Source organism: Portunus trituberculatus, chromosome 11 (genome assembly GCF_017591435.1).
Source record: "Portunus trituberculatus isolate SZX2019 chromosome 11, ASM1759143v1, whole genome shotgun sequence".
NCBI classification, from domain to species: domain Eukaryota; kingdom Metazoa; phylum Arthropoda; class Malacostraca; order Decapoda; family Portunidae; genus Portunus; species Portunus trituberculatus.
In genome coordinates, this window is record NC_059265.1 from 510,583 (window position 1) to 582,671 (window position 72,089).

At 42.6% G+C, this 72,089-nt stretch overlaps 2 protein-coding genes and 1 long non-coding RNA gene across 3 annotated transcripts; 2 read left to right on the forward strand and 1 right to left on the reverse strand.

The window, feature by feature from the left end:
• The first annotated feature begins 402 nt into the window (after positions 1-402).
• Positions 403-22,971, forward strand: LOC123502498. Its single transcript, XM_045251621.1, has 3 exons — positions 403-616; positions 22,300-22,417; positions 22,627-22,971. Exons 1-3 carry the CDS (start codon positions 403-405, stop codon positions 22,838-22,840), a joined length of 546 nt encoding a protein of 181 aa, XP_045107556.1. The 3' UTR covers positions 22,841-22,971.
• Positions 22,972-23,305: 334 nt separating this feature from the next.
• Positions 23,306-25,068, reverse strand: LOC123502499 (putative nuclease HARBI1). The gene is made up of 2 exons (XM_045251622.1): positions 24,589-25,068; positions 23,306-23,311 (listed from the first exon to the last, which is right to left on the reverse strand). The coding sequence occupies exons 1-2, from the start codon at positions 25,066-25,068 to the stop codon at positions 23,306-23,308; spliced, it is 486 nt and encodes a 161-aa protein (XP_045107557.1).
• A 31,843-nt stretch (positions 25,069-56,911) lies between these two features.
• On the forward strand, positions 56,912-57,431 carry LOC123502271. Its single transcript, XR_006673852.1, has 2 exons — positions 56,912-56,999; positions 57,366-57,431. It is a non-coding gene; the product is annotated as an uncharacterized LOC123502271 (long non-coding RNA).
• The last annotated feature ends 14,658 nt before the right edge of the window (positions 57,432-72,089 follow it).

The window sequence follows — 72,089 nt, forward strand, 5'->3', positions numbered from 1 at the left end:
TCTTTGCAGGGACACGTCAAAGTACCAGTGTGAACACTTTCCGCGCCACCACAGTGTGTATCACGCAGGAACAACATCTCAACAAATTATCACGAATCTTTCTGAGTATTTGGAAGGCCATTGAGCGGCAGAAGAGCCTGGAGCCTGAGACGCGAGGCACCACAACATAGCCTGACGCAGATACAAGACAGGACCCATACTTAAAAAAAGCTTTACTCTCCACCAAGGCGTACTACCTCTCAGGGCTGTGCGGTTTTCGACATCCAGCCAAACCCGTTATCAGGAACATACCATGCTATAATCCCGCTCTACGATCTTGAAACAACCACTGACTCAGTGGATCAGTACGAACGACGTGATACTATAATAATCAGTGGTTCAGCTTTGTTTTCTGAAACAGTAATGGAGGCAACAAATGACACAGTGATAAACACCATCAAGGACAACCTAAACGTAACCATCAAAGACTCTGACATATCCATATCTCACAGACTGGGAAAGCAAAAACAACAAAACAACAGACCCATCATTGTTAAGCTGGCGAACAGAAGCCTCAAACAAGATCTTGTTGGTGCTTGTGTACGCACGAAACCCAGAAACCTGTATATCAACGAAAGTCTGACACCAAAACGCAGAATTTTGTTCAACACTGTTACAAATCAGAAAAGCTCATAGACAAAAATTCCAACAATGTTTCACAAAGGATGGGAAAATTATCATAAAATTGCGTAACTCAACAGTGAAACACACAATAATAGATGAAAAATCTTTGATATCATTCTTAGAAAAATACCCCGAAATGATCGACACCTACAAACAAATGACATACTAAATGTACCTGCTGCTTCATCTGCTACTAAATTACCAGAGCTACAAAAACTACCTTTAATGACTAAATTGCCATTATTATTACGCATAAACTACCATGACAACTACTATTACTATTGTGCCAACATGACTGCTTTTACTGTTTATTTGCTTTCACTAACACCACTACTACAACACCAAAAACAACAACTACTACTACTACAAATGCTACTATCAAGAAGGATGGCATACTGCAGGACGTGTTAATACTGGCAGTGATGGATTATTCTACTACAACAGCAATAAATACCACTATACTACTGACACTACAACTACGGCTACGACTGCTGCGGCTACTATTACTACTACTACTATTACTACTAATAATAATAATAATACTATCAAGAAGGAGGGAGTGGTGCAAGCTGTGTTGGTAATAACTGAATTTTGGTCTTCTACTACTACTTCTGATGTTCCTACTACAACTACTACTACTACTACTACTACTACTACTACTACTACTACTACTACAACCTACTACTACTACTACTACTACTACTACTACTACAACCTACTACTACTACTACTACTACTACTACTACTACTACTACTACTACTACTACTACTACTACTACTATCAAGAAGGAGAGTGTGGTACAAACAAGTATTGACAGTGATGGATTGGTCTTCTTACTTCTACTACTACTACTACTATCAAGAAGGAGGGTGTGATGCAAGCTGTGTTGGTAATAGCAGTGATGGACTGGTCTTCTACTACTACTGCTGCCGTGCCTACTACTACAACCACTACTTCTGCCGTCAACCACCTACCACCGGTACCAAAAACTACTACTACTACTACTACTACTACTACTATAACTACTATCAAGAAGGGGGGCGTGGTACAAGCAAGTATTGACAGTGATGGATTGATCTTCTTCTATTTCGACTACTAGTATTTAATCATATACTTAGTTATTTTATTTACTTATTCAATTTAGTATTATTAAGTGCATTTCCATTTCTTATTCGGATTTATTAAACTTATATTAACTTAATTACTAACAATTACATATATATTACATTGTTATTGTTATTACTATATTAACTTAATTACTAACAATTATATATATATTATGCCATGTTATTGTTATTACTATATGTCTAATATGATTATTAAATTATTACAACCTATACTATCATACATTTATTCATATTCATATTATTATTATTATTATTATTATTATTATTATTATAATTATTATTTCTTATTATTATTACTGCTATTATTAATATTACTGTCATTATTATCTATTTTATCATTAATATTATTACTACCTATTTTATTATTATTGTTATTATTATTATCATTATTATTATTATTATTATTATTATTATTATTATTATTATTATTATTATTATTATTATTATCTATTATATTAATGCCACCATTACAATTATTACTTATTTGTTATTACCTTATACACCTATTATGAATGTACTTATGATATTTATTATTATTACTATAAATTATACTACTAGTATTACTTCTACTACTACTTCTACTATTACTTCTATTACTACTACTTTTACTACTGCTACTACTACTACTTTCACTACTACTACTACTACGACAATATTGTTACTGCTGCTGCAAACTGTTACTTCCGTCGCTAATACACATACCTTCATTAATGATACAATTACTATTATTACTACTACTACTACTCAAACATGATTCATACCTCTACACAACAATACAATTCACATTACTAAAACCACTATTTCTGATATCACAATGACTACTATAACACTAATTATTATCATACTGTCTGCTTTATTAGTTATAATAACTTTATTAATATCATTTAGTTTTATTCTTTGCAATTATTATTAATATTATCACACATCATGTCTATTATTAGTTTATTATAATGCATGCTATCAATATCATTATTTATATTACTATCATTATAATTACAATATTATTATTATTATTATTTATTACAATTATCATTATTATCATTTACTGGTATGTTTTCCAATATTACATTATTATTACTATTGTATTGTTATTATTATTATTATTATTATTATTATTATTATTATTATTATTATTATTATTATTATTATTATTATTATTATTTCTACTACTATTATGTATGCCTCTTTTTACTACGTTTACCACTACCTATTACAACAACAACAACAACAACAACAACAACTACTACTACTTCTACTACAATTAATAACAATACTACTACTGCTACTACCATCACCACCACCACCACTACTATTATAACTACTACTACTGCTGCTGCTGCTACTACTACTACTACTACTACTACCACTACAATTACTACCATCACCACCACCTCTACTATTACTATTACTACTACTACTACTACTACCATCACCACCACCTCTACTACTACTATTACTACTACTACTACTACTAATAATAATAATAATAATAATACCATCACCACCACCACCACTACTACTACTACTACTACTACTACTACTACTACTACTGATACTAGTACTGCTACTACTACTACTACTACTACTACTACTGCCATCACCATCACCATCATAACCACTACTATTACTACTGCTAATACTAATACCAATACAAATACTACTACTGCTTTCTCTTCTACCACTACTGTCACTACAAATAATACACTTACTCTGTATACTCTAAACATTGAGATAGCTAAAATCCCCTAACACTTTCACACCCGGTGCAGTGAAACTCACCATATCTGTTTTTCGTTTTTCTACATATTATTTTTCTACATATTATTTTATACAACTATGTCAGAGCTATATAATAATCTTTTCAATTTAACTAATATTGCCAGAGAAGATACTAATGACATAACCATAAAAATAATTAATCAGCTACATGGACATAGTGACCTAAACTGCATTTCTGACTATTATGACATCAACACCTATAACAAAGTATTACGCCAAAATACAAATAATTTTAATATTATACACATAAATTCTAGATCCTTATCTAAAAACTTTGACAACATTACAGCATTTCTCAATACTTTCATTACACCTCCAGATATTCTGGCTGTAACAGAGACTTGGCTAACTGATATAAACAAAGATTTTTTTTTTATTTAATCGGTTACCATTCATATCACCTAGTTAGAAATAGAAGGGCCCATGGAGGAGTTAGCATTTTTGTATCTAATCATATCAAATCATTACAAATCAAAGAATTAACATTACTAAATGAACACATTGAAATTAACATAATAAGAATAACAATTAATTCAGCAACTCATATATTACCCACCATATCTAGACCCCAGAGTAAACATGAAGATGTGGAAGAGTTCACAGATGTTTTATGTACACTACTACAATTTTTTTTTTTAAATGAGAAAGTAATAATTATTTGTGATCTAAACATTAATCTTTTAGAACATACAACACACAATGCAACAAATAATTATCTTGCTGCTATACAAATATGTAGCTTTTTCCCTCACATCTCGAGGCCTACCATATTTCCTGACAATGAAAACCTTAGTGAACCTTCACTACTTGATCACATATATACTAACTTCTATAGTAACTATCTGGAATAGTTCATTATTCTCTGTCTGATCATCTTCCAGTTTTTATAAATTTTTCAGTTCACAAAACTTACAAATATAAACTTAGATCCTTCTCTGAAACAAATAAAAAAAAAATAATAATATTAGTACTATAGACTGGAATGTACTTTTATCAGAGGAAAATTTAAATGATAATTTTGAAATATTTTTGTCTAAACTAAATTAAATTTATAATGAATGTTTCCCCATCTTAACTAAAACAACTTCTGAAAAAAGGCTTAATATACCATGGATTAACCAAGTAATAAATGTAACAAAACAAAAAAAATAAAATAAAATTATATAAAGATTTTAAGATTGGTGCAGTGACAGAAAAACAATACAAATAATATAGAAATACGTTAAATAATGCTATAAAACAACTAAAACAGACTTATTATATAAACCTATTCACGAGTTTAAAAAATGACATAACTAAAATGTGGAAAATTATTAACCAACTATCTAAAAAAAAGCCTCAAAAATAAAAATATTGAATATATTGTCCACAACAATAATAAAATAACGCAAACATCGGATATTGCCGAACTATTTAATAAATTCTTTATTAACATTGCAATCCAATTAAATCATAATCTACCACCACCTACCACCGATCTGCGTTCTTACCTGTCAGGGAACTATCCTAACTCAATGGCAATTCCCACAGTCTATCCTCAAGATATTATTCGAATCATTAACTCTTAAAAAAAAAAAAATAATAATAATATACATGACATCTGTTTCCATTATAAAATCTAATCGTAATTATTTGACCATACCACTATCCTTATTATTTAACCAATCCACAAGCAAGGGTAAATATCCACAACAACTAAAACATGCTATTGTAATACCAATACATAAAAAAGGATCTAAATATAAATAAGTCACAAGTAATTATCGTCCCATTTCATTATTAAGTACATTCTCTAAGATTTTTGAAAAATTAATGAAGGGTTTTTTAATGAACTACCTTGAGACTAAAAGTATTCTTAATCCTAAACAATTCGGCTTCAGAAGTGGACTAAATACATTTGATGCACTAAAAACTTTAAATGAAGAAATATTTTCTGCCCTAGACTCAAAAAGTAATTTATTAAGTATATACGTAGACTTTTCCAAAGCTTTTGGCACAGTCAAACATGATATTCAACTAATGAAACTACACCACTATGGTATTCGTGGAATAACATTTGATTGGTTTTCTGATTACCTATCACATAGAACTCAATATATTAGATTATCTGAACATATTTCCTCTTCTAGTATAATTTCATATGGTGTTCCACAGGGCAGTGTACTAGGTCCTATCCTTTTCCTTATCTACATAAATGATCTTCCTAACATTTTTACAAACCTAAAAACTTTACTTTTTGCAGACGATATGACCCAATACATTACTGGAGATGATGTTAACAATATCATACGTATAGCAAACGTTGACCTAGAAACACTATACTCATGGTGTCTCAGCAATAGATTAACAATAAATTTAGATAAAACATTCTATATGATATTTACTAACAAAGTCTATGATAATCTTCCACTCTTAATTACCATGATGATAATATAAAAATAACAAACAGACACACACTCTTAGGCATAACTTATGATGATAAAATGACATTTAGAAGTCACATAACTAACTTAATTCTTAAATTATCTAGAATTGTATCTCTTATATATTGTATAAAAAATTTGATGCCTAACTATGTACTCAATCTTCTATAATGCCCATGTCTTGCCACATTTAATGTGTTGTTCTCTCATCTGGTGTTCCACCTATCTTACGCATCTCTTACCTCTATTCAGATTACAGAAGAAAATCATACGTATTATAACAAATAGTGATTACTTTGAACACACACAACCTTTATTTAAGAATAATAGTATACTTAAACTTTTTGACATTAACAAATTACAAATTGCTATCCCTATAGCTTTGATTTCCTGCCTTTCTAAAGCCTTTGAGTCTATCCTTAATAGGAAGATAATGAGGCATCTATCAGCTCACAACCTTCTCTCTGATTGCCAGTATGGTTTCCGTAAAGGCAGATCTACTGGTGATCTTCTTACTTTCCTAACTGAATCTTGGTCATCCTCTTTAGGGACTTCGGTGAAACCTTTGCTGTCGGCCTTGACATATCGAAAGCCTTCGATAGAGTCTGGCACAAATCTTTAATTTCTAAACTACCCTCCTACGGATTCTATCCTTCTCTCTGTACCTTCATCTCCAGTTTCCTTTCCGATCGTTCTATTGCTGCTGTAGTAGACGGTCACTGTTCTTCCCTAAAACTATCAACAGTGGTGTTCCACAGGGTTCTGTCCTATCACCCACTCTCTTTCTATTATTCATCAATGATCTCCTAAATCTGACTCAATGCCCTATCCACTCCTATGCTGATGATACCACCTTGCATTATTCAACAGCGTTCAACAGACGCCCAACCCAACAACAATTAAATGACTCAAGGCGAGATGCTATAGGACGCCTAACTTCTGATCTTTCACTTGTTTCTGATTGGGGCAGAGAAAACCTGGTTTTGTTCAATGCCTCAAAACTCAATTTCTACAACTATCTACTCGACATAACCTTCCAGACAACTATCCTCTCTTCTTCAATAACACTCAACTTCCCTCTCCTCTACATTAAACACACTCGGTCTATCCTTCACTAAAAATCTAAACTGGAAATTTCACATCTCTACTCTTGCTAAATCAGCTTCCAAGAAGTTAGGTGTCCTATGGCGTCTTCGTCCATTTTTCTCTCCTCCCAGCTGCTTGCTCTGTACAGGGCCTTATCCGCCCGTGTATGGAGTATGGCTCTCATGTCTGGGGATCCACACACAGCTTTACTAAACAAGGTGGAATCTAAAGCTTTTCGTCTTATCAACTCTTCTCCTCTAACTGACTGTCTTGATTCTTTAAGTCATATATGTACAAATCACAACACAATATTCACAATAGAACAAATACAACATTACAGTCTCACCACAACTACCCAACCCGTACTCGAGACAATCTCATTATACCAGCCCACAATTTAACAATTTATCAACATTTATTATCTTACCTGGGCCCTTAAATCTGGAATGCTGTACCTCATGAAATCAAAACTAAACAATCATTATAAACCTTAAAAAAAAAAAAAAACACTGCAAAAATCGCATTATATCATATTATTGAAATCATGTATGTATGTAAGTATTGTATATTTTCTTTATTTTGGTTATGTAAATTACATATGTGATCCTACAAGGAAAGGAAAGCTATGGCATAGCTTGCACTTTATAATGGATTGGAATTAACAGATTTAGATAAGGAGGAGGGAATTACAACTTATCACCGAATTACTGCCCGAAAAGAATATTCTTTATATGGGCTGCCTTATTATATCATACTATAAAATATTATGTCATGTAATAATGTAATTAATTAATAAGGTATAATAAAATGTTTCAAATGTTTTCTTCTCTCTCTCTCTCTCTCTCTCTCTCTCTCTCTCTCTCTCTCTCTCTCTGCCGCACACAAATGTAAACTGGGTCTCTCATTCATTACTGAACTACGTACTGAGTGCGTAATAAATCTTCCTTTTTCCCCTAGCTCTCTCTCTCTGTCTCTTTGTCGCCGTCTGTCATTCATTCTTGTGGTTGCTTCTCTGTAGGAAACAAACGGGAACAAAGTAGTAGTAGTAGTAGTAGTAGTAGTAGTAGTAGTAGTAGTAGTAGTACTAGTAATGTTAGTAGTAGTAGTAATGGTGGCGGCGGTGGTGGTGGCAGTAATATAATAGAAGCAACAGAAGCAGCAACAGTAGTAGTAGTAGTAGTAGTAGTAGTAGTAGTAGTAGTAGTAGTAGTAATGAAGGCGTTTTCAGTAGCGGCGTGGCTGGGGGTAAACGGAATCAAACGGAGGCAAGTTTTCGCAAACGCGAGGAAACATGTTTCCAAAGTGTTTGCTCGCGTTTGGCAAACACTTTTCAGCCAATCAGCGTGGAGCAACCCCATCAACCTCAGGGAATGAGATCAAGAAGGAGTTACATTTTGAATAAAACTGAATAGTAAGAAATGTGTTGAGCCATAGACGTGGGTACTATTGATGGAGATTTAAGTTTGCATATTGTGCGGCATACTGGAGAGAACCGATGTCAAATATACGGCCTGAAATAATTAATGAATTGGTGGTAGCTGGTGACATGTCGCATCTATCCGTCCTTGTTGTGGGTGTTGTCCGATTCCTTTCTTCTAGTCGTGACTTCGATACATTAATGAAGTTACTTTTCTAATATTAGGTGAATAAAAATCATAATATTGTTGCAAATCCTTATATTATAAAGTAAGTAAGTATTGACGTAATTCAGTAATATAGGCGTCAGAAAACCGTAGCCATAAATTTACAATGGAATATCTTCGCCGTGGTACAGTGGAACCATGCGTGCTTTGGGGTCCGAGGGGTCTCCAAGCGCAGGGGTTCGAATCCTGTCCACGGTCCGAGTGTAGGTTGGGCTTCCTCACACAGGGTAACGGTTTCCTAGCGGGTGGGCTTTGAGATAGGAGGTACTACAAAAGTATCTCCTTTAGCCCATAAATTCCCCCGAAAAGCCCACATGGTATAAAAAAAAAAAAAATCCGAGACCACCACCACCACCACCACCATAGCTTTCTTCATCAACGCGATGCTCTCTACAGCCACCGCCTGCACCATTAACCAACCCAAACACAATTTAATTAAGTGTCTGCCAATCTCAGCACGAACGTATTGTGATAAAGAAAAAGTTACTAGACTGTATACATAAATATTGAAGTAGGCACAAGAAAAGAAAACCACCGAAGAATGACTCCGAGGAAAGATTGAAAACGCGAGGTAGTGGCGATGGAGAGGCGACACTCGTGACCTTAAACTCACCCACCGGCCAGTGTTGTGCTCTGAGTGAAGGGATTCCTCTGCCTGTTGAGGAACCACCAGCAATAAGCACTCCTCCTCACACACCGATCAATGGGAATAAAAAGCATATAGCCAGGGAAAGAAAAATTAGTAACATTATCTATCAACATCTTCATCGTTACCATCACTTCCTCCTCCATCTCCTGCTCTTTGTTTCGTAGCATCTACATCTTCTCCTCCTCCTTACAATCGCCTCTTCAAGCAGACAAACACTTTTTCCCTTCGCTTCCTTTCTTCTACAGTATGGTCTCCTGTTGATATTGACCATTTTTTTTCATCCTGCCTTGTTTCCCTTCTTCCTATTGCTGCTCCTTCTCCCTCTCTTCCTCTTCCTCCTCCTTCTCTTCTTCCTTTTGCTCCTCCTCCTCTCCCTCCTCTTCCTCTTTTTCTGCTCCTCTTCTTCCTCCTTCTTCTCCTTTTTCTCCTCATCCACCATCTTCCTCCTCCTCTTCTTCTTCTTCGTCTTCTTCCTCTTCTTCACTTTCTCCTCCTCCTCCTCCTCTTACTGCTCCTCCTCCTCCTCCTCCTCCCCTTCCTCCTCCTCCTCCTCCTTTTTTTCTTCTTCTTCTTCTTCTTCTTTCTCCTCCTCCTCCTCATCCTCCTCCAACCACCACTGTGTTGCCATAACACATCCCCAACTAGTCATCCTCTTCGACTCTGCATTCGAAATATTTCCCGCTGATATCCCCACGTGACGCGAACATAATGAAAGAAAATTATGTAAGAAGGAATCGGTTATTGGAACTTTTCCTTTTTTTACCTTTATTTTCCAGGCAAGTTTATGATGATGCAGCAGCGACAACAGTGAATGTTTGATGCGGCGCTGAAGAAAGTGGCGCTGTAACAGAGCCAGTTAAATATTATTCCCACCCGAACCATTGATCACTTCTGACGACGCGGTGCATCATGAGAGGTTGTAGTCTCCACGCACTGCTTCATGCTGGCCTCACTCAACTCATGTCGGGAATAATGTGTGGCTGCCGGGAGGAAAATATGAACGGGGCGGGATACGTAAGACATCACTATATAGTGTAGTGAAATATTTGCTCTGGCTGCACGTTACTCCCTATAAATTGTTAGTTCTTTTTTTTTTTTTTTTCCTCACTGGATGACTTGTATTATCACACTCCCTTGTGTGTGTGTGTGTGTGTGTGTGTGTCTGCAAGCCCTCAACACTCGGCGAGGACCGCGCGTGCATTGTGACGTGATGCAAGTTTCCATTCAAAGCAACATTTCAGGAGAGTGAAAGGTGTGGCAGTAATCAAAACCTGCTCAGGTACGTAAAACAGTACATTTATCAAATCCTTTATATTCGTCACAAAAATAATATTTTCAATTGATGCTGCGAAAATATATCATCACTTTTCCTTTTAATCACTGACGGGACACCACATTACAGTGCAGGATTAGCAAGTGGACAGCAGTTCTTGAAGATAGGAACACACTCCTTCCTCTAAGCAAACACTTCCCCGCCAATAAATATTCTCTCTCTCTCTCTCTCCCCTCAAGATGGGAACCGCCTTGTCGTGGTAGGGGGGCTTGCGTGCCCCTGTGACCTGGCAAGCTAGGCTAGAGGGGCCTTAGGCCCCTGCTCTGCCCTTTCGAGGGGGAGAGGGCTACCCATGCTAGTAAGGCCGCCAGTGAGGGGCCAGACTAAATGGTTCCTACGTAGGCTGCCAGTGGACCAGCGGAGCCACCCGCTGGAGGGATCGCCTAATAGGGGCCGTCCTGTGCTGGATGGTTGGGTGTCCAGGCTGGAATGCTTTGGGAGGGGGGTCTCAGCTCTGTCGTCGACAAACTTTCGTATCATGTGGGGCCTGTTTTTAAAACGACTGGTCCGCATGGGGACGAGGTACCCCGTCCACGGCAGCCAGCGCTCCCTCCCATTGTTGTCCCAGTAGGTGGTTTCTCTTGCCCCTGGAGCCATTTTTTGTGTAAATTTATATATATGGTGAAACACAAAAAACTGTCAGGTTATTGTGAGACGTCATCTTCAGGTCTGAGTGGTAAGGAGGACTCCCCTCCACAAGAGCCTCCCGCAGCAGTCTCCTGTTCTGGGGGTTCTTCTGAGGGACGTATTTCTGCTGCATATGACTCCCATGTGATGGTAAATGTTAACCCCATCATTTTCTTATCACGCCTTTGTTACGGCCCGCCCGTAACATGCATTACTACCATCACCTCCTCCGCTTGTTACCTCGTTCGCCACCTCTCCGCCTCCCCTTCCACGTCACCGTCTCGTGAACCTTCCACGTCACCGTTTCATGAAGCCCCGCTACTGTCCCGAAGTTGGATTCACGCGGCCCCTTTCGACTCAACCGAAAGTGTTGAGCCAGCTCTTGGTTTTCTGGATTGGGAGTTGAGATCCAAGCCTCAACCAGTGAACACAACGCCTCTTGGTTCTGCCGTGGGATCAACCATCACCCAGCATTTCACCACTGCGACACCGCATAAGTATCACTTCCCCTCGTCCGTGTTTTCCACATTGCCTCTTTATATGATTAGGATTATTGTTAGGTATTAAGTTGGGTTCTTTATTGTTGTATTTATTAATGTGTTATATGTATATGTGTATGTCATTTTCCTGTGTTTCATGTTATATATCTGTGTCATGTTTCATGTTATATATATGTGTCAATATCATAATGGGTTATTAAAATAGCTTTTTAAAGTGCCCCTTTGCATTTCCTCACCAGTTGAACCTGCAGTGTTTTTTTATTGTTTAAATTCACCGGCTCTCCGATGCCAATCTTACCAGTTTAACCGGTGAACGTAACAATTGGCGACCGTGACAGGACCATTATAACCCATGTTCAGTGTTCCATTTTTCCAGTGACTTTTTTTTCTGTGATTGCTTGTGTTTCTGTGGTGTTGTGACTCTGATGTGTTTTTTTTCTGTGACTTACTCTGCGTGTGGTTTAAATTTACCTTTGTGCGTTCAAGTGGCTCCTTTTGGGTTAAACGTGCTTCGTGACTTTCATTGGTATCGCATAGCAGTGGTAGAGCAGGAAACCAGGTAGAAAGGCGTGTTCACCGATAGCACTTATCTCTATTTTTGCACATAGGCAGGTGTGTAATAAGTGTTATCCAAGTGTTGGGATCATCATATGTTCATGCGAACCCTCAATTCCCTCACTTCGCGGATCATTTTTCTCGCTAGTTAGAATCGGCCATTTTAACTAGTCTCTCAGACTAATCCGCCTCCTTATCAATAACAAGTCTCAGTACAATTCGCTCCTCACTCTCAAGTCTCGTAACTAGAGTAATCCGGATCCCTCTTAATGCCGTAACTCTCTAGTTTACCCTCATTAGTGATTGTACTCATAAGTGTTTACTTAAGTATAATCTAGGTAATTTCCAAGGTTGCCTTTATTATCAATCTGCCAAGTTCCTCACTTAAGTAATTCGCTTATCATTTTTTTGTTGTGGTTTAACATCTATTTAATATGGCTTCCGCTCAGTTTAACGTTGAAGATTTTTGTGCCGACCCTTCTCTGGAACAACTTAAAGATGCTAATATAAAGAAGGACCAATGGAAGACCATCGCTAAACATTTTGATGTTCCCATCACGTCTCAGATGACTAAAGAGGTCATTAAGAATGTAGTTGTTGAACATCTAGTGCAAGAAGGTCAGTTGCTAGGAAATGCCATAGAAGAGTTAACTCCCATGTCAGCCTCTACGAGGACTATAATACACAGTCCCCAGGAAGAACAGGATAATAGTAGGATAAGTCAATGGGAAATTGAGAAGCTTAAACTAGAATACCGGATGCATGAAAGCCAAATGCAACTACAGGAAAACAAATGCAATTACAGGCAGAAAAAGAAGCAAAAGAAATGCAATTACAGGCAGAAAAAGAAGCAAAAGAAATGCAACTACAGGCAGAAAAGGAAGAGAGAGAATTACGGGAAAGACAAATGCAACTACAGGCAGAAAAGGAAGAGAGAGAATTTCAGTTACGACTTAGAAGGCAGGAGAAAGAGTTAGAAATTCAGGAGTTAGCCCTACGAAATGACGCTAAGTTTAGAGGGAAGAAATAGATATAAAGAAACAGTTAGCAAGCTTTAATCCTGCTACAGCTGCTCCGCTAGTTCCCCCTTTTGATGAATCTGATGTTGACGGGTCATTTCGCGCTTTTGAGAGCATTGCTAATAGGAATAAATGGCCCAAGGATCAGTGGGTGTCTCTCCTTGTCCCTAAGCTAGTAGGAAAAGCTTATAGGGTATACAACGGCCTTAGTGATGAGGTAGAATATGAAGAGATCAAAGGTAACATTCTAGACGCCTACTCTATCACTTCTGATGGATACAGACAGCAGTTTCGAAAGTATGTGAAACCAGAGTCTCACACCTATGTTGAATTTGCTAGTGAGAAACTAAGACAATTTAAGAAATGGTTAGCCGCCCTTAACATTACCACCTTTTCGGAGTTGCTCAATCTAATGGTCCTGGAAGAATGGAAGAACAAGTTACCTTTAATATTCTGAGGCATGTGGAAGAACGGGAGAGAGTGATCTTATGTCTGCCGCTAAAGTGGCTGATGCGTTTGCTTTGTTGATGGGATCCCTGGGTAGTAGAGGTCGTGGTTCACTGTCTAATGTTAGGTCCTCCTTTGGGGAAGGTTTTGGGGTGCGGGTGGTAAGCCAACCGGATTCTCGCCAAATGCATATAATTCCCCCTGGTGTACATACTGTAAGAAGCCAGGACACACGATCCAGAAATGTAGACACCCAAATTGCAAGGGTTCTCAACGTCAATTTTCTTTTGTGTCCCCTAGACCTAACACATTTGAGAACAAGAAACCAGTGGCCCTAGCTAACCCTGTCAACTCTCCTCTAGAACTTTATGACTCGTACATGTATCAAGGTAAAGTGTCCTGACTGATGGTAAAGACAAGGCAATAAATATCAAGGTTCTGCGTGATACAGGTGCTGCCCAATCCATCTTAAGGAAGATGTCATCCCTAACATCAAACAGGCTTTCACTGGGAGAAGGTGATCCTTACAGGTCTCGAATCACAGCTCTCCTATCCCTTGGCTAATATTAGCTTACAGTGCCCGTTCATTTCAGGAGAGGTTGAGGTAGCCATTAAACCTGGTGAACTGCCAGTACCGGGGTACATCTTGTACTGGGTAATGATCTTGCGGGTAACTTGGCTGTTCCAAACTTAATTGTTCTTGATTCTCCCTTAACAGAAAGTCCCACTAAGATCCTGGACGAAACATCCCCTCACTTCTTCCCAGTGTGTGCAGTCACCAGGTCTCAGTCCAAGTCCCTGCCCTTTCACCACCTCCTCCACCAATGATTGCCTCTACTGACAACTTGTATAATAACATCATTTCAAAGGAGAATTTGATTAATGCTCAGGAACAGGATCTCACTTTGGCTAAGATCAGACATGTTGCCAGTGAGACAAAGGATATGTCTAAATTGCCTTGTTTTTATTATCAGGAAGGAGTCCTGATGCGTGCCTACAGACCTCCTGAACTGAAACAACTAGACACCTGGTCAGAAACACATCAAGTTGTCATCCCTTGTCTGTAAGACCAGCCATTATAGAACTAGCTCATGATGGATTGTCAGGTCATCTAGGCATCCAAAAACCTACAAGAAGGCTCTTCAACATTTTTTGGCCAGGAATGAAAAAGGATGTGTCACACTATGTAAAAACATGTCACATATGTCAAGTTGTGGGTAAGCCTAACGAACGCCTTGTGCCAGCTCCTCTGACGCCTATTCCAGTTCAGACGGAGCCCTTCGAAAAGATCATTCTAGACTGCGTAGGGCCCTTACCCAAAACCAAACGAGGGAATCAGTATTTGTTAACCCTCATGGATCCCACTACCAGGTACCCTGAAGCATTCCTCTTAAGAACATCACATCAAAGACCATTGTAAAACATCTAATACATTTTTCACCTCGGTAGGAATTCCAAAACAAATTCAGTCTGACAAGGGTAGCAATTTCACTAGCCATTTTTTCCAACAGATAGTGAATGAGCTAAACATCGACCATGTTACCTCCTCGGCTTACCACCCCAATCCCAAGGCTGTCTGGAGCGGTTTCACCAAACATTAAAATCCATGATGAAGAAGTATTGCTTGGAGCATCAAGGAGACTGGGATGAAAGTATTTCTTTCCTTCTCTTCGCTTTAAGAGAATCTCCTCAAAATTCTTTAGGTTACTCCCTTTGAATTACTCTATGGTAGACAGATCAGGGGGCCTCTCAAAATATTAAAGGATCAATGGTTTACTCAAAATACTCCTTCAAGCCCCAGTGTGTCTGACTACATCAGTAACCTTAAGAATAAAATCAGTGAAGTCAGATCTTTGCTAAATCAAACTTCCTCAAATCTCAAACTAAAATGCAACAGAATTCTCTTCCCAAATCTGTCATGAGAAGTTTCAAACCAGGAGACAAGGTTTTACTTTTCTCCCCACTCCAGGCAATGCTCTTCACAGTAAGTTCATGGGACCTTATGTTGTGGCTCAAAACTAAGTCCATTAAATTATGTGGTCCACACTCCTGACCGTCGTAAGGATTCCCAACTAGTTCATATTAATCTAATGAAACCTTACCACTCCAGAGAACCAGAGGACGACTTGTCTCGCGCTGTACCTGTATGTCTGGTAGGGAAGGAGTCTGGTCCTGTGCCCCCCGAGGAAGAGTCCGACATCGAATTCCTCTTCTCGTCACCCAAAGGACGCCCCTCAAACAGCCAAATCATGTCCAACCTTGATGAGGTGTTTCTTTCCTTAACACCTTCACAACAGTCTGATCTTAAAAGTTATTGCTAGACTTTTCTGAAATCACAGGTGACCTTCCAGGAGTTTGTAATACTATCCAACATGACATAACATTAACATCTAACGACATCAAGCCTATAAGACAACCAGCCTATCGCATTTCACCCATTAAAAGAGACTTGATGAAAAAAGAGGTAGACTATCTGCTCTGTCATCACCTTGCAGAACCTAGTATATCTCTTTGGGCTTCTCCCTGCCTGTTAACATCTAAGCCAGATGGTAGTAGTCGATTTTGCACCGACTACCGGAAATTAAATAAAGTGACGGTGCCAGACTCCTACCCATTGCCCTTGATAGAGGACCTTATAGATAGTATAGGAGTAGCCAAATTTGTAACCACTATAGACTTGCTTAAAGGTTACTACCAGATTCCCTCTCGGACGAGGCCCAAATAATATCCGCCTTCATCACTCCCTTCGGACTATACCAATACACAGTGATGCCCTTTGATTGTCTAATGCTCCCGCCACCTTCCAGAGGGCTATAAATTACATAACTCAGGACTTGGAGGGCAACATCTACTTCACCGACCTGTTCCTGGGCGGCACCTTCCTCACCTACGGCACGGAGGTCATCAACTTCCCTGACATGGACCCCGAGAAGCGCATCGATCCCATGACACGCATCTTCCCAGAGTCACCAAGTGCACCTTCAGGAAGTTCGGCCCTTCGGGAACCATCGAGACCCACGACACCATGTGTGTGCTGGCGGTTAACATCATCAACGAGAAGATCTACATTTTCATCTGGTTCTGGCTGGTCTCTCTCACCACCCTCACCGCTGTCTGGCTCGTGTATCGCCTCCTCGTCATCGTCTCCTCCGATGTGCGCTTCAAGCTTCTGCAGGTTCTTCCTTTGCGAGGTGCTGTGTCTGGTGTGGGGGTGGACAACATCATCGCCGACGCCTTATCAAGATCTCCCGTCTCACCTCCTTCATGAGCCCATTACGGAGGTCTTAGGGGGGAGGAAATGTTACGGCCCGCCCGTAACATGCATTACTACCATCACCTCCTCCGCTTGTTACCTCGTTCGCCACCTCTCCGCCTCCCTTCCACGTCACCGTCTCGTGAACCTTCCACGCCACCGTCTCGTGAACCTTCCACGTCACCGTTTCATGAAGCCCCGCTACTGTCCCGAAGTTGGATTCACGCGGCCCTTTCGACTCAACCGAAAGTGTTGAGCCAGCTCTTGGTTTTCTGGATTGGGAGTTGAGATCCAAGCCTCAACCAGTGAACACAACGCCTCTTGGTTCTGCCGTGGGATCAACCATCACCCAGCATTTCACCACTGCGACACCGCATAAGTATCATTTCCCCTCGTCCGTGTTTTCCTTATTGCCTCTTTATAGGATTAGGATTATTGTTAGGTATTAAGTTGGGTTCTTTATTGTTGTATTTATTAATGTGTTATATGTATATGTGTATGTCATTTTCCTGTGTTTCATGTTATATATCTGTGTCATGTTTCATGTTATATCTGTGTCAATATCATAATGGGTTATTAAAATAGCTTTTTAAAGTGCCCCCTTTGCATTTCCTCACCAGTTGAACCTGCAGTGTTTTTTTTTATTGTTATTGTTCACCGGCTCTCCGATGCCAATCTTACCAGTTTAACCGGTGAACGTAACACCTTGCACTCACTTCTCAAGGTGTATTGTACGGTTCTTCGCATTCGACTTGTTTACGATAAGGACTTTCCGTCTAATCGCTGCTATGTATGTTTGGCAGTAGAACATGTAGCATCACTGCCCCTTCCTGGCTCTAGTTTTAAGACAGAACTTCTCCACTCTCGCAATATTTCGGACAGTGACACGGACTACATCCCAAATCTTTTTGACAACCATTCAGAGAATTCAGTTCCTGAAGTTCGCCAGATCCCGCCTCCACGTTGGTTTGTGGCCTACTACAGAAATGGGCGCGGGAATTTCATTCACGCCTCCCCGTACTTGTCCAGAGATCGGCTCTATTCCTGAGGGAAACCTCAAGAAATATGGGAATGGGGTTTGGGGTGGTCGTGCGAGCAAAAGACTTCACGCAGGCAAGGATGTTGCAACATCTCCCCTGCCCTAATAACAGCATGTTTAAGACTATTAAGGCACATCCCACCTTTAATTACAGTAAAGGTTGTGTGTACAGTCAGGATTTTTACGAATTTCCTGAAGAGGAAATACTGGGTATGTGTCCTAACTCAGTCCAGAAGGTGACAAAGATGAAGAATTCTACCAACATGGTCCTTCTCACCTTCTTTGGTTCCACCCTCCCAGACCGTGTTCATATCGGCCCTATCAACCTTAGGGTTAGGCGCTTTGTTTCTCGCCCTCTTCAGTGTTTCTCTTGCTATGGGTACGGTCACGGCAAGGGCTCCTGTAGGGGAGCTTCTCGATGTGGTAATTGCTCGGCACTAGATTCACACTCTGAGGAGCATTGCAATGCTACTGCTTACTGTTTCCATTGCCGTGATGCTCACCAGGTACGTTCCAGGCAATGCCCCAGGTATCGCCTGGAGCAGGACATTTTACAGTTTGCTAACTCGCAGTTCATCAGCCTCGGTAGTGTTCGCCGCGAACTCCTGTACCGCCAGAAGGACGGTACTGGTGCGACATATTATGCTTCTTTGGCCGCTCGCTCTTCAGTTGAGTCTGCCGGTCCGAAGACCACTCCTGATACCTCTCGCTCTGTTGGGGCGGGTGGTCCTGTTTATCTGGCTAACAGGTTTGCCATTTTGTATGATGACTCGGTTGAGTCATCTCTTAGAAGTGACGAGAAAAATACGAACTTGACCAAAGTCACCCATGTAGTAGATGTCCATTTACCACCTGTATCTCCTAAGCCTTTCAAGGGCCTGACCAAACGGCACCATGGCTCTGCGGAGTCGATCGATTTAGCTCAGCCTAAACAATCTAAGGTTTCTCCCGGTGTACGTGACCGTGAGTCCTCCAGAGACCGCTCTGCAATGATAGCTCCAGTTGTTTCTGTCCAGCCTTCTGTGACGCCCTCCGTCTCAGATCGGGCTTCTTGTGATGAGGACGGTCTTAGCATGGAGACGTCCGATGATATTGTCACAGCCGTCCCTCGTGGAACCACTGTATCGGAAAGTGCAGTCCTGCCTGACCCTCGTCCTCCGGGAACCGGTAGAAGTGATGATGGTTTGCATCACCCACCGATAGGCCGAAAGGCTGTGGTCTGACGACCTGGCACATCTCAACTCCCGGTGTCTTCTCGTCGTTTAATTATTTCTAGTCAGGTGAGTCACGGACAGCCTCTTCAAAAGGCTCGCCCGTCCACTGCACCTAAATAGTCATCTTCAAGCTTCTACAGTGGAATTGTAGAGGCCTTCGCGACTCGTGGGGGGAACTCTGAGCTTTGCTGTTGGAGTTCTCTCCAGCCTGTGTAGCTCTACAAGAGACTATGCTAGGTGATAGTACTTATTCTAGTCCTCCTGGCTATCGTGCCTTTTTTAGCACTCCTTTCCCTGACCAGGGCCACCATGGTGGCACAGGTATTCTTGTCCGTCAGGATATACCTGTCATCCCATTACAACTTAACTCTCCCCTTCAGGTGGTTGCTGTTAAAGTCTTTATAGGACGACTGTACACCATTTGCAGTTTATATCTCCCTCCTCGGCTTCCTGTCTCCAGGGGTGAGCTTGACGGCCTGATGCGTCAGCCTTTTCTTTTGCTGGGAGATTTTAATGGCCGTCACCCATTGTGGGATGTAGGTGCTAGTAATCCTCGTGGGGTTTTAATCGGTTATTTTATTGACGATGAGGGATTGAAAGTTTTAAATTCTGGCGATGTCACACATTTCTACAGTCCTACTGGGACTTTTACCGCTATCGATCTTCCTCTGTGTACATCTAATTCTTTCCTTGATTTTAACTGGCGGGTCCTACCAGATTTACACGATAATGACCACTTTCCGATTTTATTACAATCTGTGAACACTGAGCCACAGTCCCGGCCCCACGCTGGGTTTTAGACAAAGCAGATTGGCCTCGATTCACAGACCTTAACTCTTTTATCCGTCCGTTGGCTCACTTTTCTACTTGTGCTGAGGCTGTTGATTATTTTACCGATTTTTTTTAAATTTCAGTAGCGCTTCAGACAATCCCTAGGACGTCAGGTCGCTTTACTAAGCTTCCCGTTCCTTAGTGGAACGCAGCATGCACTAAAGCTGTGCAAGAGAAACGGGCGGTTTTCTCTCGTCTCCGGCGTCAACGTGGGGACCCGCAATGCCTGGAAGCTTTTCGGCGCTGCCGACCTCGGGCCCGCCGCATTTTGAATGAGGCACAAAGAGCCTCTTGGAAAGCCTATGTCTCTTCCATAAACGTTCGTACCCCTCTTACGGATATCTTCAACAAGGTCCGCCGAGTTGCTGGGAAGTATTCTGCTCCTTTTGTTGTCTGCTGGGCGGACGGTGGCAGACCCTGCGAATGTCGCCGACCTCTTCGCGGAGTACTTTGCCAGTGTTTCCCAGAGGCATCCTGCAGCTCCGGGCGCACGTCACCGCCAAAGAATGGGATCTCTCGGCATAAATTTTTATTCTGCTGGAAGGGAGTCTTATAATGTCCCCTTCTCTGCTTCCGAGTTGCGGACTGCTTTGTCCCAGTGTCACGACTCTTCTCCTGGGCCAGATGATATTCCTTATGCCTTCTTGCGCCACATGTCTGACAGTGCTTTTAACTTTTTATTAAATCTATATAATATGATGTGGCATACCGGTGAATTTCCATCTTCTTGGGCTGTCGCAGTAGTTCTCCCATTTCCGAAGCCTGGGAAAGATAATCTGCAGGCTACGAACTACTGCCCTATATCTTTGACATCTTGTATTTGTAAAGTGTCCAGTTGGGCCAACATGAACGGTTTTCGATTCTCCACCTCCAAGACCGTAGCCATGCATTTTTGTCGCAACCGTGGTGTCCATCCTGACCCGGATTTATATCTCGCCAATAGACGCCTCTCATGCGTGGAGGCGACTCGATATCATGGCCTTTTATTTGACAACCGTCTCACCTGGGTTCCCCATTTCCGCTCTCTTAAGGCGTCTTGTCGGCAGGCACTATCCCTTCTTCGTGTTTTAAGTCATACCTCTTGGGGTGCGGACAGGGACACGTTGCTGTTGCTTCACCGTACACTCATACTTCCGAAGCTGGAATACGGCTGTGAGATCTACTCATCCGCAACAGATGCACGACTACGCACGCTTGACCCCGTGCATCATGCTGGGGTCCGCTTGGCTACGGGTGCATTTCTGACATCTCCAATACCTAGCCTTCTAGTGGATGCTGGTTTCTGGCCGCTCGACCTCCGGCGCCAACCTTCGATGCTCCGGTGTTGGTTTCGCACCCACCGTCTTCCTGATTTTGTCCACTGTGTGTCAATGTTGCGGGACTCGCGCTCGCAGGCGTATGTCACTCGACCGAGTCTCCCTAAACCTTTTGGCCTACGTGTTGCAAATCTCATGGAGGAGTTATCTATCGAACCCACTCCTGTGTATTCTTTCCGGCTCCCACGAGTTGGTTATTGGCAGCTTCCTGTTACCTCATTATGCCCTCCTGCCATGGATGGCAAGAAGGATTTTCTTCCAGCTCTGTCCCACACACGGTTTTTAGAACACTTTTTAATCCATTCTGATGACATGCCCGTTTTTACTGATGGTTCCAAATCCGACGCAGGCGTTGGGTTTAGTGTGGTTTTCCCCTCTTTTTATCGGTCTGGCAGTCTTCCTTCGGTAGCCTCCGTCTTTACTGCGGAGCTGTCTGCCATAGTTTTAGCTTTACAGATTATTTTTACTCTCCCGGACTGTCGCAGTGCTCTTACTGCTCTCTCTTCTTTTATTTCCCATCACCCATTGGTTTTATCAGCCCTAGAGTGGCTATATCTACTTACCAAAAGAAGATATCGTGTTGGGTTCTGTTGGGTCCCTGGTCACGTTGGTGTTCCAGGAATGAACACGCTGATCGCCTCACTAAAGAGGCAGCAAGTCGCGCTCCATCTCCTGCCCCTGCTCCTTTTCGAGATGTATTTCATCTAATTTGAGATAACATTTTATTCATTAGTTTTAATTATATATCATTTGTGATAGAGACACTTGTAATATATTGTTATCTTTTATCATAGGTGGTGGCGGTCCAAAAGCCAAGTCAGCGACTCCACTCACTGACAAGGTGCATGCCATCCTAGGCGAGGGTAATGCTTCTATCATGGGAATACCCGACACGGATGACTTCACCAGAATGTAAGGAGACATATGTGTGTTGATATTAAGTGGCAATGATGACTACTAAACAAAGCAGATTGTTGAGCTCACTGCTACAGTCATAGGCTGTTGCTGGAATCAATATGAGTACAATGATAATAATATCAAATAATACAGAAGGGATGAAAAATAAATGAATACCAATTAAACTTCCTGAGTAAGTATGTATTGTATTATATCTCCCACAGTGACTTGTACAACACAGTGGTTGCCAGCGGAGCAGCACAGCTTACCACCTCGCAGTCCATCAAAGTGGTGGATGAAAAGGTGGAAAAGTACCTTCCACCCATGGTGATTGCAGCATCAATGTGGCCCAGCAGTGGCGTGGAGGCGTCCCTTCAACCCATAGTGGTGGAAAAATCCCTCCCACCCAGTGTCTCCGCAGCGCCAACATTTTGCTGAAAAGCAAATGCAGCTCATTGAGTGTAAGTTAGAAATAGCCCGGAGAGAAGAGAAGGCTGAAACCCTGAAGATTGAAGCTGCAACCCTTCAAGTAAAAGCTGCAATGGAGCAGCTAGATTCTGCAAAGGAACAGAAAGAGGCAGCCAAGAAAATGGGTGCCTATTATGCAGAAAAGCTCACAAAACTAAAAGGAAATAAATAAATTTGTCCTAGTAAATTTGACATGTACATTTTTTAGTTTATATTAATGGTGACTTATTAAAAACTAAAAGGAAAGAAATAAATTTAAGGGACATTTAATGTTTGTTCTATTAAATTTTCCCTGTACATTTTTAGTTTATATGAATGAACTAGAAGTAAGCTTTTTTTTCAGAAAGGTTCAACTTTTGCCTTACCATAACAATGTGCTGGTGACCTCTATAGGAATTTCGGAGACCCTCACTCTATGAGCTGGCGTATCACTCATCATTGCTAAAATGAGAGGTGACATTAGTTAAAGAGTTTAGAAAATGATCGCTGCATGAATTTCCTGCAACTACAAGACAGTAATGTATAAGAAGGTGAAGGTATTTGTCATATTTTCCCAAATATTTAAAAAAAAATACTTACTTGAAATGCAAGTTTGCAAACTGGTCCCGCATTTGTGTCACAGTGTGTGCTGGGTTGACGATTCCCACATTGCCGACATCGTGTTCCCCTTCTCCCTCCTCTCCATTTGGCTGGTGGTGGTGGTGGAAGTGGTCATCAGGAAGAGGAATAGTTCTGTCTTTGCAGAGATTGTGAAGCATGGCACACACATAAATTAGTTTGTTGGTTTTTGTTGGGTCAAGCCAAACCTCACCATGCAGTACATGAAAGCGTCGTTTCATTTGGCCTATTCCTCTTTCCACGACAGATCTTGTTGTTTTGTGGGCTCTGAAAATACGTAGTATATCGGTTAGGTTAGTAACCTAAAAATTATATATTCCCTTAACCAAATCATATTTTACCTTACCTTACTAGAAATGTATATATATATATATATATATATATATATATATATATATATATATATATATATATATATATATATATATACACACACACACACTATTCCTAACTGATGAAAGTACTGTTCCGAAACTAATTAGCCTTGCCTAGCCTTTTCTTACCTTGTATGTTTTAACCTAATTTAGCCTAACGTAATCTAACCTAACCTAATCCACTTTAATAAAATAAAAAATTTTACCTGAGAAAATATAATAGTTTTTTCTCACGATACAAAATGCTACTCAGAAAAAAAATAAAATGTACGCTTTATAAGGATAAGTTCGGTTAGGTAAGGTTAGATTAGGTAAAGTTAGGTAAAGCAATTTATGATAGGTATTATATAAGGAAATTCCCTTTATTTGGGGAAATTCTTTATATTTGGGTAAAATTCGCTAAATCTTAGGGGCCGTACTTTACAATTTTTGGTTCATCCACCTTAAAACCCCATGTTCTCAACAATGCCCCCATGCTTGTGCATAATACTTCCTTCACCCCTTCCCCCGAACCCCACAAGCATGAGGGCATTATTAAGAACACGGGGATTTTAAGGTGGGTGACCCAAAAAGTAAAAAACAGCCCCTACAATTTAGGGAATTTTACCAAAATGTAAAGAATTTCCCCAAATATATATATGGAATTTCCTTATATCATACCCTATAAAGCGCAAATTTTATGCCAGTAAAAACAATGCTTTACCAAAAGTTATTGTACAAACATACCTGTGGACCAGGCTGGGGGCGCAAGTATGGTGTCAGGAGCCAGCGCTTCATGGCGTAGGCACTGTCACCCAACAAGTGGCAACCGGGTGGCACGATACCTCTTTCGAAGAGTTGCTTCAGTCCAGACTCATTGAAGACTCTAGCATCATTGACAGAGCCAGGCCACTTTGTAACAATATTAAGTATTCTGTATGTTGCATCAAACACAAATTGTACATTAATGCTATGAAACCGTTTCCAATTTACATATTCAGCTTCGTGTTCCCTTGGGGCTATCATTTTTATACGAGTGCCATCGACTACACCAACGACACCGGGAAACCCTGCAACTTGCATGAATTGTTCTTGTTTCCGCTGAAGTTTCTGCTGGGTGAGGGGGAAATTGATGAACCTCCGGAAATTGTCTCGTTGTGCAAGAGCCTCAATTGAGGGTCTGGGTGATAGCACGGATAACAGTTGGCTGTGATGTGCCGAAGTCATCGCTACTGCACAACTGCATCTTTCCTACCGTACCGTAAGGTGATGGCCACCTTCATCTCAGGAGAGAAGGCTTTGTTCCTAGCAGTTCGACTCCCTAATGCATCCCTCACAAAATCAGTTACATACACTATGCCTGCACAGTCAAGTCGAAATCTTTTGATCAGCTCGGAGTCACTGTATTCTGTCAGGAAGTTTCTCCTCTCACGAAAAGTCCGGCGTCGTCGGTGGCGAAGTAGTTGTTGTTGCGCAATCTCAGAGACTTAAAAATACTTTTAACCTCACTAAAAGGACCCATCACGACTATTAGCGCTTGGATGGATGGATGGATTTTAAAAAGGCGCCGCAACAGCCAAGGTCAAATGGCGCCACTTCAAAAATTTAAAATGTCTAAAAACAGTTAAAAACAATACAGTAGTTTAAAAATTAAAAAAAGGACAATAAAACTAAATAAAATATTAAAATACATAATAAAATAAGAATAAAATTCAGCTTTGGGAGAAGGCCAGCTTCTCCCAAAAACCTAAAAATGTCAAGGCCCTGGGCCAGACACTCTGGTCCAAGGACCTTTGAGAGATAGTAGACACCGCTATCTCTACTGCGACACCGGTAGAGGTAGCGGTGTCGTAACTCGATCAAACTAGGGCACTCCACCAGCAGGTGCCGCACGGTGAGCGGCACCAGGCAGTCTTCACAGTAAGGCTGAGGGTCCCTGGTCAGCAGGTACCTTTGTGTAAGGTACGTGTGACCTATGCGCAGTCGCGCCAATATAGTCTGTGCACGGCGATCCCGGACATGGGAGTATGTCCACTGAGGGATAGTGGAAGTAGTGATCTCTCCCATTTTCGAGGTTGCGACCCCCGTTAGCCATCTCCTCTGCCATAATGCTGCAACCGCCACACGAATAGAGTTAAAGACATCTCGAAACAGAACAGGGGCAGGAGATAGAGCGCGACTTGCTGCCTCTTTAGCGAGGCGGTCTGCGTGTTCATTCCCTAGAACACCAACGTGACCAGGGACCCAACAGAACCCAACACGATATCCTCGTTTAGTAAGAAGATATAGCCATTCCAGGGCTTAAGGATTAAGAGAGACTGTGCAAGAGAGAACAATAAGAGCACTGCGACAGCCACTAAAAATTGTAAAAGACGAAACAGGGAGATTAAAAATTATCTGTAAAGCTAGGACTATGGCAGACAGCTCCGCAGTAAAGACGGAGGCTACCGAAGGAAGGCTGCCAGACCGATAAAAAGAGGGGAAAACCACACTAAACCCAACGCCTGCGTCGGATTTGGAACCATCAGTAAAAACGGGCATGTCATCAGAATGGATAAAAAAAAGTGTTCTAAAAACCGTGTGTGGGACAGAGCTGGAAGAAAATTCTTCTTGCCATCCATGGCAGGAGGGCATAATGAGGTAACAGAAAGCTGCCAAGAACCAACTCGTGGGAGCCGGAAAGAGTAGATGGGAGTGGGGTCGATGGACAAATCCAACATGAGGTTTGCCACGCCTTCGAACACGAGTCTCGCAACATTGACAGACAAGGGACAGAATCGGGAAGACGGTCGGTGCGAAACCAACACCGGAGCATCGAAGACTGGCGCCGGAGGTCGAGCGCCCAGAAACCAGCATCCACTAGAAGGCTAGGTATTGGAGATCTCCGAAATGCACCTGTAGCCAAGCGTACCCCAGCATGATGCACGGGGTCAAGCGTGCGTAGTCGTGCATCCGTTGCGGATGAGTAGATCTCACAGCCGTATTCCAGCTTGGGAAGTATGAGTGTGCGGTGAAGCAGCAGCAACGTGTCCCTGTCCGCACCCCAAGAGGTGTGACTTAAACCCCGAAGAAGGGATAATGCCTGCCGACAAGACGCCTAAAGAGAACGGAAATGGGAAACCCAGGTGAGACGGTTGTCAATTAGAAGGCCAAGATATCGAGTCGCCTCCACGCCTGAGAGGCGTCTATTGGCAAGGTATAAATCCGGGTCTGGATGGACACCATGGTTGCGACAAAAATGCATGGCTACGATCTTGGAGGTGGAGAATCGAAAACCGTTCATGTTGGCCCAACTGGACACCCTATTGATCGCCAGTTGGAGTTTGCGCTCACTCAGTGACATCCTAGCAGCAGCAAATGAAATACATAAATTATCAACATATAATGAATTGTGAATGCCATCTGGGAGAGTATCAATAACACCATTTATGGCGACTGCGAATAATGTAACACTAAGAATACTTCCCTGTGGAACGCCTTCATTTACAGCAATAGCCTCAGAGAAAACACTCCCCACTCGAATCCGTAAAAAAACGTCTGGATAAAAACTGCTGGACAAAAAGAGGAAGGTGGCCACGAAGGCCCAAATTAAACAAAGACTGTAAAATGCCATGACACCAAGACGTGTCGTAGGCCTTCTCCAGGTCAAAAAACACTGTTACTTGATGGTGGTGATTAGCGAAGGCCTCACGAATGGAACACTCTATGGATAAAAGAGCATCAGTAGTAGATCTCATCTTTCGGAAGCCGTACTGTACCGATGACAAGTACTTCCCCCTCTCCAAGTACCACAAGAGTCTTACATTTACCATCTTTTCTAACACTTTACAAATGCAGGATGTCAAAGATGTGGGACGGTAGTTCGTAGCCTGTAGATTATCTTTCCCAGGCTTCGGAAATGGGAGAACCACTGTCACAGCCCAAGAAGATGGAAAGTCACCGGTATGCCAAATCATATTATATACATTTAATAAAAAGTTTAAAGCACGGTCAGACATGTGACGCAAAAAGGCATAAGGAATGTCGTCTGGACCAGGAGAAGAGCCATGACACTGAGACAAAGCAGTCCGCAACTCGGAAGAAGAGAAAGGGACATTATAAGACTTTCCTACAGCGGAAGAAAAATTTATGCCGAGAGATTCCATTCTCTGGCGGTGACGTGCGCCCGGGGCTGCAGGATGCCTCCGGGAAACACTGGCAAAGTGCTCCGCGAAGAGGTCGGCGATAGTCCTAGGGTCTGCCACCGTTCGCCCAGCAGACAACAAAACTGGTGGGGGAGGAGCAGAATACTTCCCAGCAATTCGGCGTACTTTGGTAAAGACATCCGTAAGAGGGGTGCATTGATATAAAGATATGTAAGCTCTCCAAGAGGCTCTTTGTGCTTCTTTCAAAAGGCGGCGGGCCCGACCTCGACAGCGCCGAAAAGCTTCCAGGCACTGCGGGTCCCCACGATGTCGCCGGAGACGAGAGAAAGCTGCCCGTTTTTCTTTCACAGCTTTAGTGCATGCTGCGTTCCACCAAAGAACGGGACGCTTAGTAAAGCGACCGGACGTCCTAGGGATTGTCTGAAGTGCTACTGAACGTACAAAATTGGTAAAATAATCAACAGCCTCAACACAAGTAAAAAAGTCAGCCAACGGACGGATAAAAGAGCTAAGGTCTGTGAATCGAGGCCAATCTGCCTTGTCTAAAACGCAGCGAGGGGTTGGCCGGGACTGTGGCTCAGAGTTCACAGATTGTAATAAAATTGGAAAGTGGCCACTACCGTGCAAATCCGGTAGGACCCGCCAATTAAAATCAAGGAAAGAATTAGATGTACACAGAGAAAAATCGATAGCGGCAAATGGACATCCACTACATGGGTTAGTTTGGTCAAGTCCGTATTATTCTCGTCGCTTCTTGCAGGTGACTCAAATGAGTCGTCGGACAAAAGGGCAAACCTATTAGTCGGATGAGCAGGACCACCCGCCCCAACAGAGCGTGAGGTAGCAAGAGTTGTCTTCGGACCGGCAGACTCAGCTGAAGAGCGAGCGGCCAAAGAAGAATAGGATGTCGCACCAATACCGTCCTTCTGGCGGTACAGGAGTTCGCAGCGGGCACTACCAAGGCTTATGAACTGCGAGTTAGCAAGCTGTAAAATGTCCTGCTCCTGGCGATACCTGGGGCATTGCCTAGAACGTACCTGGTGAGCGTCACGGGAATGAAAGCAATAAGCAGCAGCATTGCAATGCTCCTCAGAATGTGAGTCTAGTGTAGAGCAATTACCGCATCGAGCAGCTTCTTTGCAGGAGCTTTTGCCGTGACCGTACGAATAACATGAGAAACACTGAAAAGGGCGAGAAACAAAACGCCTCACTCTAAGATTAATAGGGCCGATATTAACACGGTTAGGGAGGGTGGAACCCAAGAAGGTGAAAAGGACCATGTTGGAAGCATTCCTCATCTTATTCACTTTTTGGACTGAGTTAGGACACATAGCCAGTATTTCCTCTTCAGGAAATTCGTAAAGATCCTGACTGTACACATATAATTAAATAATTAAATAATAATTAAAGGTGGGATGAGCCTCAACAGTCTCAAACATGCTGTCAAAAGGGCAGGGGAGATGTTGCAACATCCTTGCGTGGTATGTTAAGCTCTCACTAGGACCCCCTTACCGTATTTGCTGAGGTTGCCCTCAGGAATCGTGCCGATCTCTTTGGACAGGTAACGGGAGGCATGGATGAAATTACCACGCCCATTTCTATAGTGCTCCACTAACGTGGAGGCGGGATGTGACGAACTTCAGGAACTCTCTGAATGGTAGTCAAAAAGATTTGGGATGTAGTCCGTTTCACTGTCCGAAGTATTGCGAGAGTGGAGAAGTTCTGTCTTAAAGCCAGAGCCAGCAATGGGCAGGGATGTTACATGTTCTACAGCCAAACGGGCTTCATCGCATGACAGAAATGTTATATAGCAGCGGTTAGACAGAAAATCCTTATCGTAAACAAGCCGAATACGGAGAACCGTGCCATACACCTTGAGAAGGAAGTGCAAGGCGTTATAAGAAAAAGATGGATTAACATTCACCATCAAAAGGGAGTCACATGCAGCAGAAATGCGTCCCTCAGAAGAACTCCCAGAACAGGAGACTGCTATGGGAGGCCCTTGTGGAGGGGAATCCTCCTTCCCACTCAGACCTGAAGATGACGTCTCGCGGGCCAAGTCAGCCACCTCACGAGAACCTGACAGCTTTTTGTGTTTCACCATATGTATAAAGTTACACAAAAAATTGGCTCCAGGGGCAAGGGAAACCACCTACTGGGACTACAATGGGAGGGAGCGCTGGCTGCCGTGGAAGGGGTACCTCTTCCCCATGCGGACCAGTCGTTTTAAAAAAAGGTCCCACATGATACGAAAGTTTGTCCACGACAGAGTTGAGACCCCCTCCCAAAGCATCCCAGCCTGGACACCCAACCATCCAGCACAGGACGGCCCCTACAGGGCGATCCCTCCAGCGGGTGGCTCCGCTGGTCCACTGGCAGTCTACGTAGGAACCATTTAGTCTGGCCCCTCACTGGCGACCTTACTAGCTTGGGTAGCCCTTTCCCCTCGAAAGGGCAGAGCAGGGGCCCCAAGGCCCCTCTAGCCTAGCTCGCCAGGTCACAGGGGCACGCAAGAACCCCCCAACACGACAAGGCGGTTCCCTTCTGGGGGTGTATTAACGCTTGGCTACCTGCTACCCGCTAAAAATCTTTTAGGGCTTAAAAGTCTTTATGAATTAAGTTAAAAAAATTTTAAGGACTAAAAGTCAAATTAGTGGTTAAAAGTTTATTTTTAGACTGCTAAAAGCGTTTTAGACTCATATGAATACAGGCCCTGGCCAGATTTTATATTCTCGCGCATGCGCACTGAGATACCTGTGACGTCAAGCCAACGTCATTAAACGTCACTACAGAGCTGCCAACGTTCACTGCCATCATGGACGTCTCTGTCATCAAGACTATGCTGGAAGTAGAGGAACGAGCCTACAAGAATGCACTTGACGTGGTAGTACAATAAATGAACGACCGGATGAACAAGATGGAAGAAAAGGTATTAGACTTAACAAGGAGTCTCGAGTTCTCCCAGCGGGAACTAGACGACAGCAAGGACAAAATTAGAGAACTTGAGAAGGCGAAGAAAGAAGACAGATTAACAATAGAAAAACTGAAAGAGCAGCTAGAATCCTCAAACCTTAAAATTCAAGATCAAGAAGACATAATTAATTATCAAGAGGATTACAGCAGAAGGAATAATATCAGGATCAACGGCATCGAAGACGAAGGAACTGAAACATGGGAACAGACAGCAGCAGCAGTTTCTGGTATGTTAGAAAAGAAGATGGGCGTAACGGGACTTGATTTGGAGCCTCTCATAGGGTGGGGATAAAGAGAGATCTGAAGCCCCGAACCATCGTGGCCCGCTTCTCACGGGTTTGTGATCGCGAGATGGTCATGCTGCAGCTTCCCGTCTTAAAGGAACTAATATCTTTCTGAATGACGATCTCTGCCCAGCATCACAAGCTATTAAAAACTCGCAGATGCCACAACTAAGGGAAGCAAGAGCTCAAGGCAAAATAGCATACTTCCGCCACACTAAGCTCATAATTCGTGAGAGAAATACGGACAGGACTGCTGAAGGACAACAATCAACGGACGCTACAGATGCTACAGGAAATACTAGGAATTTGGGACGGACAGACACAGGTGGGGGTGACGTGGCTCGGGTGCAGGGAGCTGGGCTGGTACCTATAAATTTTAGTCATAACCGTAGCCATAGCTATGAAAGTGTCATAGTTTCCAACCATAAGTTATGAAAGTTTCATTAATTCCCTCCATAAGCACTATAGGTCTTTCATATCTTCGTTATGTGTGATTTCACGATCTGTTGAAAGTGTCACAATCCTGAATGAGAAGTTGTCATTATTTTTTAGGGAAAGGTCTGAAAAAGATGAAAATATTTATTTTAAAAATATTTCCAAGCCATTTACATAATAATTTGAATGTATGTCACATATTGGAAGTTAAGGCCCACAACATATGCTGCCGCTAGATGGCACTGAGGCTCTGAGTAAATGTAAACAAGAGTCAAGAAGAAGAAGAAGAAGAAAACATCACAATGCCTTTGCCATGGAACCCCTGCCAAAAAAAAAGAGTGAGGAAACCCAATTGGACCCAAGAGGAATCCTGCTACTTGTTGGAATTATATAAAGTAAATTCCAACATACTTAGAGAAGATTTCAATGACCCAGGTTGCACCAACCAGACGAAGCAAAATACTTGGAACAAAATCTGCTCTGAACTCCAGCAAGCCTTTCCTGCAGGCCAAAAGACTGTGAAGGAGTGTCAGAAGCGATGGCACACCATCTTGATGACATGCAGGCCCAAGTTATCACAAGCAAACAAGGATTTTGCTTCAACCGGTAAGAAAATCTGGCTTTTCTAAAGATTACTGCTTCAGATTTATCCTTTTCTGTTGTTTATATCAATACAATTTGTTGGTCCATTCATTGCTATAGTGCAATACTGCTTACCCTAATGACTGGCATCCTTGTGAGGCTTGGTTTCATTTGAATTTGGTAAGGTCATATAGACATGGTTTACATAAGTAAATATTTGAAATTCACATGCTACTTGCCTTAGCAGCATTTTGTTATTAAATATATATATTTCTAATTAGACTGCCATTTAAATTTCCAGGTGGTGGCCCTCCCCATCCTCCTCTGAACCCCATGGAGGAGCTGGTTGCAGAAATCTTAGGGAAAGGCAATGTGTCCATCCAAGGAATAGAATAGGCTTACTGCACAAGACTGTGCATGACGCGAGTTGCAGGTACTGTACTGTGTGATTATAAATTCATTCAAAATATAAATTTTCCCTGTATTCGCCACTATCATAGATTTATTTATGTAAGATCCAGTGTTGTCACCAAGAATTTAGGAAAATCTTACACTGGAGGCTTATTTCTACCATGCCAAAATCATCATTAGGGTAACATTAGTAGACCTACTGTACAGTACTTTATATAGTGTGAGATGACATGCTTAGTACATATATTCAACTTTAACACACTTGTTAGAAAACAACAAAAACCATGATTGACTAAATGGAAGGTCACACTAAAAATTATCATAAAATAACATACTCTTAGTTCTGTTTCATCCAGTAACCATCTTAAATAAGAGTTCATTTTATCTTCAAGTCACTGTTAAAAGAACTCTGATAACATCTCTATACCCTCTATACAGTTTAGGAAGAGATAATTTTTTTTTGTTATATACGTACAATATATTTTATTGTTCACATTTTGTTTTTATATCTTATTTTTGTGTGGAACTGCCTATAGTTGAAGCTGAAGCCAGTGGCTGGGATGATGACTGTCACTGACTCCTCTCTCACCGAGGCTGCCACTGATGATGCCACTAGCCTGCAAGCTGCAGCTGACCTGACTCGTGTGATGCAGGCTACCACAGCTTCAAGTCTGCAAGCAGGACCAGCCTCCACCTCCACAGTGCCTGTCTCTTCTGTCCAGTAATCTGAAATGATTTACCTAATGGATGAAAGGGAAATAGAACATCGACGAAAAAAAAAGAAAGCTTGAACTGCAATTGCTGGAGGAGCAAATTGAAACACAAAAATCAATCCAGAGGACCATGGCAGTCATTGCATAAAAAAATTGAATCTAACAAATAAAAAAAAAAAATTGTTTAACTCATATTTCACTGTGTGTTTAATATTACACAATCCTCTATGCTGTTACTTTCACCGATTACGAGTAAACGGGTAAGAGACAGTAGCGGGGCTTCCTGAGACGGTGACGTGGAGGGTTCATGAGACGGTGGCGTGGAAGGTTCACGAGACGGTGACGTGGAAGGGGAGGCGGAGAGCTGGCGTACGAGGTAACAAGCGGAGGAGGGGATGGTAGTGGAGTATGTTACGGGCGGGCCGTAACATTTCCTTCCCCCTAAAATCTCCGTAATGGGCTCATGAAGGAGGTGAGACGGGAGATCTTGATAAGGCGTCGGCGATGATGTTGTCCACCCCCTTGATATGGTGGACTTCCAAGTTGAAGGGTTGATTTAACAAGGCCCACCTAAGAATGCGTTGGTTTCGGTTCTTCATGGCGTGAAGGAAGGCCAGAGGGTTGTGATCGGTGAAGAACTTCGTAGTTTGAGGACCAGGATGAAGATAGCACTCAAAACGTTGGAGCGCCAGGACGAGTGCCAGAGCCTCCTTCTCGATGGTGGAGTAGTTGAGTTGATGTTTCTTCAGCTTGGCGGAGTGATAGGCGATGGGATGGAGGGTGCCGCTTGTGGGGTCCGTTTGTAGTAGGACAGCACCCACTCGCGTCCACTTGTAGATGGAAGGGGCGGGAGTGATCTGGCGTCCAGACCACTGGCTCCGAGGAGAGGAACGCCTTGAGATGTTGAAAGCTTGGTCACAGGTGGAAGGGGACGGAAGTGCTGATAAGGTCCGTCAGGGGCGGCCAGGGTGAAGTTCCTACAGAATCGTCTGTAGAAACCAGCTATCCCCAACAACCTCATGAGAGCTTTCCTGGTGGTAGGAACAGGGAAGCCAAGGATGGCCTCCACGTTGGCTCTCTTGGGCCAACCTTGCCGTTCCCCACCACATGTCCCAGGTCGACCACCGTAGACTTCCCGAAGGTGGACTTAGCTAGGTTGACTGTAAGCCCGGCTTCTTGCAACCGATCCATCAGCCTCCGAAGACGGGTCAGATGTGTCACCCAGTCGTCCGAAGTTACCACCAGGTCGTCCAGATAGGCGGATGTTCCCTCCAAGCCCTGGGTGATGTAATTTATAGCCCTCTGGAAGCATTAGACAAGCCGAATGGCATCACTGTGTATTGGTATAGTCCAAAAGGGGTGATGAAGGCTGATATTATTCGGGCCTCGTCCGAGAGGGGAATCTGGTAGTAACCTTTAAGTAAGTCTATAGTGGTTACAAATTTGGCTACTCCTATACTATCTATAAGGTCCTCTATGAAGGGAAATGGGTAGGAGTCTGGCACCGTCACTTTATTTAATTTTCTGTAGTCGGTGCAAAATCGACTACTACCATCTGGCTTAGATGTTAACAGGCAGGGAGAAGCCCAGGGGGATATACTAGGTTCTGCAAGGTGATGACAGAGCAGATAGTCTACCTCTTTTTCATCAAGTCTCTTTTAATGGGTGAAATGCGATAGGCTGGTTGTCTTATAGGCTTGATGTCATTAGATATTAAAGTTATGTCATGTTGGATAGTAGTACAAAGTCCTGGAAGGTCACCTGTGATTTCTGAAAAGTCTAGCAATAACTTTTTTAAGATCAGACTGTTGTGAAGGTGTTAAGGAATGAACAACCTCATCAAGGTTGGACATAATTTGGCTGTTTGAGGGGCGTCCTTTAGGTGACGAGAAGAGGAATTTGATGTCGGACTCTTCCTCGGGGGGCACAGGACCAGACTCCTTCCCTACCAGACATACAGGTACAGTGCGAGTCAAGTCGTCCTTTGGTTCTCTGGAGTGGTAAGGTTTCATTAGATTAATATGAACTAGTTGGGAATCTTTTCGACGGTCAGGAGTGTGGCCCACATAGTTTAATGGGCTTAGTTTTTGAGCCATAACATAAGGTTCCATGAACTTACTGTGAAGAGCATTGCCTGGAGTAGGAAAAAAAAAGTTAAACCATGTCTCCTGGTTTGTAACTTCTCATGACAGATTTGGAAAGAGAATTTTGTTGCATTTTAGTTTGAGATTTGAGGAAGTTTGATTTAGCAAAAGATCTGACTTCACTGTTCTTAAGGTTACTGATGTAGTCAGACACACCGGGGGTTTAAGGAGTATTTTGAGTAAACCATTGATCCTTTAATATTTTGAGAGGCCCCCTGATCTGTCTACCATAGAGTAATTCAAAAGGGGAGTAACCTAAAGAATCTTGAGGAGATTCTCTTAAAGAGAAGGAAAGAGATACTTTCATCTCAGTCTCCTTGATGCTCCAAGCAATACTTCTTCATCATGGATTTTAATGTTTGGTGAAACCGCTCCAGACAGCCTTGGGATTGGGGGTGGTAAGCCGAGGAGGTTACATGGTCGATGTTTAGCTCATTCACTATCTGTTCGAAAAAATTGCTAGTGAAATTGCTACCCTTGTCAGACTGAATTTGTTTTGGAATTCCTACCGAGGTGAAAAAAAATGTATTAGATGTTTTACAATGGTCTTTGATGTGATGTTCTTAAGAGGGAATGCTTCAGGGTACCTGGTAGTGGGATCCATGAGGGTTAACAAATACTGATTCCCTCGTTTGGTTTTGGGTAAGGGCCCTACGCAGTCTAGAATGATCTTTTCGAAGGGCTCCGTCTGAACTGGAATAGGCGTCAGAGGAGCTGGCACAAGGCGTTCGTTAGGCTTACCCACAATTTGACATATATGACATGTTTTACATAGTGTGACACATCCTTTTTCATTCCTGGCCAAAAAAATGTTGAAGAGCCTTCTTGTAGGTTTTTGGATGCCTAGATGACCTGACAATCCATCATGAGCTAGTTCTATAATGGCTGGTCTTACAGACAAGGGATGACAACTTGATGTGTTTCTGACCAGGTGTCTAGTTGTTTCAGTTCAGGAGGTCTGTAGGCACGCATCAGGACTCCTTCCTGATAATAAAAACAAGGCAATTTAGACATATCCTTTCTCTAACTGGCAACATGTCTGATCTTAGCCAAAGTGAGATCCTGTTCCTGAGCATTAATCAAATTCTCCTTTGAAATGATGTTATTGTACAAGTTGTCACTAGAGACAATCATTGGTGGAGGAGGTGGTGAATGGGCAGGGGACTTGGACTGAGACCTGGTGACTGCACACACTGGGAAAAAGTGAGGGGATGTTTCGTCCAGGGTCTTAGTGGGACTTTCTGTTAAGGGAGAATCAAAAACAATTAAGTTTGGAACAGCCAAGTTACCCGCAAGATCGTTACCCAGTACGAGATGTACCCCCGGTACTGGCAGTTCCCAAGGTTTAATGGCTACCACAAACTCTCCTGAAATGAAAGGGCACTGTAAGCTAATTTTAGCCAAGGGATAAGAGAGCTGTGATTCAAGACCTGTAGATCACCTTCTCCCCAGTGAAAGACTGTTTGATGTTAGGGATGATATATTCCCTTAAGATGGATTGGGCAGCACCTGTATCACGCAGAACCTTGACATTTATTGGATTAGCCTTCCATTATATGGATAAAGATATGATGAAGAAATTAATTAGTATGGTAATTAGACCAAGATTGGAATATGCTGGAGTGGTCTGATCCTCTTATAAAAAGAAGCATATAAGGAAGTTGGAGAGATTGCAGAGAATGGCAACAAAAATGGTTCCGGAATTGGCAGAAATGACCTATGAGGAGAGATTAAAAGAAATGAATTTGCCTACCTTGGAACAAAGAAGAGAAAGAGGAGATTTAATACAGGTTTATAAACTGTTGAATGGACTGGATGAAGTGGATAATGAGCAAATGATGTTGAGAGAGGAAAACTTAAGTAGAACTACAAGATCGCATAGTAAAAAGATAGCCAAGGGAATATGCTTGAAGGGTGTGAAAAATATAGTTTCCACAAAGATGTGTGGAGGTGTGGAATAGTTTGAGTGAGGAGGTGGTGTCAGCAAGGAGTGTGCATAGTTTTAAAGGAAAGTTGGAAGTGTGTAGATATGGAGACGGGGCCACACAGTATGATACCCAGGCCCTGTAAAATTACAACGAGGTGAATACACACACACACACACACACACACACACACACACACACACACACACACACACACACACACACACAATAATGTATTGTAGTACAGTACATATTTTCACCACCTGTGACCCGTTCAGTTTCCTTGTATCCAACTTGAGTTGTAGGTATATATATATATATATATATATATATATATATATATATATATATATATATATATATATATATATATATATATATATATATATATATATATATATATATATATATATATATTGTACATGTGCGATAACTATTTATAATTAGTGAGGCGACATACACGTGTGTGTGTGTGTGTGTGTGTGTGTGTGTTCACTATTTGATCTGCTGCAGTCTCTGACGAGACAGCCAGACGTTGCCCATTACGGTGCGATCTGAGAGCTCATTAAGTGTGTGTGTGTGTGTGTGTGTGTGTCGCCTCCTTAATAATAAATAGTTATCGCACATGTACAATATACATATATCTCTATGATATACTTATAACTCAAGTTGGATACAAGGGAGCTTGAACGGGGTCACAGGTGGATGAAGTAAATATGTACTGTACTACAGTACATTATTGTGTGTGTGTGTGTGTGTGTGTGTGTGTGTGTGTGTGTGTGGAGGAAGGAACTCAAAGCGATTATTCAAATCTTGGCGCTGCTTGTTTACAGAGGCGTTAGTTTGCGGTTCAATCAATGGAAGGCGCTGTTATCCACTATTCTAGCGGTATCTGGCATCTTTACTGGCGACACGAATTTCTTATGGTGAATGGCAATCTTTCCAGTCTTGTTTTATCTATAGTCTTTGGCCAGACTCTGCCGCCGTAAGGCTTGGCGCTGCATAAAATGTTCACTATATTATATAACACGTCCAAATAATGCTAGACAAGTATATACGTAATGGTGATTTGAACGTGGCGGAGGTGTGCACCAATATGACGCGGCAGTGGAGCCAATCAAGGAGTGAAGGAGTAGCGGCAGTTCAGTGGTGGTGTGTGGTGTGTTGGTGGTTGTGTGTGCGTTGTGTGTGTCGTGATGGACGGAAGTGATCTAGGCTTTTCTTCGTCACCCACGTCACCGCCGCCCAGATGTCTTCGCGAAGGAGAAAAAAAAAGGTACAGTGCCCCAGATGGGTGGCTACTGTGTCACATAATGACTGTGTGGATGTAGCCTATGATCCATGTTGTCTATACGGCCGCCTCTCTCTCTCTCTCTCTCTCTCTCTCTCTCTCTCTCTCTCTCTCTCTCTCTCTCTCTCTCTCTGAAACACTCAGTAAGTCTCGCTACTCAAGAACCAAATTGCTCCTCCCTCAATCTCTTCTTAAACTTTGAGCCGAGAGAGTGATGAGAGACTTGCTGTTTTCGTGGTACATAATTGCTGCCAGGCATTATTTGCCACTCAGGTTGTCTTCTCAATTGATTAGAATGATTGGTTTTACTTTTTCGATTACCGTTCCCTGGTGTATCGATGTTCATTTGTGAAATTACGGCAGCATGCAGGATTACGACAGAACGAGGAGGCTGTTCTCGTCTTTTTGTGCATTGCCTGTAACCGCCCAGTGTCTAGGCGACAGCATGGTCTTCAGTGCGAGGAATGCCTTGAGTGGCAACATCGTGTTTGTGGCACTGGAATAACACGTGACATCTACTTTCAAGCAGTTACAGGAGAGGTGGAAATAGAGTGGAAATGCAATGTCTGCTCAACCCCTACTGCAGAATCTACTCGGATCTCCATGCAAGACCATTCTGTACCAGATGGTGGATCTTTCTTCGATGTTCCTTGTCCGGTAGAGGAAATATCCATGCAAGACACTTCTCCTGTACCAATGGAAGATGATAGAGTGACACGGACCTACGAGATTGTTGAAGCGGTAACAAAACGTGGCAATCCAAAGTTTGTCGACAGTGATGGGTACACATATACAGTGAAAAGCAGGCCTAAGAAGGACAATGCCACCACCATTTGGCGCTGCAGCACCCGCAACAAAACCATTAACTGCAAAGCAACCATCAGGCAAACAGATGAAGCAGATTTCATCCCAGGTCCACAGCCCCATTGTCATCCACCTGCTGGCCCAGGTACCTCAACCGCACTAAAAGTTTCAGCAGATATCCGGGCAGCTGCAGCAAGGGAAATGTTTAAACCTGCTGGCACCATTGTTGAGGCTGTCCTCTTGGAACACCAAGCTGATGAGGTGCTATGTCCTTCACTCCCAAAGCCTGTAAACCTTCGCCGTCAAGCCAACAGGGTCAGACAAAAGACTAGGCCTGATGACCCATTTGACCTGAATTTTGACATTGAAAATGATCATATCCCCGAGCACTTCCTTAAGGGTGATGTCCGTGTGGGGGATCATTGGTACCTCATCTTTGCCACTGCTCACATGCTGTCCCTGCTCTCCCGTGCTCGGCGCTGGTATGTAAATGCAACCTTTAAGGTAATACGACCACCATTTCACCAGCTCTTCAGCATCCATGCTTTCATCGAGGCTGATGGGGAAATCAAACAGGTACCACTTGTGTTCGTCTTGATGTCTAGCCGCCGGAGACGACATTATAGCAAGGTGCTCAAGGCCATATTGGATGCACTGCCAGCCGTTCCTGCTGTCCAAGAGATTGTTGCAGATTTTGAAGCTTCTGTTTGGCGTGCGGTGAGCAGTGTGCTGCCAACTACGACAATGCGTGGGTGCGTTTTCCACTGGACCCAGGTTATCTGGAGACACGTTCAAGAGTTGGGCCTCTCAACAGCATATCAGCAGGACGAGGGTACATGCCACTATATCCGCCAATTAATGGCCCTGCCCTTTCTTCCACATGAACACATCCATTCAACTTTCAATAATCTAGCTAGCTGTGCCACAACTCATGCCCTTCAAAAATTAATAATCTACATAGGAAACACATGGATCGAGTGTTCCATCTGGCCTGTGGAATTATGGTCGGTGTTCAACCAGTCAGTTCGCACCAACAATGATGTGGAGGGTTGGCACAGACGCCTCAACCACAAGGCTAATAGAGGTCAACTTCCGTTATATTTACTTATTGGGCTACTTCATGATGAGTCCAGGCTTGCCTCCCTTTATGTGCGACTGGTGTCTGAGGGGAAACTAAAACGACACCAAAAGAAGACATGCGAATCTACAAGCAAAATTGCAGACCTACTGGCAGGAATTCATCAATGGTGAAAGATCGACAAAACGACTGCTGCGAGCTTGCGCCCGTTTGCATGGTCCCATAATCAATTGATGTATTTTTGTTGCATGCATTAGGTCTCTCACTTGTAAATCTATTTTGACATATATGTAGCCTATATGAATGATTTTATAATTGACAATATTGTATTTTACTAATAAAGATAATTCTTGTATTTAATGTAATCTTATGAAAACTTAAAACATATATACAGTAAAAATAATTAAGTATGTTTGGTATAATAATAGGGCCGGCGGCTAGACTCAGCGACTCTCTCTCTCTCTCTCTCTCTCTCTCTCTCTCTCTGATAATATATGATAATAATAATAATAATAATAATAATAATAATAATGGCCGAGTTGACAGACGGGTGGCCGAGTTGGCAGATTCGTAAGGCCGAGTTGGTAGACTCACGTAGCCGAGTTGGCTAGAGGCCGAGTTGACTGTGAAGCAGAGGACATTAAGGCAGAACGAAAGTGGAGGGATCCTGTCCTTGGCTTTTTGTTTATACTCGTCACTAGATTGTATGTTGTTGATATTGTGAATTTATTGGGTTTAACAATAATAGAATACAGTAAAATAAAAAAAAAACTTCTATCAACCAGCTACTGACTCACATTACAATACTACTCTTCATTTTCCTGATCGTTAGGTATTCATGACATCAGCGTCTCAGGTCACTGGAGGATGCGGCTAGATCAGCCTTATTGGCTGAACACTGATGCTGAGGACTGAACAAAGATGGAGCACCACAGAAGTTGTTGTGATAGGAAAGCATTGTTTCCTTAATTCCTCTTTCGCCTTATCAAATAGTTTCCGTCACTCATCAAGAGAACTGGACTGATGGGGTACGAGGAGGAGGAGGGTGACATTTTGATAACAGATCTGCTTGGAGAGCAAGTAAAAGGCGAGCAGGACAGGCGGTGCATATAATGTTCAATGGTTGACAAGTTTTACAATTGTGGCTCACTTAAGAATCGTTGATGTGACAGCGTCTGCTTGTCGGCGGGAATCAGTGTTTTGTCTCCCTCTCATTGTAGTGAGGAAGCGAACACGGTCTCTGCCCTAACTGTCAACCCCCCTAGATGGGAACCGCCTTGTCGTGGTGGGGGGGCTTGCATGCCCCTGTGACCTGGCGAGCTAGGCTAGAGGGGGCTTAGGCCCCTGCTCTGCCCTTTCGAGGGGGAGAGGGCTACCCATGCTAGTAAGGTCGCCAGTGAGGGGCCAGACTAAATGGTTCCTACGTAGGCTGCCAGTGGACAGCGGAGCCATCCGCTGGAGGGATCGCCCAGCAGGGGCCGTCCTGTGCTGGATGGTTGGGTGTCCAGGCTGGGATGCTTTGGGAGGGGTCTCAGCTCTGTCGTGGACAAACATTCGTAGCATGTGGGGCCTTTTTAAAACGACTGGTCCGCATGGGGACGAGGTACCCGTCCACGGCAGCCAGCGCTCCCTCCCATTGTAGTCCCAGTAGGTGGTTTCCCTTGCCCTGGAGCCATTTTTGTGTAACTTTATATATATGGTGAAACACAAAAAAACTGTCAGGTTCTCGTGAGGTGGCTGACCTGGTCCGCGAGACGTCATCTTCAGGTCTGAGTGGGAAGGAGGACTCCCCTCCACAAGAGCCTCCCGCAGCAGTCTCCTGTTCTGGGAGTTCTTCTGAGGGACGTATTTCTGCTGCATATGATTCCCTTGTGATGGTAAATGTTAACCCATCATTTTCTTATCACGCCTTGCACTCACTTCTCAAGGTGTATGGTACGGTTCTTCGCATTCGACTTGTTTATGATAAGGACTTCTAACCGCTGCTATGTAACTTTTCTGTCATGTGATGAAGCCCGTTTGGCAGTAGAACATGTAGCATCCCTGTCCCTTGCTGGCTCGGTTTTTAAGACAGAACTTCTCCACTCTCGCAATATTTCGGACAGTAACACGGACTACATCCCAAATCTTTTTGACAACCATTCAGTGAATTCAGTTCCTGAAGTCCGCCAGATCCTGCCTCCTCGTTGGTTTGTGGCGTACTATAGAAATGGGCGTGGGAATTTTATCCATGGCTCCCGGTATCTTGTCAAAGAAATCGGCACGATTCCTGAGGGGAATCTGAAGAAGTATAGGAAGGGGGTGCTCGTGCAGGCTAAAGATATTATGCAAGCGAGGATGTTACAACATCTCCCATGCTCTACTGACAGGATGTTTGAGACCGTAAAGGCTCATCCTACTTTTTATTATAGTAAAGGATGTGTGTACAGTCAGGATCTCTATGAATTTTATGAGAAGGAAATACTGGCTATGTGTCCTAACTCAGTACAAAAGATGAATAAGATGAAGAATTCCTCCAATATGGTCCTTCTCACCTTTTTTGGTTCCATCCTTCCTAACCGTGTTCATATCGGCCTTATCAATCTTAGGGTGAGGCGTTTTGTTTCCCGCCCTCTTCAGTGTTTCTCATGCTATGGGTACGGCCAGGGAAAAGGTCCTGCAAGGAAACATCTCGATGTGACAATTACTCTGCTCTAGACTCGCACTCTGAGGAGCATTGCAATGCTGCTGCTTACTGTTTCCATTGTCGTGATGCCCTAGGTATCGCCTGGAACAGGATATTTTACAGCTCGCTAACAGTCAGTTTATTAGCCTTGGTAGTGCCCGACGCAAACTGCTTTACCGCCAGAAGGATGGTACTGGAGCGACATCCTATGCTTCATTGGCCGCACGCTCTTCAGCTGAGTCTGCCGGTCAAAAGACAACTGTTTCTGCTACCTCTCGCTCTGTTGGGGCGAGTGGTCCTGTTCATTTGGCCAATAGGTTTTCCCTTTTGTCCGATGACTCGGTTGAGTCATCTCTAAGAAGTGACGAGAATAATACGGACTTGACCAAAGTCACCCATATAGTAGATGTCCATTTGCCACCTGTATATCCTAAGCCTTTAAAGGGCCTGACCAAACGGCACCGTGGCTCTGCGGAGTCGATCGATTTAGCTCAGCCTAAACAATCTAAGGTTTCTCCCGGTATACGTGACCGTGAGTCCTCCAGGGACCGCTCTGCAATAGTAGCTCCAGTTGTTTCTGTCTAGCCTTCTGTGACGCCCTCCGTCTCAGATCGGGCTTCTTGTGATGAGGACGGTCTTAGCATGGAGACGTCCGATGATATTGTCACAGCCGTCCCTCATGGAACCACTGTGTCGGAAAGTGCAGTCCTGCCTGATCCTCGTCCTCCGAGGACCGGTAGAAGTGATGATGGTTCGTATCACCCACCGATAGACCAAAAGGCTGCGGTCCAACGACCCGGCACATCTCAACTCCCGGTGTCTTCTCGTCTTGATTATTTCTAGTCAGGTGAGTCACGGGCAGCCCCTTGAAAAGACTCGCCCGTCCACTGCACCTAAATAGTCATCTTCAAGCTTCTACAGTGGAATTGTAGAGACCTTCGCGCCTCGTGGGGGGAACTCCGAGCTTTGCTGTCGGAGTTCTCTCCAGCCTGTGTAGCTCTACAAGAGACTATGCTAGGTGATAGTAGTTATTCTAGTCCTCCTGGCTGTCGTGCCTTTTTTAGCACTCCTTTCCCTGACCAGGGCCACCACGGTGGCAAAGCTATTCTAGTCCGTCAGGATATACCTTTTATCCCGTTACATCTTAACTCTCTCTTTCAGGTGGTTGCTGTTAAAGTCTTTATGGGACGACTGTACACCATTTGCAGTTTATATCTCCCTTCTCGGCTTCCTGTCTCCAGAGGTGAGCTTGACGGCCTGGTGCGTCAGCTGACTCCGCCTTTTCTTTTGTTGGGAGATTTTAACGGCCGTCACCCATTGTGGGATGTAGGTGCTAGTAATCCTCGTGAGGTTTTAATCGGTTCTTTTATTGAGGATGAGGGATTGGAGGTTTTAAATTCTGGGGATGTCACACATTTCCACAGTCCTACTGGGACTTTTACCGCTATTGATCTTTCTCTGTGTACATCTAATTCTTTCCTTGATTTTAACTGGCGGGTCCTACCAGATTTACACGGTAGTGACCACTTTCCGATTTTATTGGAATCTGTGAAAATTGAGCCACAGTCCCGGCCCCCACGCTGGGTTTTAGACAAGTCAGATTGTCGTCGATTCACAGACCTAAGCTCTTTTATTCGTCCGCTGGCTGACTTTTCTACTTGTCCTGAGGCCGTTGATTATTTTACCGATTTTTTTATTTCTTTAGCGCTTCAGACAATCCCTAGGACGTCATTTCGCTTTACTAAGCGTCCCGTTCCTTGCTGGAACGCAGCATGCACTGCAGCGTTGAAAGAGAAACAGGCAGCTTTCGTCTCCGGCGAAATCGTGGGGACCCGCAGTGCCTGGAAGCTTTTCGGCGCTGCCGAGCTCGGAGCCGCGTTTTGAAAGAGGCACAAAGAGCCTCGTGGAAAGCCTATGTCTCTTCCATAAACGTCCGCACCCCTCTTACGGATGTCTTCAACAAAGTCCGCCGAATTGCTGGGAAGAATTCTGCTCCTTCCCCACCAATTTTGTTGTCTGCTGGCCGAACGGTGGCAGACCCTAGGAATGTCGCCGACCTCTTCGCGGAGCACTTTGCCAGTGTTTCCCAGAGGCTTCCAGCAGCTCCGGGCGCACGTCACCGCCAGAGAATGTAATCTCTCGGTATAAACTTTTCTTCCGCTGGAGGGGAGTCTTATAATGTACCTTTCTCTGCTTCCGAGTTGCAGACTGCTTTGTCCCAGTGTCACGACTCTTCTCCTGGGCCAGATGATATACCTTATGCCTTCTTGCGCCACAAGTCTGACACTGCTTTTAAATTTCTTTTAAATCTTTATTATATGAGTTGGCATACCGGTGACTTTCCATCTTCTTGGGCTGTGGCAGTAGTTCTCCTATTTCCGAAGCCTAGGAAAGATAATCATCAGGCTACGAGCTACAGTCCTATATCTTTGACATTCTGCATTTGTGGCAGTGGTTCTCCTATTTCCGAAGCCTAGGAAAGATAATCTCCAGGCTACGAGCTACAGTCCTATATCTTTGACATCCTGCATTTGTAAAGTTTTAGAAAAGATGTAAGACTCATGTGGTATTTGGAGAGGGGGAATTACTTGTCATCGGTACAGTACGGCTTCCGAAAGATGAGGTCTACTACTGATGCCCTTTTATCCCTAGAGTCTTCCATTTGTGAGGCCTTCGCTAATCACCACCATCAAATAACAGTCTTTTTTGACCTGGAGAAGGCCTACGACACGGCTTGGTGTCATGGCATTTTACAGTTTTTGTTTAATTTGGGCCTTCGTGGGTATCTTCCTCTTTTTATCCAGACGTTTTTTACGGGTTCGAGTGGGGAATGTTCTCTCTGAGGCTACTGCTCTAAATGACGGCGTTGCACAAGAAAGTATTCTTAGTGTTACATTATTTGCAGTCGCCATAAATGATGATTGATACTCTCCCAGATGGCATTCACAGCTCCTTATATGTTGATGATTTATGTATTTCCTTTGCTGCTGCTAGGATGTCACTGATTGAGCGCAAGCTCCAACTAGCGATCAACAGGGTGTCCAGTTGGGCCAACATGAACGGTTTTCGATTCTCCACCTCGAAGACCGTAGCTATGCATTTCTGTCGCAACCGTGGTGTCCATCCAGACCCTGATTTATACCTCGCCAATAGACGCCTCTCATGCGTGGAGGCGTCTCGATATCTTGGCCTTTTATTTGACAACCGTCTCACCTGGGTTCCCCATTTCCGTTCTCTTAAGGCGTCTTGTCGGCAGGCATTATCCCTTCTTCGGGTTTTAAGTCACACCTCTTGGGGTGCGGACAGGGACACGTTGCTGCTGCTTCACCGTACACTCATACTTCCGAAGCTGGAATACGGCTGTGAGATCTACTCATCTTGTGTGTGTGTGTGTGTGTGTGTGTGTGTGTGTGTGTGTGTGTGTGTGTGTGTGTGTGTGTGTGTGTAATAATAATAATAATAATAATAATAATAATAATAATAATAATAATAATAATACAGTTTATTAGTAATTACAGTACATAGATAGATAGATAGATAGATATTTATTAACCACAGCTAGGAATCGATTTTACATTAAAAAAACAATTATATCACATTAAAGTGAAAACAATATTACTTAAACAAATATAAATGTAATAAAACACAACTGTAGTCCACAAACTACAAAATTCCTAATTAAATAAATCTAACCAGACTTCCCAAAAATCTTATACATATAACTTCAGAATATCATGAATTATCTTACATACTATTTTATCTGAATAAGTACCCAAAAACAAATCTTCCATGCAATCAAAATGATAAGTGCCACGTATTTGTAGTGACTGAGGACAGTCCTGTATGACATACCACACTCACACAGCCTTTCCTCTACAGGGATACGCCCGCGGCCTCTTCTGTTCCACCTCCCTGTCTCTATTCCAAGATTGTGACCGTTAACTCTAAAGCGCGTAAAAGACAATCTGTGAAATTCATTAATGTTATGTCTCACTCTGTACACTGGATGAACTGACAAACTTGGGTTCATATACTTATAAACTTCACATCTAGATGAGTTTGAGAACAAAATTTGATTGTTAACATCTCCCATGATGGCATTACTATCCCTGATGGCGCTTGGTAAGAACTCGTTTGCAAGTCTTCCAGTTGGCGTATTACATGTCCGAATATTATTTAGTGCAAAAACAAGGGGATCATCTTCAAAACTGTGTCTTTCTTCATACACTTTGGAAAAAAAAAACTTGTGCTGTCTCAATTTCAGTAACTCAGGAAGCGGCAAGTACCCTGACTCAACATAACACACTAGATTGGCTGTTGTTCTCCTCACCCCCAACAGTTGTTTTAATGACCAATTGTACAATTTAATTACAAGTTTAAAGTCCGCCCCCACCCATGACTCACAACCATACAAGAGTGAGGAGATCAACGCTGCATTAAAAACCCGCCGCTTCACAACAAAAGGGATTCATTGTTATTTTTGAGAAAGGATACAAACTTTAACACATGACACATTTTTCCCTTTGCATGAGCCTTAACTGCTGACGACACCGAGCCGTCGCTGGTGAAGGGTGAACTGAAGTACAAGTAGCTAGAGCAGTGATCTATGACAAGTCCATTCACCACCAGTGAGTGGCTCGGCATAACCAGCTCTGCCGTGAATTACATCAAATTTAGTTTTCCTCTGGTTAATTTTCATACCATATTCGTTACAAAATTCCTGTACAATTGCAATTTTTTGTAACATAGCTTCTCTAGATGTAGATAACAGTATAGTATCGTCCATTAGTACTAATATATGAAACCATTGGAGAAAACCATCTGACTGACAACGTTCCTTTATCATCTTAATCAAATCATTGACAAACAGAATGAAAAGCAAACATGACGTAGGCAATCCTTGTCTCACCCCAAGCGTTATTGTCCTGACCGCCTCACCAATCACACTCTCTGTTACCCGGTACATTGGTAACAAAGCCGCTAGCATCACCCGCCCACATCCAAGCCTTTTCATTACCTTAAGTAAAACATCTCTTGGTACTAAATCATAGGCTTTAGAAAAGCCAATGAATGTTACAAACAAAGTTATTTTTTTCCTGCGAGCCATATCCGTTAACAGGCGAAGGCTCACAATGTGTTCTAAACAACTTCGCTACCTCTGTGCTCCAGCTTGTTCTCGGTACGGTTTGAACCACTGACTCAGTCTTTCACACAACACCATTTCGTACAGTTTAGCGATTGCGTTAATTAATGACACTAATTCCCCGATAGTTGTTTGTGTCACACCTGTTGCGTGCACACACACACACACACACACACACACACACACACACACACACACACACACACACATTTCTGCCTGCACGCACGCACACGCATTTACTCACACGGACGCCGACTCAATTTACATAGCCACACACACACACACACACACACACACACACACACACACACACACACACACACACACAGTTCTGCCTGCACGCACGCACACACGTTCGCACGCAAACGCACGCAGACTCATATTCACACAATTACATACACGTTCGCACGCAAACGCACGCAGGCTCACACACACACACACACACACACACACACACACACACACACACACACACACACACACACACACACACACACACACACACACACACACACAGACCAAGAGAGGAAGGTAACCTCTTGGGTCACGATTCCTCTGCTCATCACTCATCATTCCTGTCACCCATCATGATCGTTTATGGCTTAAGGACCAAATGACCAACGTGTTCACTCCATGCTGGAATTCACCATGCATGGAGAAACACTTAGTGATAACGTTCCTTGTTAGGAGACGCCATCTTCTTAGTGAGGGAGTGTAGCGAGCATGCTGGCTAGTCACACGGCTAGCTGTGCGTCGCGGAGGATGATGACACGATGTTTCTTGCTACCAGGCCATGACAGTAAATTAGTACCAAGTAGTAGTTGTTAAGGGTAGTAGTAGTGGAGTGCTTCTCATTCACATTATTGCAAAGTGTGATGTAGACGTAGCTGTGTCTATAGTGATCACAACAACCTGTTCTTTCTTGTGTGTCTCGAAGAAAGATCACAAAAATGTCTTTTTTGTTTTCTGTTGTGAAGCACAAAGGTATTGTTACGTGTTTCCCAAGATGATGTTTTGTGAGTCTTTCAATGCAATACTTAATTTAAGTGTCTGGCCAATGTCTTGTAACGTGGTGCAGTTTTTGTTACTTGTAATTATTTTTCATACCTACTGATATGACGATATCTTGTGAATGATTTTCCTATATATTTCTAATGGCAACACAATATCTCTAGATATAATAAAATGCATAATGTATCGACTTGTTTTCCTATCAGTTGAAAGAGATCCAAAACAATATCTGGTTTGCAAGTGAAGCGAAATTAGTCAACAATCTGTTGCATGGCGCCACAGCGTCTGAGGTGATATGATGCCACAATATAGTTGCATGGAAATACTAGTAGTAATGTGTAAACTGACACACTCCCGTCCATGATGGCGAAGGTGGGCAGGTGTGGGTGTTGGCGGTGCTGGTGGAGATATTTACATGCTTGTGTGTAGATAGATAGATAGATTTAAAAGGCGAATGATTAGAGGTGACGAGCGAGGCTCCTGAGACAGGTTTGTTCTGCGTCACTTAGAAGGATAAACCAAAGACTCTATAAAAGAAAGACTGGAAAGCACCAAAATTAGGTGAAGAAAAGGCTAACTGCTCACTCTGATGTAGTTATTTCGTCCAACACAAGAGGGTTCACCATCACATAGACTAAAAATAGGCGAAACGAGTGGCGCAATGTAAATAAATAAAAACCTTCATACAAAAGTCTTTAAATAGCTAATATCTTGTATAAGAACGTTTTTTAGTAATGATTAAATACGCTTTGCTTTACCCATATGAACTCATTTGCGAAGGAAAAAAAAAATCAATAAAGTAGACAGAACAGTTAGCATCCACGACCCGTGGCTGGCGGGTGTGCATTTATCTCACTCCATTCTGTATCAACAAAGTCCCTGCGAAGAAGAGGAGTGCTGAGGCCATCCATGAGGAGCACACCTTCACGACCTCTCCTGTGGATAGCCAGAGAAACTATTATTCATGTGGAGAATGTAAAACTTCCTGTTGGTGGAGCGGAGAAGTTTTGTCTCACCGCTGCCGCTGACCACATGGCTTCCCTTGACCTGACCAGACACAAGGAAATTTCTGCTTTATAAATGGACTTAAATGTAATACTATTCCAAGGTATCCGATATGTTCATTTATGAAATTTCGTTGTGAACTGAGTTTATACAAAATACTATGAGCACATTTTGTGCATGTATGTTCAGGGAAATGATTTTGTCATGGGATATTTTGCTTCTTAGATGGGATGTTAGAAATGAAGGCCAGTAATTGTTGCTATGATTTTTGGAGCCATGATTGGTGGTGTGGATGGTGCATACCTATTCTTATTAGTATGCTTATGTTTTTTTTTTTTTTTTTTTTTTCAGATTCATGTGTATGCATGTGAAACTTAAATACAGTTCATCCTTTACATGTGGAATATGAAACATTGTTCGGATTCATGTGTCATATTTCAATGTACAATGTGAATGGCTATACACATATAATGATACAGCGTTTCAGGAACACTGGAGGGGCATTCTGTGCAGAACCACCTCTTTCTTTTAGGTGTTGCACCTCGAAATGGGGATGTATTCCCTCTGGGGTTTTACTTACTGAACATAAGTAGTAATATATATATATATATATATATATATATATATATATATATATATATATATATATATATATATATATATATATATATATATATATGTGTGTGTGTGTGTGTGTGTGTGTGTGTGTGTGTGTGTGTGTGTGTGTGTGTGTGTGTAGACATCATTTTATGGTGTTTTGCTAGCATGTTATGCTTATATTTTGTGTAAACAATTTAGCATGTGCTTGTATGTTTTTTTAGAGTATTGTTTGTGCTTAATGTAAACAATATATAATAATAATAATAATAATAATAATAACCAGCATTCTTTGATATGACAAGTAATGATGCACTGACTGGTAGATGCTTTACCTAATTCATGCTTGTGTCTGACTGCTTCTACTGCTTTATTGTTTTCTACATTGGAGATGTAAATCTGCGTTGCATAACAAAATATGCCTTTTGCTTCATAAGGTTAACGCACTTTGCTTTCATTGTTTATTAAAGGCGCAAATATTGTCAAAGTAATGGCATTTGTGATACAAGTACAGCAGGTATGAACTCCATATACAAGCATTGCTATATATGTATGTTATACCATGGCACCAATAGCATGCTTATGTATGTGTTGTCACTCATCATTTGTGTTTTCTGACCTTTTGCCATGACTAACACACCCTTTGTTTGTTTTCTTGTGTACTTTACCTTCAATACTGCTTTTGTCAGTTCTTAATTTTAATGTTCTCTGAACCTTTGAATGAAAATGTTTCCAGTGATGCGTTTCTTAACACTGAATCTATTTTTTCCCCATATTATTTTTATCATATGGTTTGTGGCAATAAAGTTTGGAATTTGACCCTTTTTATTTTTCATATTTCCTTCACACACACACACACACACACGTAAATAAGTGTTTTCGAAAACCTCGGTACCTCAAGTCCGAGGAAGGAGACAGCGTTAACGACTATTATCTATTACGCAAACTCAAATAGCTAGTATGTTTTGTAGTAGCAGTATGGTAGTAGTAGTAGTAGTAGTAAATTTCTACTACTACTACTACTAGTAGTAGTAGTAGTGGTGGTAGTAGTAGTAAATTTCTACCTCTACTATCATAATCGTTATTATCATTATTAATATTTATTATTACGGAGGAAATGAGAGAGAGAGAGAGAGAGAGAGAATGTCAGGTTGTTGTGACTTGACCCACCTTTTACCAGACCTCTTTTTCTTATTGGCCCATATTCATATTGTGCGTAGGAGTTGAAGAGTATTTATACTTCGTAAATAATCCGAAAAGTGATAATTAGTTCAATTACACACAAATGCTACTTTTCAAATAAAGAATTATGCTGCAAAATGAAGTGGATTAGAGAGAGAGAGAGAGAGAGAGAGAGAGAGAGAGAGACTATAGGACATACGTGATAAGAGTAGGGGTGATAAGATAATGAGGGAGTTAGGGGAAGTGGGAACTGTGACCTTGAGTCGTGTTTGGAAATAACACAGGGTGTTTTATTTAGTGTTTATTGCATATATATGGCTTCATTCCGCCAGGGAGTGGCGCTCTAGCCTCCGTGGACATTACAAATGTACAATAAAAGTTGTAAAAAAGTATAATTACATATATGGATATATAACACACACACACACACACACACACACACACACACACACACACACTCAAACAACCCAACAATATATATTGCTAACTTTACACACGTGCGTGCCGCCAGGGAGGCCGGAGTGACCTGGGTCGAACGCGGGGGAGGCCGGAGTGACTAGGGCCGGAATAACGAGGGGCCGGAGTGACTTGCTACCGTATGCTTTGGGGTTCATTTCGTTTGTTTTCATTATATGTTAGATCTTTTACGCATATTTTACGTATTTTGAGAGTGTGGATTGAGGTGTGTGTGAGTATTAGCATGTTTTGAGTGTGATTTGGGAGAACTTTGAAGGGTTGGTTGGTGTTCTGAGTGGGGTTTGGGTTTATTATGAGTGTTATAAGTGGTGGGGGGGATTTAGTGGTCTGTTGGGTGTGTGTGGAAGATATTTCAGTAAATATTGGGTGTTTCTAGTGAGTTTGCAGGTACTTTAACCTGTTCTGTGTTTTCTTAGTGTGTTTTGGGACGTTATTGAGTTTTTTAAGAGGGTTTGGGTATGTGTGGTTTGTCGTGGGTGTGTTTAAGAGTGAATTGGGCCTATATATCGTTCCCAGGTGACGACAGGCAGAATGAGGTGGACGTGGCGGAGGCTGTGGGCAGTCAATTCACGGCGCAGATTACCTACACCTTGCGCCACGCTGACTGCCCGCCGCTGTTCACTAAAGTCGGGCAAACCTGTATCTCCGTGTTCTGCCCTGGATATAGGAGTAAAGTAAGTTGTGGTTTTTGTTGTTGTTGTTGTTCTTGTTCTTGTTTTTCTGTTAAGATTTGTTTGCTCTCTCTCTCTCTCTCTCTCTCTCTCTCTCTCTCTCTCTCTCTCTCTCTCTCTCTCTCTCTCTCTCTCTCTCTCTCTCTCTCTCTCTCTCTCTCTCTCTCTCTTTTACTCTTCTACTACTACTACTACTACTACTACTACTACTACTACTACTACTACTACTACTACTACTACTACCTACTACCGTTATTTGAGTGAGGATAGGTAGTGTCAGGTCACGACGCGTTACGACAGCAGGTTCCCATGCCTGTCCCTTCTTGCATATATTCTCACCTGCTCTGTTTGATGAGTTGACGTGGGGCAAGGCTTACCCACCAGTTGTATGGCTCTATCGGGGCGATGTGATGGAGCTGAACATTGATTTATCCTTTTACGCCACCCTCGTGCAACACTTCAACCACCACCGTCAATGTGTGTGTGTGTGTGTGTGTGTGTGTGTGATAAGTAGAGGTGATGAGACGGTCGTGTAGGTGAGTGCGTGATGTACAACAGGTAAAGGTGACAAAACGAGCGGTCATGTAGGCGAGTTAGTGAGTGTGTCGGAGTCTTCGTGGTGTCTGATTCACGTGGTGAATGGATAGTAGTAGTAGCAGTAGTGTACTGTTGTTCACTACACACTGAAGTCAGTCAGGCGTTCATGTCTGGTGATGATTGTAGTAGTAGTGTTGTGGTGTTCACTACAGTACCCATCTTTCCCCAAACAAAGGAGGAATGGCGTTGGCTGCGCGGATGAAACCGCTCTGTGTGCTGGGGCGGAGATAACGGGGCAGGTGGGGGCTTGGCGTCAGGGACAGTTGGTGGCCTAGGGTACGGGAAGGCTTGTCTTCGGGGGTCCGTGGTGCCTTGGCGTCTGTGGTGCGGGGCGCCTTGGTGTCCGGGGTGCGGAGCTCCTTCACCTCTGGGCTTGGGGGCCTTGGGGTCTGCGGCGGTGGGACTTTTACTGCTCCAGTCGTGATTTAGCTTTCGTATGGGGAAATGTTTCTGCCTTTCATCCTATGAAACATGGAGGATCAGAACAAACAAACAAACTCTACAATGGGATCATGCAAAAGATAGGTAAATAATTAAATAGATTAAAATTGTATGTATCACTGATATAAGAATATTTTTTTACAGTTAGACCATATATACATATATGAGTACACTGGAAAAAAAAATGCAAAAGTTAATTACATCTTGTTGTTTTCATCCTCAATTTTTTGGAGTATTTTTTTTTTCAAATGTTCCAATCTTCATTCTTAGTAATTGAAAAATTTGTCTCATAATCAATATGATGAAGAAATAAAGTATGGAACTCTCCTTCACTCTTTCTATCTTTTAGCATAGTTTGAAGCCACAATCTCCTTCTTTTTTGCTTTCTTTCTTCGTCTTCGTTAAGTGGAATGGCGATCACTGCCAAATCAGATAGAGAAAAGTCACTTGTAACACATGGTATTTGGTGATGGGTAGTTAAGTGACATCTGTATGGCTTGTAACTGCTTAGGAGTAACGAGTATAAACTACTTATGAGTAACGAGTGTTAACTACTTAGGGATAACGAGTGTGAACTCCATAAATAGGACAAGTGTATTGCCACCAGCGGTGGACCGAGGGTAGCTAGGGCAAGGAGGGAGGTAAAGCCTACAGTCTGTCGATGGTGAAGCAGCCGTGCACATCCCTTTATACCAGTTGGGATATATACCAGAGACCATTCTTTACACCACATGAACGCCAGAGATTGGTAAGAGTGCTTGTTGTGTTTGTGAAAGCATAGGAGTGTAACTGTATTTTGTACTTTGTTTTTTTTTTTTTTTTTTCCCTCATGTAATATTAGTTAGCTACTCGTCTATTTATTTGTTATGTACTTGTTAATGATTTTGTTGTGTTTTTTTTTTTTTTTTTTTTTTTTTGTGATTCTGTTTGAGATGGTGAATATGTTGCTAATGCCGTCTCGATAACCTGGCGTAGTAGCAATATACCACGAGGAAACACCCTTGCCTAACACCCCTTAGTGGGTGTTATATCACCCATCCTCCGTCATTGGTGGTGTGACTTCCACTAGTGTTGAAGGAAAGGAAGGGATGGGACCCATGGCGGAGCGAGAGAAGACCATACATGTGAATGCACCAGGACCTTGACCAGAGCGAGAGCGGAGCAAAAACATAGCGAGAGCGAAGCGAGAACTTAGCGATAGTGTGAATCAAGCCTTAGCCTCAGGAGGTGAGGGGGCTTCGGCGCCTCGTCGGGAGCAAGCTTAGCTAGTGTAGTATAGTGGTGTTCACTACATGTGTGTGTGTGTGTGTGTGTGTGTGTGTGTGTGTGTGTGTGTGTGTGTGTGTAGGGATGATATTGGTAACTTGAGTGACTGTAATGTGTTTTTGGTAAGCTTTTTATATTTTGAGGTGTTGCAGGGTGTTTTGGGTTAGTTTTGAGTGATTTAAGTTATTTGTGTGTGTGTCAGTTGTGTATGGTGTGTTTTGTGGTGTGGTGTCAGTATTGGTGCATACTGTGTGCTTGTAGTAAATTGTAAGTGCGTTTATTGGTACTATGAGATTTTTTCATGTTGGCAGTATCCAAGGGGATTTGACAAAGCTAGGTTCAATGATTTCAAATTGTTGACCAATATAACAGGTTCGGCAGTGTTCCAAATTGATATGGACAGTAAACTGAACAATTGTTTTGGTATTTTGTAAGCACGATCGACAATTTGGAAGTGATCATTCAGTGGATAGGTTTGTGTGTGGGTGGGGTTAATTCACAGTACATAAGCCGGAGAACATTAAGATGAAAATAATGACAAATATTTAATGTGATTCGCAATATATATATAGAGGTGGATGAAATTGAGCAACCTTGCTTATTGTAGGCAACATTAATGAGGACCTTTGACGGTCTGTGTGGGAGTGTAAATTTTGTTGTTTGTCGGTTACTTGTATTTCAAGGAAACACGAGAGCTAGATGAACAGCATTGTGGTAACTTACTGCTAGGGTTTCTCTCTTAAAACACCATCTAGTCAATCTAAATTTACCTTACGATAATCTAAACCATGAATAATAGTGATGTTAAAATACAAAGCCAGCATTTCACCCACAGAGTGCAATAGTGGCAGAGCTGCAAACGACCCCACACGGAAGAGGAACAATAATCGGTCAGTCAGTCAGTCAGTCAGTCAGTCAGTCAGTCAGTTCTCCCACAGCGGTGGCAGTAGTATTCCGAAGCAGCGCATGTGTGACGGCATCAATGATACTGCAGTAACGGAGAGGTGAGGAGAAGGCTTTGCTTTTGTCACTACGGCACGCAAGGCTTAACTCATGCCCTGAACTCCTTTGTTTCATATAAACGTTGCAGATTTTCTTACATTGGATACAGTACAATACAAAATCAAAACTTGACAGTACCGAAGCAAATGCCTTTCTTGTGGCAGGATGAGTTTGTGCAGCTGTGTGGGATTGAGGAGTGCCGGGAGAAGAATGTCGGGTGTGTGTGAGTCTGTTTACATAAACACTCGAGAGTCATACCACTGCCAATGCCGGCCATGCAGGGTACAGATTCGTGTCAGAAAGTACAAGTGTGAAGGTGAGGCCTCCCTGAACTGTCAATGTCACTTTACGGTCTGTCTTCTTAAACTTGTCAGTCCTTCACCTCTTCATTTAGCAGCAGCCTAAAGAAGTTAATGTGGTATTCAAGGGCACTTTTGTTATTATTGGCATACATCAACATGCATTTTGTCTCACGAGTATTACTAAGATCAGCGATTTACGAATAGGTTGTTCTTTATGATTAAGTATAATTTAATCTTGCCATATGCATTTTTCATGAGTACTGATATAATTTTTGTAGTTTTCCTCAACGTATTGTTGAATGTGTTCCTGAAATGCGTGTAAATCTATCCTTAAGTTGTAATAAATCTGTGTTTCTGAGAGTGTAATTCTCCACCCTCAGACGTTGACGAGTGCGTGGAGTCGCCCAGATCCTCTCCCTGTGGACCATCCCCTCAGTAGTATTCGATCTGCCCAGCAGCAGCAACGGTCATGAGAAGGCGGTCATTGAAGTGTCAAGTCTCCAAGCTGGCATGGTGGTGGGTGTTGTGCTGGGCTCCCTTGGAGTTCTTTGCCTAGCTGTTGGGGTAAGTCAAATAGTTTTTCACTTCTTTATACTGTGGGGTCTTGCTCTGGATGTGTTGTGGCTGTGCTGTGGCAAAGATGGCGTAATTAAGTAGTGGGTGAGATTCTTCCAAACTTTAAACAATTCTAAATTGTTCTTGACACACTGAGAATATTTATTCCATTACTGTAAAGTTAGCCGACTCATACTTCATGCTTTTTTTTTTTATCTCACCTGCAACATTTTCAGTGTACAAATGTTTGTCGGGTTCCTGAAGATGCGTCGACGTGTTATCATCCACGCAAGCTTCCCCAACCCAGCCAGTGTACCACAAGACAACAGGCATTGAGGAGGATGGGAGGAGGGAGCGAGCAGCTGCATGCACTATTGAACTGGACGGCATTACATTCTTCCCACAGTTGTATGATTACACTGAAGCAAGCCCAGAATAAAGTGTTGAGGGACCATGATGTGAGTATTGTGGTTTGCACATTACACTTTTATCTCCTCGTGTCTCATTTTAAAAGGTTTTGTACTTTCTTCTTATTTTTTTTCGTGACTTATTAATGTTGACGCCATTTCAATGTTGTTCCATCTCTTGTTCCAGGAATCAGTACTACTAACGCCAAAGAAGTGAGGGAAGTGTTTGGAGTGAGCGTACAAGACGTACAACAGACACCAGACTGCTACTGCCGGTGTAGCCAAAGGAACAAGAGGAGGCAAAGGAGGAGGAAGAAGAAGAGGAACAAGAGAGTGATTCTTGGAGACGTACCAATGAAGTTCTGAAGGTTGGCCACAAATCTTCATTACTGGTGTAGTGTTTTCATTGATCATTTGTAGATTGGGTGGATAAATTTGTAGATTTTGTAGACAGTTGAAGATGTGAAATGGGTAAGGTTTTATGCCATGTCTTATTTACACCAGCAGAAAACCGTGATATGTATAAGTTGTTATAGAAGCAATGTGATAGGAATATACCGTGTACTTATACATATAGAATTTAAAAGAGGAGAGTGTAGACCAAGAGAGGAAAGTAACCTCTTTTAGAGATTTCGGTGAAAGTTTTGCTGTAGCATTAGACATATAAAAGGCTTTTGATAGAGTCTGGCATAAAGCTTTGATTTCCAAACTGCCCTCCTACGGCTTCTATACTTTTCTCTGCAACATTATCTTAAGTTTCCTTTCTGACTGTTCTATTGCTGTTGTGGTAGACGGCCACTGTTCTTCTCCTAAATTTATTAATAATGGAGTTCCTCAGGGTTCTTTCTTGTCATTAATTAACCAAACGTGTTGTCCTATCTACTCCTACGCTGATGATACCACCCTACATCTTTCCACGTCCTTTCAGAGACGACCAACCCGTCAGGAAGTCAACTGATCATGCAGGGACGCCAAAGAACGCCTGACTTCCGATCTTTCTAAGATTTCCGATTGAGGTAGAGAAAATCTAGTAGTTTTCAATGCCTCAAAAACTCAATTCCTCCATCTATCAACTCGACACAACCTTTCAGACAGGTATCCCCCTCCTCTTCAGTGACACTCAACTATCTCCCTCTTCCACATTGAATATCCTTGGTCTGTCCTTTACTCATAATCTTAACTTCACATCTCATCTCTTGCTAAAACAGCTTCTTTAAAGTTACGCGTTCTGAGGCATCTCCGCCAGTTTTTTTTTTGCACCTCCAATTGCTTACTCTGTATAAGGGCCTTATCTGCACGTGTATGGAGAACTCTTCGCATGTTTCGGGGGGGTTTCAGTTACACAGTTTTACTAGATAGGGTTGAATTAAAAACTTTTTGTATCATCAACTCCCCTCCTCACGAAATGTTAAATCTCCTTTTATCGCTATTTTCATGCTAACTGTTCTATAGATCTTGCTATCTTCACGGCTCCCCTCGTCCTGTGGCCTCGCTTTACAAGGCCTTCTTCTTCTCATCCCTATTGTGTCCGAGTAGAGAGTGCCACTCCCTTTATCCGAGATCCTGCCCCACACTCAAATCTACTGCCCCGCGTGCCAATTAACACAATGTTAAATACTCTGCCTTCCTTACTCTATTGCTCCTTATACATGTTGTAGTACACTTCATGCTAACACTAATATTTCTACCATGCACAACATTCCAAAATCCCTATTCATAAAGTTCCTCCGCTCGTATTAATTATGAGCTTGGAACAGCAGATTTTCTCCTTAGGCCTACAGAGCCACCCATGCAAACCCGATCCACCTTGGCTCTCCTTAACATACCATACTTATCGTTACATCATCCACAATCCCTTCCCCAACCCTGTGTACTACAAGACAACAGGCATTGAGGAGGACGCCATTTCAATATTGTTCCATCTCTTGTTCCAGGATTCAGTACTACTAACGCCAAAGAAGTGAGGCAAGCTTTTGGAGTGAGCGTGCATGACATACAATAGACACCAGACTGCTATTACTGCCGGTGTTGCCAAAGGAACAAGAGGAGGAAAAAAAGGAAGAGGAAGAAGAAAAGGGTGATTCTTGGAGACGTACCAATGAAATTCTGAAGGTTGGCCACAGATCTTCATCACTGGTGTAGTGTATTTCATTGACCATTTGTAGATTGGGTGGATAAATTTGTAGAATTTGTAGACAGTTGTAGATATGTAGCGGGTAGGTAAGGTTTTTTGCAATGCCTTATCTACAGTAGCAGAAAACAGTAATATTTAGAAGTTATGCATAGCATTGTAATAAGAGTGTACAGTGTACATATGTATATAGTATTTAAGAAAGGAAAGACCAAGAGAGGAAGGTAACCTCTTGGGTCATGATTCCTCTGCTCATCACTCATCATTCCTGTCACCCATCATGATCGTTTATGGCTTAAGGACCAAATGACCAAAGTGTTCACTCCATGCTGGAATTCACCATGCATGGAGAAACACTTAGTGATAACTTTCCTTGTTTGGAGACGCCATCTTCTTAGTGAGGGAGTGTAGTGAGCATGCTGGCTAGTCACACATCAACGGCTAGCTGTGCGTCGCGGAGGATGATGAGACGATGTCTTGCTGCCAGGCCATGACAGTAAATTAGTACCAAGTAGTATACTCGTTTTCCAGTAAGACGACAGAACCCCTCAAAATAAGCCCCTTCCACACCTTTTCCTGATTGGCAGGTCAGTAAATGAGGTCTAATCCTGCCCCTTCCTCCGCTTCTCTCTCTGAGACACACACACACACACACACACACACACACACATGTGTGTATGTGTATTTACAAATAGGTAAATACACATGCACACACATGCTGCTTGTGGCACATCACGTTATACAACATAATGTATGAAACGTAACGACTGTGAATGTGTGTGTGTGTGTGTGTGTAATTCACTGTTTGATCTGCTGCAGTCTCTGACGAGACAGCCAGACGTTACCCTACGGAACGAGCTCAGAGCTCATTATTTCCGATCTCCGGATAGGCCTGAGACCAGGCACACACCACACACCGGGACAACAAGGTCACAACTCCTCGATTTACATCCCGTACCTACTCACTGCTAGGTGAACAGGGGCTACACGTGAAAGGAGACACACCCAAATATCTCCACCCGGCCGGGGAATCGAACCCCAGTCCTCTGGCTTGTGAAACCAGCGCTCTAACCACTGAGCTACTGGGTGTGTGCGTGTGTGTGTGCGTGTGTCTGTGATAATATGAAGATTCAATTACATCCTCATGATTATAAGGATAGGATATGAATATACAATAGATATATGTATATACAGTACATGGTTTATGAAGAAACGTTAAACGAATAATTATTATTTTTTCTAATAATATGGGAATAAGGAGTGGTGAGTGACCTGACACGGTGAATTCCCCTGAGACACCTAGGCTGAGACAACTCTCTCTCTCTCTCTCTCTCTCTCTCTCTCTCTCTCTCTCTCTCTCTCTCTCTCTCTCTCTCTCTCTCTCTCTCTCTCTCTCTCTCTCTCTCTCTCTCTCTCTCTGTGTGTGTGTGTGTGTGTGTGTGTGTGTGTGTGAGAGAGAGAGAGAGAGAGAGATATTACATTCTCATATAAGGAAAGGATATAATATAGATTTATCATAGATATATGTATGTACAGTACGTGGTTTATGAAGAAATGTTACACGAAAACTTATTTTTTTTATTTTTGATATTCATTTAGTTGGGAATAAGAAGTGCTGAGTGACCTGACACGGCGAAATCCCCTGAGACATCTTGGCTAAGACAAATGCTCTCTCTCTCTCTCTCTCTCTCTCTCTCTCTCTCTCTCTCTCTCTCTCTCTCTCTCTCTCTCTCTCTCTCTCTCTCTCTCTCTCTCTCTCTCTCTCTCTCTCTCTCTCTCTCTCTCTCTCTCTCTGTTTGTGTGGATTTGTGTGCTTATGTCTGTGAGAGAGAGAGAGAGAGAGAGAGAGAGAGAGAGAGAGAGAGAGACTCCTCTTCACTACTGGTATCATCCAAGTTAACAAATAAAACGTTCAATGAAATGATTTACCACTATGTCAGTCTCCACAAATTCGCTTTCTATTTTCAAAGTGTGCGCCATACACTTTTGCCAATTTGCTGCAGTAATTTGATCGATGGCCTCCTTGCATAATTGTTCTGCTTTACTAATTTTTTGGTCATCGTTCGAGTTTCTCATGCGAATGTAATGTTTAACTTGTGACCACACCAGTTCAATTGGGTTCAATTGGCAGTGGTATGGAGGCAATCTAACAATTTTGTGTCCATGGAATTCAGCAACAGTGTCTGTAGCGTACACTTGTGTCTCTTTGTTACATTTTACTACTTCCAACTACACCACTTTTGTGTATTCCTGCTGGTGGGGAATATTGTTGTCTTCCAGCCATTGAATTATTTCCATTCTCTTGGAAGACATTGTTGGCACTTTATTCATCATCTTGTTACGGTATGATGCATTGTCCATCACTATCAATGAGCGGAATGGGATGTTTGGGAGTAATTGGTTTTTAAACCATTAAAGGAATTTTTCATGATTCATGGAATCATGATAGTCTCCCTTATTTCTGTTTTTTGATCGGAATAATAATAACCCGTTTGGTACAAAAACCATCCATTTCACCGGCATGGACAATTATAAATCTTGTCCCTCTGCCAGTTTTCAATTTTGGACCTAAGTTACCGTCCGGTGTTGTCCAACACTTAGAGATACACTCATTTTGATTGACCCACATCTCATCGAGGTAAATCTCAGGTCGTGGATTTTCTGATAATCTGTTTTACTTCATGGTTCGCAGATATTTGCACCGTGCGGAATCAATGTCATATCTCTCCATTATTATTTTTCTGCCGCTTTCTACTTTTTTATAAAAAAGAAAAAAACATTCTTTTTATTACTTTATAAAGTGATGTTAGGGAACCCTCAAAATTTACTGGGGCTTCCTTTATTTTTGTCAAGATGTTTTTTAAAGTAGGGATTTTCGTAAAATGCAAGAATGATGCGTCGGATACACGCCTCATCAAACGAGTCCACACTGTCCAGCACAGGTGAGCCTCTGTTTCTCTTTGGCGGTGAGTGCAGGTCACCCTCTTTCATTTCTTTCTTGAAGCGTGCCAGAGATCTTACAGACACTCCCGTAGCCTTTGAAGCTATGATCTCTAATTCTGTTTCCGTCTTGGTGGTAAAAACCTCATTTCGGAAGAAGTCCGGGACACGCAGCGCCATAGCCTTCTCGCCGCTGCTGTATGGCCGACCGTTCCTTCCAGTCTGTGTCCCCTCTGCCATTGCAGCCACAGTAACAGCGGGAAACCACATCTTCTGTTAAAATAAAATAAGTGATTAATTACTTTATTGTTTGGGTTCTATTTCTCATAAGAATATTCATATCTTTAGTTTTGTAATAAAAACATTTGTAAACTTGTGCCTGTAAACTTACCCTAAAAAACAGTTGGTGTAGATAAAAGCTCAGCTCACAACAGTAGTACCGGAGAATGGAAGAACTCTGACCTCTCTGCAGGACTCTTGTTGAAACTATGGGCAAGGTTTCCTCATGCCACACTTTTATAAAGTGACCTGACCTGACCTGACACAAGTACAGTGGCAATGTTGCCACTTTTTCACATAGTGCACGCGCACACACACACACACACACACACACACACACACACACACACACACACACACACACACACACACACACACACACACACACACACACATGCACTTACGCACGCACGCACAAATGCATCCATGCACGCACGTACACTCATGTTCACACACACACACACACACACACACACACACACACACACACACACACACACACACACACACACACTCTCTCTCTCTCTCTCTCTCTCTCTCTCTCTCTCTCTCTCTCTCTCTCTCTCTCTCTCTCTCTCACACACACACACACAGACATAAGCACACAAATCCACACAAACAGAGAGAGAGAGAGAGAGAGAGAGAAAGCAGTCTTAGCCAAGATGTCTCAGGGGATTTCGCCGTGTCAGGTCACTCACCACTTCTTATTCCCAACTAAATGAATATCAAAAATAAAAAATTAAATTTTCGTGTAACATTTCTTCATAAACCACGTACTGTACATACATATATCTAGGATAAATTTATATTATATCCTTTCCTTATATGAGAATGTAATATCTCTCTCTCTCTCTCTCTCTCTCTCTCTCTCTCTCTCTCTCTCTCTCTCTTACACACACACACACACAAGGAGAGAGAGAGAGAGAGTGAGTTCTCAGCCTAGGTGTCTCAGGGGAATTCACCGTGTCAGGTCACTCACCACTCCTTATTCCCAACAAAATGAATATTAAAAAATAATAATTATTCGTTTAACGTTTCTTCATAAACCATGTACTGTATATACTTATATCTATTGTATATTTATATCCTATCCTTATAATCATGGGGATGTAATTGAATCTTCATATTATCACAGACACACGCACACACCCGGTAGCTCAGTGGTTAGAGCGCTGGTTTCACAAGCCAGAGGACTGGGGTTCGATTCCCCGGCCGGGTGGAGATATTTGGGTGTGTCTCCTTTCACGTGTAGCCCCTGTTCACCTGTTCACCTAGCAGTGAGTAGGTACGGGATGTAAATCGAGGAGTTGTGACCTTGTTCTCCCGGTGTGTGGTGTGTGCCTGGTCTCAGGCCTATCCGAAGATCGGAAATAATGAGCTCTGAGCTCGTTCCGTAGGGTAACGTCTGGCTGTCTCGTCAGAAACTGCAGCAGATCAAACACAAACAGTGAATTACACACACACACACACACATTCACAGTCGTTACGTTTCATACATTATGTTGTATAACGTGATGTGCCACAAGCAGCATGTGTGTGCATGTGTATTTACCTATTTGTAAATACACATACACACACGTGTGTGTGTGTGTGTGTCTCAGAGAGATTGAAGCGGAGGAAAGGGCAGGATTAGACCTCATTTACTGACCTGCCAATCAGGAAAAAGTGTGGGAGGGGCTTATTTTGAGGGGTCCTGTCGTCTTACTGGAAAAAGAGTATACTACTTGGTACTAATTTACTGTCATGGCCTGGCAGCAAGACATCGTCTCATCATCCTCCGCGACGCACAGCTAGCCGTTGATGTGTGACTAGCCAGCATGCTCGCTACACTCCCTCACTAAGAAGATGGCGTCTCCTAACAAGGAACGTTATCACTAAGTGTTTCTCCATGCATGGTAAATTCCAGCATGGAGTGAACACGTTGGTCATTTGGTCCTTAAGCCATAAACGATCATGATGGGTGATAGGAATGATGAGTGATGAGCAGAGGAATTGTGACCCAAGAGGTTACCTTCCTCTCTTGGTCTACACTCTCCTTTCTTAAATACTATATACATATGTACAATGTACACTCTTATTACAATGCTATGCATAACTTCTAAATATTACTGTTTTCTGCTACTGTAGATAAGGCATTGCAAAAAACCTTACCTACCCGCTACATATCTACAACTGTCTACAAATTCTACAAATTTATCCACCCAATCTACAAATGGTCAATGAAATACACTACAGTGATGAAGATCTGTGGCCAACCTTCAGAACTTCATTGGTACGTCTCCAAGAATCACCCTTTTCTTCTTCCTCTTCCTTTTTTTCCTCCTCTTGTTCCTTTGGCAACACCGGCAGTAATAGCAGTCTGGTGTCTATTGTATGTCATGCACGCTCACTCCAAAAACTTGCCTCACTTCTTTGGCGTTAGTAGTACTGAATCCTGGAACAAGAGATGGAACAATATTGAAATGGTGTCCTCCTCAATGCCTGTTGTCTTGTAGTACACAGGGTTGGGGAAGGGATTGTGGATGATGTAACGATAAGTATGGTATGTTAAGGAGAGCCAAGGTGGATCGGCCTAAGGAGGAAAACTGGCGTACCAAGCGCATAATTAATACGAGCGGAGGAACTTTATGAGTAGGGATTTTGGAATGTTGTGCATGGTAGAAATATTAGTGTTAGCATGAAGTGTACTTCAACATGTATAAGGAACAATAGAGTAAGGAATGCAGAGTATTTAACATTGTGTGAATTGGCACGCGGGACAGTAGATTTGAGTGGAGGGCAGGAAAGAACGCGATCTCGGATGAAGGGAGTGGCACTCTCTACTCGGACATTGGTGGGGTGTGGACGCGTCACGGTGAGCGAGGGTCTCTGATCAGGTGGGTAATGTGATCAGGGCAGCGGAGTTTCGTGGTAATATAATCGAGGGTGTCATTATGTGGAGTTAAGTGGTGTATTCAAGTGGGGAGAGAGTGTTAAGGGTACCTCTCGTGTTTCTCTGTTGTTGGTTCAGAGTGCCGCGTCACTCCCATCGTTTTTTTTTTGTTCGAATGTACTTTACTATATTTGAAATATATGTAAAACTGACTTGGAAGAGTTTTCAATGAAAATCCCAGCCCGTGTGGTAAAATGATAACACGTCGACGAATCTTCAACAACTTGACAAACATCTTTAGAGTCAAAATGTTGCAGGTGAGAAAAAAAAGAGATAAATAAAATACCTCTGAAGTATGAGTCGACTAACTATACAATATTGGAATATTTTCAATGTCTCAAGAATTATTATGGGAACTGTTTAAATTTTGGAGGAATCACATGCACATCTTAATTACGAGATCTTAGCCACAGAACAACACAGCAAAAAGGCATACACAGCAAGACCCCAAAGCATAAAGGAGTGAAAAACTATTTGACTTACCCCAACAGATAGGCTAAGAACCCCAAGGGAGCCCAGCACAACATCCACTACATATTTAACAATACGTTGAGGAAAACTACATAAATTATATCAATACTCATGACAAATACATATGGCAAGATTAAATTAAACTTAATCATAAAGAACAACCTATCCTTAAATCACTGATCTTAGTAATACTTGTAAGATAAAATGCATGTTCATATATGCCAACAATAACAAAGTACCCCACTAACTTTTTTAGGCTGCTGCTAAATGAAGGGGTGAAGGACTGACAAGTTTAAGAAGACAGACCGTAAAGTAACATTGGCAGTTCAGGGAGGCCTCACCTTCACACTTGAACACACCTTGCAATAGTGTGAGTGACAACCACTACTATTACTACTATCCTTAACAACTACATACTACTTGGCACTAATTTACCGTCATGGCTTGGCAGCAAGACACACCGCGACGCACAGCTGGTGATGTGTGACTAGCCAGCATACTCGCTATACTCTTTCACTAAGAAGATGGCGTCTCCTAACAAGGAACGTTATCTTCATTCACTAAGTGTTTCTCCATGCATGGTGAATTCCAGCATGGAGTGAACACGTTGGTCATTTGATCCTTAAGGCATAAACGATCATGATAGGTGACAGGAATGATGAGTGATGAGCAGAGGATACGTGTCCCGAGTTTTTTTTTTTCATGTAGGAAGAGCGCCAGCAAGAGCAAGAAACAAAGAAAAGATTAAAAAAAGGCCCACTTGAGTGCTGGCTCTCTAAAAAGTGGAAATGTGTCAGCCAAAACTAGGGAGCAAATGTCTCGATATCTCTCTCTTTAAAGAAGACAAATCGTAGGAATTCGGAAATACAGATACAGGTAGAGTTCCAGAATTTACCAATGAAAAGGATGAATGATTGAGAGTACTGGTTAACTCTTGCGTTGAAAAGTTGGACACAATAGGGATGAGAAGAAGAAAGCCTTGTACAGCGAGGCCACAGGACGAGGGGAGCCATGAAGATAGCAAGATCTGTAGAACAGAGATGCCTCAGAACGCGTAACTTTAAAGAAGCTGTTTTAGCAAGAGATGAGATGTGAAGTTAAGATTATGAGTAAAGGACAGACCAAGGATATTCAATGTGGAAGAGGGAGACAGTTGAGTGTCACTGAAGAAGAGGGGGATACCTGTCTGAAAGGTTGTGTCGAGTTGATAGATGGAGGAAATGAGTTTTTGAGGCATTGAAAACTACTAGATTTTCTCTGCCCCAATCAAAAATCTTAGAAAGATCGGAAGTCAGGTGCTCTTTGGCGTCCCTGCGTGATCAGTTTACTTCCTGATGGGTTGGTCGTCGCTGAAAGGACGTGGAAAGATGTAGGTTGGTATCATCAGCGTAGGAGTAGATGGGACAACACGTTTGGTTAATTAATGACAAGACAGAACCCTGAGGAACCCCATTATTAATAAATTTAGGAGAACAGTGGCCGTCTACCACAACAGCAATAGAACAGTCAGAAAGGAAACTTAAGATAAAGTTGCAGAGAAAAGTACAGAAGCCGTAGGAGGGCAGTTTTCCATGGAAATCAAAGTTTTATGCCAGACTCTATCAAAAGCCTTTGATATGTCTAATGCTACAGCAAAACTTTCACCGAAATCTCTAAAAGAGGTTACTTTCCTCTCTTGGTCTACACTCTCCTCTTTTAAATTCTATATGCATAAGTACACGGTATATTCCTATCACATTGCTTCTATCACAACTTATACATATCACGGTTTTCTGCTGGTGTAGATAGGACATGGCAAAAAACCTTACCCATTTCACATCTTCAACTGTCTACAAAATCTACAAATTTATCCACCCAATCTACAAATGATCAATGAAATAACACTACACCAGTAATGAAGATTTGTGGCCAACCTTCAGAACTTCATTGGTACGTCTCCAAGAATCACTCTCTTGTTCCTCTTCTTCTTCCTCCTCCTTTGCCTCCTCTTGTTCCTTTGGCTACACCGGCAGTAACAGTCTGGTGTCTGTTGTACGTCTTGTACGCTCACTCCAAACACTTTCCTCACTTCTTTGGCGTTAGTAGTACTGATTCCTGGAACAAGAGATGGAACAACATTGAAATGGCGTCAACATTAATAAGTCCTGAAATAAATAACCAGAAAGTACAAAACCTTTTAAAATGAGACACGAGGAGATAAAAGTGTAATGTGCAAACCACAATACTCACATCATGTTCCCTCAACACTTTACTGATAATGCGTCTGCGATGATGTTGTCCACCCGCTTGATATGGTGGACTTCCAAGTTGAAGGGTTGAGTTAACAAGGCCCACCTAAGAATGCGTTGGTTTCGGTTCTTCATGGCGTGAAGGAAGGCCAGAGGATTGTGATCGGTGAAGATCTTCGTAGTTTGAGGACCAGGATGAAGATAGCACTCAAAACGTTGGAGCGCCAGGACGAGTGCCAGAGCCTCCTTCTCGATGGTGGAGTAGTTGAGTTGATGTTTTTTCAGCTTGGCGGAGTGATAGGCGATGGGATGGAGGATGCCGCTTGTAGGGTCCGTTTGTAGTAGGACAGCACCCACTCCAACTCCACTCGCGTCCACATGTAGATGGAAGGGGCGGGAGTGATCCGGCGTCCAGACCACTGGTTCCGAGGAGAGAAACGCCTTGAGGTGTTGGAAGGCTTGGTCACAGGTCGGGGTCCAGTGGAAGGGGACGGAAGTGCTGATAAGGTCCGTCAAGGGGGCGGCCAGGATGGAGAAGTTCCTACAGAATCTTCTGTAGAAACCAGCCATCCCCAAGAACCTCATGAGAGCTTTCCTGGTGGTAGGGACAGGAAGCCAAGGATGGCCTCCACGTTAGCTCTCTTGGGGCGAACCTTGCCGTTACCCACCACATGTCCCAGGTAGACCACCGTAGACTTCCCGAAGGTGGACTTGGCCAGGTTGATTGTAAGCCCGGCTTCCTGCAACCGACCCATCAGCCTCCGAAGACGGGTCAGATGTGTCGCCAGTCGTCCGCAGTCACCACCAGGTCGTCCAGATATGCAGATGTTCCCTCCAAGTCCTGAGTGATGTAATTTATAGCCCTCTGGAAGGTGGCGGGAGCATTAGACAAGCCAAAGGGCATCACTGTGTATTGGTATAGTCCGAAGGGGGTGATGAAGGCGGATATTATTTGGGCCTCGTCCGAGAGGGGAATCTGGTAGTAACCTTTAAGTAAGTCTATAGTGGTTACAAATTTGGCTACTCCTATACTATCTATAAGGTCCTCTATCAAAGGCAATGGGTAGGAGTCTGGCACCGCCACTTTATTTAATTTCCTGTAGTCGGTGCAAAATTGACTACTACCATCTGGCTTAGATGTTAACAGGCAAGGAGAAGCCCAGGGAAATATACTAGGTTCTGCAAGGTGATGACAGAGCAGATAGTCTACCTCTTTTTTCATCAAGTCTCTTTTAATGGGTGAAATGCGATAGGCTGGTTGTCTTATAGGCTTGATGTCATTAGATATTAATGTTATGTCATGTTGGATAGTATTACAAACTCCTGGAAGGTCACCTGTGATTTCAGAAAAGTCTAGCAATAACTTTTTAAGATCAGACTGTTGTGAAGGTGTTAAGGAAAGAAACACCTCATCAAGGTTGGACATGATTTGGCTGTTTGAGGGGCGTTCTTTAGGTGACGAGAAGAGGAATTCGATGTCGGACTCTTCCTCATGGGGCACAGGACCAGACTCCTTCCCTACCAGACATACAGGTACAGTGCGAGACAAGTCGTCCTCTGGTTCTCTGGAGTGGTAAGGTTTCCTTAGATTAATATGAACTAGTTGGGAATCCTTACGACGGTCAGGAGTGTGAACCACATAATTTAATGGACTTAGTTTTTGAGCCACAACATAAGGTCCCATGAACTTACTGTGAAGAGCATTGCCTGGAGTGGGGAGAAAAGTAAAACCTTGTCTCCTGGTTTGAAACTTCTCATGACAGATTTGGGAAGAGAATTCTGTTGCATTTTAGTTTGAGATTTGAGGAAGTTTGATTTAGCAAAAGATCTGACTTCACTGATTTTATTCTTAAGGTTACTGATGTAGTCAGACACACTGGGGCTTGAAGGAGTATTTTGAGTAAACCATTGATCCTTTAATATTTTGAGAGGCCCCCTGATCTGTCTACCATAGAGTAATTCAAAGGGAGTAACCTAAAGAATCTTGAGGAGATTCTCTTAAAGCGAAGAGAAGGAAAGAAATACTTTCATCCCAGTCTCCTTGATGCTCCAAGCAATACTTCTTCATCATGGATTTTAATGTTTGGTGAAACCGCTCCAGACAGCCTTGGGATTGGGGTGGTAAGCCGAGGAGGAACATGGTCGATGTTTAGCTCATTCACTATCTGTTGGAAAAATGGCTAGTGAAATTGCTACCCTTGTCAGACTGAATTTGTTTTGGAATTCCTACCGAGGTGAAAAAATGTATTAGATGTTTTACAATGGTCTTTGATGTGATGTTCTTAAGAGGGAATGCTTCAGGGTACCTGGTAGTTGGATCCATGAGGGTTAACAAATACTGATTCCCTCGTTTGGTTTTGGGTAAGGGCCCTACGCAGTCTAGAATGATCTTTTCGAAGGGCTCCGTCTGAACTGGAATAGGCGTCAGAGGAGCTGGCACAAGGCGTTCGTTAGGCTTACCCACAATTTGACATATGTGACATGTTTTTACATAGTGTGACACATCCTTTTTCATTCCTGGCCAAAAAAAATGTTGAAGAGCCTTCTTGTAGGTTTTTTGGATGCCTAGATGACCTGACAATCCATCATGAGCTAGTTCTATAATGTCTGGTCTTACAGACAAGGGGATGCCAACTTGATGTGTTTCTGACCAGGTGTCTAGTTGTTTCAGTTCAGGTTGTCTGTAGGCACACATCAGGACTCCTTCCTGATAATAAAAACAAGGCAATTTATACATATCCTTTGTATCAATGGCAACATGTCTGATCTTAGCCAAAGTGAGATCCTGTTCCTGAGCATTAATCAAATTCTCCTTTGAAATGATGTTATTGTACAACTTGTCAGTAGAGGCAATCATTGGTGGAGGAGGTGATGAAAGGCCAGGGGACTTGGACTGAGACCTGCTGACTGCACACACTGGGAAGAAGTGAGGGGATGTTTCGTCCAGGGTCTTAGTGGGACTTTCTGTTAAGGGAGAATCAAGAACAATTAAGTTTGGAACAGCCAAGTTACCCGCAAGATCATTACCCAGTACAAGATGTACCCCCGGTACTGGCAGTTCACCAGGTTTAATGGCTACCTCAACCTCTCCTGAAATGAACGGGCACTGTAAGCTAATATTAGCCAAAGGATAGGAGAGCTGTGATTTGAGACCTGTAAGG

Bases quoted from the DNA above. Each gene is read 5' to 3' on its own strand.
- LOC123502499 (XM_045251622.1), bottom strand. From the start codon at position 25,068: ATGACTTCGGCACATCACAGCCAACTGTTATCCGTGCTATCACCCAGA.
- LOC123502498 (XM_045251621.1), top strand. From the start codon at position 403: ATGGAGGCAACAAATGACACAGTGATAAACACCATCAAGGACAACCTA. The intron at 617-22,299 runs GTCTGACACCAA...CTTTTATCATAG, and splicing joins AAACCTGTATATCAACGAAA to GTGGTGGCGGTCCAAAAGCC. The intron at 22,418-22,626 runs GTAAGGAGACAT...TATCTCCCACAG, and splicing joins ACGGATGACTTCACCAGAAT to TGACTTGTACAACACAGTGG.